This window comes from Urocitellus parryii, chromosome 11 (genome assembly GCF_045843805.1).
Source record: "Urocitellus parryii isolate mUroPar1 chromosome 11, mUroPar1.hap1, whole genome shotgun sequence".
In the NCBI taxonomy this organism is placed as follows: domain Eukaryota; kingdom Metazoa; phylum Chordata; class Mammalia; order Rodentia; family Sciuridae; genus Urocitellus; species Urocitellus parryii.
Window position 1 is genome coordinate 30,642,023 of NC_135541.1, and position 68,165 is coordinate 30,710,187.

The 68,165-nt window shown below is 45.3% G+C and overlaps 2 protein-coding genes across 4 annotated transcripts; both read right to left on the reverse strand.

Moving 5' to 3' along the window:
• Positions 1 to 570: 570 nt before the first annotated feature.
• Mknk1 (MAPK interacting serine/threonine kinase 1) lies at positions 571 to 43,076 on the reverse strand. 3 transcript variants are annotated; one of them, XM_026397797.2, is made up of 14 exons: positions 42,988 to 43,076; positions 33,918 to 34,064; positions 26,955 to 27,061; positions 24,768 to 24,869; positions 22,548 to 22,645; positions 19,649 to 19,728; positions 18,022 to 18,095; positions 13,923 to 14,027; positions 10,474 to 10,529; positions 7,045 to 7,140; positions 5,216 to 5,410; positions 4,445 to 4,609; positions 3,128 to 3,171; positions 571 to 1,970 (listed from the first exon to the last, which is right to left on the reverse strand). In XM_026397797.2, exons 3-14 carry the CDS (start codon positions 26,968 to 26,970, stop codon positions 1,724 to 1,726), a joined length of 1,278 nt encoding a protein of 425 aa, XP_026253582.2. In that variant the 5' UTR covers positions 26,971 to 27,061; positions 33,918 to 34,064; positions 42,988 to 43,076; the 3' UTR covers positions 571 to 1,723. The 3 variants fall into 3 exon arrangements, with proteins under 3 accessions (XP_026253582.2, XP_026253583.2, XP_026253584.1); XM_026397798.2 differs by lacking the exon at positions 26,955 to 27,061; XM_026397799.2 differs by lacking the exon at positions 3,128 to 3,171 and having other exon boundaries at positions 1,836 to 1,970.
• Positions 43,077 to 46,275: 3,199 nt separating this feature from the next.
• Mob3c (MOB kinase activator 3C) lies at positions 46,276 to 55,060 on the reverse strand. Its single transcript, XM_026397792.2, has 4 exons — positions 54,888 to 55,060; positions 51,212 to 51,679; positions 48,414 to 48,616; positions 46,276 to 48,122 (listed from the first exon to the last, which is right to left on the reverse strand). Exons 2-4 carry the CDS (start codon positions 51,627 to 51,629, stop codon positions 48,093 to 48,095), a joined length of 651 nt encoding a protein of 216 aa, XP_026253577.1. The 5' UTR covers positions 51,630 to 51,679; positions 54,888 to 55,060; the 3' UTR covers positions 46,276 to 48,092.
• Between the last annotated feature and the right edge of the window lie 13,105 nt (positions 55,061 to 68,165).

A 68,165-nucleotide genomic window follows, 5' to 3' on the forward strand; every position in this document is an offset into this window, starting at 1 on the left:
CTACTGCCCTGACACTCAGACCTCCCTCTTGTCACCTCCTTGGGGACCTACAAAGTCTTTCCTAGTGTGGCCCTGGAATTACATGAAAAGCCCTCTGCATGGTGTACATGAACATTGTGGGCAGGAGGCACTGTTTTTCTGTGTTGCCAGCCCTGGCAGGACAGGCCATCGGGGACAAACAGGTCCTCAACAAAGGCTCAGTAATGCTAAGGCAATTTGTGCCCGTGGGTGGGGTGGGTTCAGGGACATCGACTAAAGTTCTTTTGAGATCTGCTAGTGTGATGGCTGTGGACACTGTTTCACCCTCACTGTGGGGAGGCTCTAAGGAGTACTGACAGCCTCTGACTCATCTCTGGGTCCCAGTAGAAGTGACTGATAGGCGTTTGATGAATCTCATTTCCTCATCTAAAGAAATGGAAAGCAATGTCTCTTTCCCCTTATTTTTCAGATCAAACATAGTGTTATATTTGGGGGTCCTGACAAGGGTGCCTTCTGCCCATCTGGCTGGGCTCAGCCTCAGGTCTGCATCACTGATGCAGGGGTAGAAAGAACCACCAAGCGGGCCACAGCTCAAATTTAAAATAGTTTTATTAAAACAAGCACAATGTGTGATAGCATCATAGTCGTGGTGTTGTGTAAACATCTGACATATGCAACCTATTTATGTAACTCAAAAGCTTATCTGACACTGGCTGCATCTTCATGCTCCCGGGCATCAGGCACCACATGACGCAGACCAGGGCAGTGGGGTGGCCTGCCATTCTCACTTAGGCACAGAGCTCCGTCTAACTGCCCCAAATCTGTGCCATGCTTCATACATGACTCGGGGGATACAGCAGCAGAAGACACTGATACTATCTCTAAGGTGCTCATCCTAGTAACAGCTTAAAACCAGTTAGAACCATAGGACACAACTGATTAAAACCCAAGTCCACGGACATCCCACTCTAGAAATCCCTGGGCTTGCAGTGAGAGTTTAAAGTTCCATGTGGACTGGAACAGCATGGTTAAAAATCCCATTTTAAAAAATGAAATAATACTGACTTTAGCAGCAATCACAAACAAGGAAGAGGATGATAAATGAGGAACACATTTCGGTCACGGCAAAGAAAGATTATGTGCTTCTCTGCGCTGCACACTGGAAGACTGATCTGGCCTCCTGAAAGAGGAAGGCTCTCTCTGCCCTTCCTGAATTGAGGGGGTGGCTTTGCTCAGCCAAGGGAGAAGACAGGCAAAGAGGACATCCGGAGGACAGAGGAAGGTGAAGGACTGCCAGAGGAGGGTGGCAGTGCAGAGGGGGAGAGTCAAGTGTGTTGGCAGCCTCTGTCAACTGACGCTTTGGCTTCCTGCTCCAAGCTGGTTCCCTGCAGGCTGCAGCCCCAGCAGCACAGCCCAGTCACAGAGCAGACTGGATCTGGGGTCTGCAGGCCGGTGAGCAGGTGGAGTCCAGCAGAGATGTCCCAGCTGCAGGCGATTATGCAAAGTGACAAGTGATTGCTTTCCTTTTCAAAGACAACCCCTTTGGAAAAAGCTTTTTCCTCAAGGACTCTGGGGAAATGGGGAGGGGGGCATTGGGGGGGCCCTGCAGGGCCTTTGTAAGTGGAAAAAGCCTGATTGGAGCCCCCAAACAGGCCTCTCTGCCTGCTCTGCAGACACTGGCCTCACGGATTTCCAGGGGCAATACCTGGGCAGGTCAAGGCCTACGAGGTGTGGCTGGAACCTTTCAGAGTCCTGTGGTTGTTGGGCAGGTTGTTGGGCACAGTCCTGTGTCTCCACTGCGGCCAGCATGGGCCAGGGCCCTCCGGCGGGCCAGGCGAGACTTGGAGGGAGGAGAGAGTTTCATGGAGCAAAGGCCCTCCACCAGCACCTCTGGCTCTTCGACCAGTTCATTCTCCTCATGCTGAGACAGCTGGCGGTTAAGGGCAATGGCCTCAGCTGCAAAGAGGGTCAGGTCCATAGTGCTGCTGTTCCTGCGGGGGGCATTGGGGGAGAGAGAGAGAAGAGGGGGACAGGACTTGGGGTTAACCAGGTCAGCTCTGCGACATGCCTACTCAACACTGGGTTGATACTCCTGCCAGATTTTTCTGAACTGCAGGGGCGACTCTCTGAGTAGTTCTCTCCTGGGTTTGACTGAGGCTAGAATGGACTTTGAGCCTCAAATAGTCCTGGGACTGGACGGTCAGAGCAAACGCCTCAACGTTCCCTGCTCTGAGCCTCTCTGCACACAGCTCTTCTGGAGGCCGGGCCACACACAGTGCACTAAAGCCACCCATCCCCCTCCCTGGAAGGTCAGGGGTTCCTGGAGCAGGGACTGCCTCATGATGTGTTTTCCCACAACCCAGCTCAGGGCAAGCCTGTGATGGGCACTTTGGGTTGTTGAATAAATCATTTAAAGGGGACCCTCATGAGGTTTAGCACCTGAAGGCATCTGGAGACAACTCCACAGAAACAGGGAGGGACCTAGCTGGGCAACAGCATCTTGGGGCAAGTGAATCGAGCCCATGCAGGGGAATACTTCCCTGAGTAACTCCTAAAAATTGGCCATGAGAGTGGCTACCTGAAGGGTTTCCCACATAGCTTAGTCCCTGCCTGCTGGGGTAGAGCTCACTGGGAATATACCTAGTTGTTCAAAGGTTGTACAGTCAAACAGCCCATGGTTACTGTGCATGGTAGACCTGGGCTGTTTGACATGGAAGCCATTATCACTACTGTCTAGTAGTATATGTGACAGCCGGTCCCTCTGCCTTGCAATGCCCCTCACTTCTGCTACTTTCATCAAGAGCAAAAGGACACCTGGTAGAAATAACCCACAGATCAGATCTGTCTGTGGACTGTGAACAGTGACTTCCGGTTAGGTTCAAGTGGGTATGCAGAACAGGATTTTTCCTGCAAACAAAGCAAGGAGGGACTTAAAGGTGCTAGGGGACAAATGAAGCAATCTAGGTGAAAGAAGTGCGGAGACAGACAGCTCTATAATGGAGGGAGAGGGAGAGAGGAGGGGACTGAGAAGAGCACCTGAGCCTGGGGATGGGTTTCCTATCCCCCACTTCCATCCCAGCATGGCTGAGGGCTTGAAGTAAAGTCCAGGTGGAGGAGAGATGGGCACTGGGTGTGTGGGAGCATTTACCTCTGGAGGACTTGCGGCGTGGGGAGTCCCTTTTCTGGAGCTTGCTAGAATGGGAAGGACAGATTGTGGGTAAGCACTGCTCCCTCTTTCCAAGAGCTGTCCCACCCAAGCCAGCACAGAGTGGGCAGGTAACTACAGGCTCTCAGCCCAGCACAGGGACTTGTCACTGCTTAAGTGCAGGGCCAGACCTTCAGAGGAGAGAACATAAGGGTGCACTCTGAAGTCACAGCCGCCTCTGCAAGGACAGCCTTCTTCCCCTGGCAAAGTCTTCACTGCCCCCTGAGACCTGGCTCAAGGGTCATTTCCCCCCTGAAGCAGTCCCTGTTGCCCAACACCTCCCCGTCTTAGTCCCAGCAGAGGTGGGGTCTTGTCCCTTTGTGCCTCTAGCACTTTTCCCAAGTATTCCTCACACTGTCCCTTTCTCCACTAGACCATGGGGACAGGTTGGGCTCCTCTCTAGCACACGGTAGGTGTTCACTCTTTTTTTGTATGTGTGGGCTGGGGATCGAACCCAGGGCCTTCTGCATGCAAGGCTGACACTCTACCAACTGAGCTATAGCCTCAGCCCTATAGGGGTTCACTCTTGGGTGGCTGGAAATTAGGCCCTGAGCCACTCTTGGATTGATCCTCCTCTGTGACATGAGCAGGCAACACTTGCCTCTTTCCACTGGCAGGGTGACTGAGGCCAGCTAGGGCCTGGTAGATCAACGAGACACAGTAACTAGCAAGAGGGTTCGACAGACTCCTCAGAGTGGAAGTCAGGTATTGTGACTAACCAACGGGGATTTTAAAAAAATGCTTTCTAGTGAAGACGTGGATCCTGAGCATAGGGAAAACACCATTTGCCTTCCCAGCCCCAGCCCCCAGAGCCCCAGGCCATGAGGAGAAGCATACAGTCTTCAGGGCAGCCACACAAGCTTCAGGACAGCAAGGTCTTGCTTCTCAACCAGTGGTGTTTTTGTACAAGAGGATGGTACTGCAGGCCCTGAATGACAATATCAAGTTGCTTCTGGTCTGGGTGCTTCTGCCAATAGTGGGAGGCATGGCCTAGTCCCCCAGAGAGCTGTATTGGGATTTAGTCTATGGCTAAGGTTAGAGCCAAGTCTATACTGTGTCAAGGGCTGGGCTGGTGGGTAAGGAGGAGTGGGTTCACTGTGCATTGAAGCCACTGAAGCTGCTATACCACCTCATTTCAGCTGGGGGCAATCATTTGGGCTGGGGGTCTTCACTAGCTGGCATGAGAGCTTCTTCATGGCCAAGCTGCTGTGTGCCATGGCCTGGAGAGGTGAAATACCACCCTGCCCTGAAGTCACTCACCCCTTGCACCCATGGGTGTTGCAGAACTTGGGCGGCACTGAGTCTCTGCTTTGCATCTCGAACCAGAAGCTTAGAGATGAGGTCTTTGGCCTCACTGGAGATGTGAGCCCAGTCCTTGTCGGGAAACTCATATTTGCCTTCCTGGATGCTCTCAAATAGCTTGTTCTAGGTAAAGAAGATTCCTCCTGAGGCCACAGGACCAGGGCATGGGCAGGATGGGTAGCTCACAATCATCTTGGCTCTAACTGATCTCAGCGTCAGCTGCTGCTCATGGCTGGGGGATGCCACAGACAGGGCCCCTTCCTAGACCCCCACTCTCCCCTAAATCACCAAACAATATGGAATGCCCTCAGCCACCGAGATGGCTAGAGGTATGACGAGTGGGGAATATCACCTGTATAACAAAGTCCCAATTCTCAGCCCTTCAGAGAGAGTGCTCTGTGAAATGGGCCCGGGTGACCTCCCAGGTCTCCTCTCCCACCTTCATTAACCTCATACTCCTCCCCGCGGTTGCTTCAGGGCTTTGCCTGTGCTGGTCTTCCTTCTCATATTTCTTGACCTTCTTCCCATGGGCAAGACTCATCCTTTCAGAGTCTGCTCAGGTATGATGTCTCCAGCAAACCCCCCAAACTCCTAGCTGGGCTGAGTGCCTGACTATTTCACCCCCTGGCTGCCCTGACAGAAGGGCACTATGAACCCCTTCCAGATCAGGAACAATCTCAGCCTACTGAGCCCCAGGTGGGCATGTGCTGTGGCCCTGGTTACACTCACCTGGCAAACCCTGCACACTTCTCCCCGGTCCCAGCCACAGTCAGTCCCGCAGTGACCTACAAACGGCGGGTAGCCACTCAGCATGATATAGAGGACCACGCCAAGGCTCCATAGGTCACAGCGCTTGTCATAGAAAGTGGCCTCGTCTCTGAAGACCTCCACCACCTCAGGGGCCATGTACTCTGCAGAGCCGCACTGTGAGGACCAGGGTTGGGGAGAGGGAGATGGTAGAGAAGAGAGGGAATGAGTTTTAGGGAGAGAGGATGGCAAAATATCGAACGTAACTTGAGTAAGAGGATGGAAGGGCTGGGGTTGGGCTCCGTGGTGGAGTGCTTGCCTAGCATGTGTGAGGCACTGGGTTAGAATCTCAGCATCACATATAAATAAATTTTAAAAATACAGGTTCATTGACAACTAAAAATAATTAAAAAAAAAAAAAGAGGATGGAAGGATGGAGTGACAGCAGGAGCTTGTCAGGAAAATCAGAGGGCTCAGCTGGTATCATCAAGGCACTCAGAGAAGCTTAAACTGAGCCACACTGCCCTGTGGTCCACATGACCAGATCCAAGCCTACTTCTTATCTTTTTTGGTTCCTCTCCAGTGGGCAAAGGCCTTGGTCAAAAACTCCCAGGAGCCTCTCCCTGCCTCAATTCTCCAATTAAATGCAGGAAGGGAGATCTATGGCTCCATCCAGCAAGGATTTCTTAAAGTGATTCTTGTCCAGTTTCCCAGCTAACTCAGAGCAAGGAAGCATAAGGATTTAGAATTAAGAGATCATCAAAGCTAGTCTGATGACAAGTTCAATTTCCTTGCCCCTCCCATTTATAGATGGGAAAGGCAAGGCCCAGGATAGGTCAAGGAGCTCAGCAGTGGCGGACCCAGGACCAGGATCCAGGACTCCTCCCTCCCACCCTTGCGTAGAAACTGCTGAGAAAAATAAAATATTCTTTTTGCTCCCCACTTCATTATTTCAGGCTCACTGAGAAGCAGCCCCCACTCCCATCCCACAAAACTAATTTGATTAGAAGATGGTAAGTGCACTTGAGAAAGGATATTTTCTTTGTTATTGGCAATTAGCGTTAATGACTTTGAGAACAAGGTAGCCCCGTGTGTTAAAAGCTAATACAGAAACATTACTAATAATGTTGCTTAGCATAAGAATGATATAGGCATATTTAAAGGCATGTCTTATAAAAAAAGGCTATTAGGAAAATTCACTTATGAAGCATGCAAGTCTCAAAAGAGTCATCCTAATTATAGTGCATCAAACATGTACAAGATATGTCTTAGGAAGAAGCAGCTTCCATCTGGGCATGAAATGTGAAGTGGGAGAAGCAACCGGATAATTCGGCCAAGCAATCCTACATGCATATGGCCTGGAACCTCACAGTTCCCGCCACAGAGGCTATTGGCTTTCCTCCGTGGGGGGTGAGGGGGGAGGGGAAGACAGCTCCCATCCTCCACCACAAGGAGGATTTGCGGACTTCAGCAGAGAGAATGGAACTTGGAACCATTCACTTTACATGTGCAACATGTGAATAGTGTTTGTTTTCACCTGGGACAAGAGTCACAGCCTGTATTTATAGAGACAATCTGTTTCTACCTTAATAGAGAGGGCCCACCCCAAACTAAAACTCCAATCAATGTCGGTTTCATTAACAACTGTGTTGGGGGCAGGCTTGGAAGCTAACAAATCAGGCCTGGAAAGGCTACAGACATTTGATTTTCCTTCTTTAGCTCTCTGTTCTGGATGCCACAAATTTGAATCAGGCACTCTCCACAAGCACAGTGCCCAGCAGGAAGGGAACAGGGCACCCGGCCATACGTACAGGGGTGGTCAGCTCTGGTGTGGTTATGGGTGTGCAGGAATTGTTCAGTTTCACCCCACTGCCCAAGTCAAAGTCACAGATTTTCACCGGAGATACCTGCAAAGGAAAAAAGAAACCAGAGATCACAGATCTAAGAAGCCAGAGGGCATGAGGAGACCAGCATGACCACATGGACACATGGCTTGTACAGCTGTCGCACTACAGCTTGGCTCTGTCTATCACGTCATATTTACTCTGCTTGGGTTAACCAGGAGTCAGTCACCTTAGGGTTTTGTCCAAGATGTGCTCTTCCCCATGCTCCCTTCTTATTTCCCCCCAAAAATGAGTGAACTCTATGATGTCAGATGGCACTCAGAATAATAAAAAGGAACTCTTGCTGGCAAACAATGGCATAGGTAGCAGGAGAGAAGCCAGAGAAGTTCATGTATCTCTAAAGACAGTCCCCTTGAAGCCCATTCAGTGGAGGTCAGAAGAGCTTGGAGTAAAACCCTTGTCCATCTTAGGTGGCTTAGGGTGGCTGACCTATCCTGGCTTGCTTTCGTGGTCTTTCTCAGTTAAGCACATAAAGTCCTAGGAAAAGTATGATGCATGGTCACCATGGTGGCATCAACTCAGCAGCCAGCTGCACCAGAAGCAGATACTGTACCTGGGACAAGAGGGTGACCTGTGTCTACAGCACACGATAGATGGCCTGGCAGTGCAGGAGGAGGACCGCACAGGGGGTGAGGTGAAATCACTGGTGAATGCAGCTCCTCCGTTCACCTGCCGAGAGGCTCTCAACTTTTTCTCTCCTTCCTCACATCCCTTTTTGCCTGCCTCTTTCTTTCATTCTCTCTTTTCTTTTTCACTTAGTCTTTTTTAAAAAACTTGTGGTGAAATAAAAACATGTTATTTTAGCCATTCTTAAACGCATGACTCAGTGGCATTAATTACATCTATGTTGTGTCACCATCACCATCTGTTTCTAAAACCTTCCTAGAAACTCTACTCTAGCATTAACTTCCCATTTCTGCTCACCCCCAATCCCAAGTGATTCTTTTCTTTTTTCCCCCCAATACTAGGGATTGAACCCAGAGGTGCTCTGCCACCAAGTTACAACCCCAGCCCTTTTTTGAGACAAGTTGTCCAGTTTGGTCTCGAACTTGTGATCTTCCTGCCTCAACCCCCTAAGTGCTGGGATTAAAAGTGTGCACCTGACTTCTAACCTGCTTTGTGCCTTTATTAACTTCCCTATTTCAGAGATTTCATGTAAGTGGAAGCATACAGTATCTGTCCTTGTGTGCTTGGCTTCTTCCAATCAGCATAATGTTTTCAAGGTTTGTCCATGTAGTAGGATGTATCAGAACTTCACTCTGATTTGGGGCTAAATATTGTTCCACTGTATGTATACACTACTTTTTGTTTATCCATTCATCTGTTGATGGATACATGGGTTGTTTTCACCTTGTGGCTACTTGAATAACACTGTAATGCACATCAGTATATAAGTATCTGTTTAAGTCTCTGCCTTGAATTCTTGAGTCATATGGTATATTTTTTTCTTTTCTTTTCTTTTTTTTTGGCATTGGAGATTGACCTCAGGGATGCTGTACCACTGAGCTACTTTCTTAGCCCTTATTTAAAATTTTGAGACAGGGTCTTAATTGCTTAGATTGGCCTAGAACTTGCAATCCTCCCACCTCAGCCCCCCAGTAGCTGGGATTACTGGTGTGCACCACCATACCTGACTCATATGGCTTTCAATATTCAGCTAATTGAGGAAATACACATTTAACATTTTCACCAATAATGTACAAGAGTTCTATGATTTCTCCAGATCCTCACCAACTCTTGTTATTTTTCTTTAAATGGATCTTATTTTATTTATTTATATGCGGTGCTGAGGATCGAACCCAGGGCCTCACGCATGCCAGGCAAGTGCTCTACCACTGAGCCACAACTCCTGCCCCCCCTTGTTATTTTTCCATTACAAAAATTATAGTCATCTTAGATTGGCAACAGTGGTGTCTCCTTGTGGTTTGATTTGCAATTCCCTAACGATTAAGGATGTTAAACATCTTTTCATTGCTTGTTAGCCATTTGTATCTCTTTTGGAAAATCTCTGTTCAAATCCTTTGGTCATTTTAAAATTGGGTTGTCTGTCTTTTTGTTGTTGAGTTTTAGGAATTCTACATGTATTTTGGATATTAAATCCCTAGCAGATGTATAATTTGCAAATATTTCCTCCCATTCTGTAGGCTGTCTTTTCACTTTCTTATGTCCTTTGATAATTAGCTTCTCTTAATTTTAGTTTTTCTAATTACAAAAAAGGGCAGCAAATCTGTGCCATGAAGAGCAGATGAAATAAAAGATGTTCCTTGTAAGTCAGAGGCAATAATGGGTAGTTCGGAACACCGGTGAGTGCTGGGATCAGTACCTTATTTTAATCTAGCTCTTCTACATATCACCTGAATAATTTTAAGTTTCTTAACTCTCTGAGCTTTAGTTTCCTCATCCATAAAATAAATATGATAAAAGTATCTCTTCAAGATACTTTATAATACTAAATAAGCCAAAGTGCCTGGCATAGTGTAAGCACTTGAGAAATGTTAATTGATAATTATTATTAACAACCATAAAAATGATAAATTAAAAAGTTCTAGGACAGAATAACTGACAGGAAGTCATAAGATCTTACTAGAGCTGATACAAAAATTGTACATCGAAGGCACGTTCACTCACAGCCATTCCTATGGATGAGCCACAGCTTCACCCACACCAAGGCATGTTGCTCTTGCATCTGCTCATGCATGCACACACACAAAGCTATGAATGTGGGCTGCCAACACTACCAGGGCCTAAACCTCTCCTAAAAGGTGTAGAATTTGTCAAATGTATGGTTCTTATAAAAATACAAACACTTTCGTTTATTAGTAGATGGAATTTAGGCCATGTTTAAATTAGTTGCATTTATTTAAAAGCAAGAATAAATATTTTCTTTTTAATGGGAACCTTGGAAATAAAAATGGAAATAGAAATCCTTTTAAAGAACTTGCTTCCTAATTATTGCTTCTAGTGGTGGATACAGTCTAGCCTACATACAAATATCACTTATGGGCAGAGGTGTACCCATGTAAGATTGAGTCATTTCTGACTCACAACTGCTCTAACAGTAGATGTGTTGGACTAGAAAGCATTAATTTTATGCAGGTCTCATATATTTTACAAGTTTGTAGGCTTAAGCCAATCATAGATGACAAAGAGAAAAAAGAGACAAGGGCTATACTTGGAATGTTGAAACATTACATACTGGGTCCAACACTCTCACATGTCCATGGCAATCAGCTGAAGTTGGTACCTGAGGCCAAGAATACTACCAACAATCTATATGGAGAGCAGGGTGCTTGCTTGACCAGGATAAGTTGTACATCCAAATCAGGCCTTAAGTACCTTTTCTGGAGATTCACACAATATATTTTCTGGCTTCAGATCGCGGTGAGCAATGCCTGAAATGACAAGCAGCAAGGAAATAGTTAACATATGCACATAATTATCAAACATTCCACACACAATTAATTTTTTCCAAATGCTGTTGTTCGCAGATTAATTCCCAATTATGGTACATTAAAAAACCAACGAGCTGCAGGAGGCAGAAGTAACCAGAGACACAAACCAAAAGCACAGTTGATTCTGCAAGTTCTTTTGAAGCAGTGGCTTTAGAAGTCTGGCAGGGATAAGAAGAGCTAAATGAATCCCAGCCAGCCTACCTTTCAGCACTGCAGTGACAACCAGAAATTCTTATTGTGCAGCCTAACACAAAGCAGAGCAGAGAGCTCTGCAGACGGCAGTGCTTGGAACAGCAATGCAGAAATAATTAGTGCCTTGTTTAAGAACATCTCAGGAGGCTTAGACTGCTCTACCTCATTTCTTCTTGTGAAGCTGATTTAAAAAAAAAAAAAAAGATTCCTTCAACATGATTCCCTGAATGTTTGGAGGACCAAGTGTTAGACAACCTCAATTCCGTCTAACTTTCTTCTCGTCTACTCTTCAAGGACAGTTTTGGCCACAGGGTGCTGTACTTCAGAGATGACACCCTGCATTTTGGCCAGATCTGCAGAGGGCTTCAAGTAGGAGCTTACCCCTAGAGGGAAGCTGCTGCCTTGCCAGGTATGGTGGCACATGCTTATAATCCCAGCAACTTGGGAGGCTGAGGCAGAAGGCCAGCCTCAACGACTTAGCAAAGCCCTAAGCAGCTTAAAAGATCCTGTTTCAAAATAAAAAATAAAGGGCTAAGGATGTAGCTCAATGGTTAAGGGCCCCTAGGTTTAATCCCCAGCAAAAACCACCCCCAAAACAAACAAACAAACAAACAAGCTGCTGACCTGGCCAAGAAGGCACCTGAGAGAAGGGAGGAAGGAAGGGGGGAAGTGAAAGAGGGAAGAAGGAAGAGAGGGAGGAAGGGAGAAGGGGAGAAATGGAGGGAAGGAAGGAAGGAAGGAAGGAAGGAAGGAAGGACGGATAGACGGATGGACAAAGCATTGACAAATTGGTCTGGGGTGTCCTGGCGGAGGACAGAGAAACCTGTCCCTCCTCCTTTGTTCTGCAGCACCCACAGCACAGGGACAGGTCTGAAAAGTTGAGCAAAAGTCTACTTCTAAGTCCTGGAGAGCAGCGGAGGATCTTGAGGTGGTGGAGAAAGCAGAAAAGCAGACCTTGCCTTAGTCACCAGCAATGATCAGCTGCGTGGGCAGCCTTCCCACTTCCTACTATAGGCAAAGGCCCAGCCCACCTGAGGCACTTCACTAAGAAGAAAAAGCAGAGTAACTAGCAAGCTAAGTAACTTCATCAGTCACTTAATTGAATGAGAACCCAGAGCAACTCAGCCCAGCCTGCACAAATTGAGTCGGGCTACTGCTCACTGCACTAAAAGTGAAGGATATTTTCCATTACAGCAAGTGCTCCCACAGAAGGATCATGAGCCGCACACAGAGCCTTAGTTTCCAAATAGGTACCCATGGCCCACTCGTCCCCCGGCCTGAGAATGCAGAGAGCCAGGCTGTCATAATGGGCCTGCCTGTGTGAGCGCACCAGCCATAGAGCAGCTCCAGTTCATTTCCCAGAGGTTAAGCTGCAGTGTGTCCAGTATTTAAAAGTATAAAACTTGTTTCAGGGCTACCCATTCTTGCCCAATTCATCTTCCCAGCGTGAAGTTATTTAGAAAACAGCCAAGTTCAGCTGGAAATCGTTTTTCATCCCCTCCAACTTCTGGTCACATGGGCAGCTGGCCAGCTAGATGTTAACAAGCACTTCAGAACTCCTGAGACATCACCAGCCTCCGTCCCCCATAGTGCATTCTTGTAAATAAATAAATAAATAAATAATAAAACCGCCTAGACCCCTCCTCCAAGGTTTGGCTCTTGTAAAAAGCATGACCCAGTTTTGCAATCTACAGAGGCAGCTTGGGGAGCAATTGTAAATCTTTGTCAGGCAGGTGTTACCTACATGCATCCCAGCTTTCAAAAACAGAACTGCTGCGATTCATCATGCTGTGGAAAATAGAGACACCCCCTTCTAGGAATTTTCATCCCAGGTGTGAGTTAGGGCTCCAATGTGAACACTGTCAGTTTGCAGATCTCTTTCAGCCACTGGAGGAAACCAGATGGATTCAATGAACCTGAACCTCTCATACACCTGCCACATCAGCCTGGGATGTGTGCACAGCATGCCTATAGTTGGTCCTCAACACTCACTATCAGTGTGGCTGGCCAGGAGTCACAGTCACGAAGGGAGTGGAGCTAAGTCACGTGTTATTTGCTCCACCTCCACAACCCACCTGGAAGAATGCTTTAAGGGAATCAATATTAGGAATAACAGTGCTTTTTGCCTGTTGGGAGATGAAAGTGGAAGGAACAACATCTAAGGAAGAACTAATGTGTGCCAGGAACTATGCTCTCTTTATTCTATAAACACACAATACATACAGAAAAGGCACACAATGGCATAAAGGAATTCATACACACACACACACACACACACACACACACACACACACACACGGCTTAGAATAGTCCCTAGCACATAACAAGTGTTAACTACTGTAGATGATGTTCTCATTTCTCCAAATTCTCCCATGACTCTATGTGGCAGGCATTGACACAGAGAGCACACAGCTGAAGAGAGGTGAAGCCAGAACTCGGTTTTTCCATGGTACTGCTTTTGGGTAAAATTTTTAAAAAGTATGTAATAGTCCAACAGATTTATGGAAAAGTCAAAATGCTTAATTTGCAAAAAGATTTCATTCACTACAAAAGTACTTAAATTATTAGTCTTAGGAAAGGGATTGCAAGTGAAATGTAATTCAAACAATAGCAACCCATTAGTCACCACTGCAATGTTCGACAGATATCACAAACTTTCATATAAATACAAAATGTATTTTTAAATTTACTATGAACAAGAGACATACAACCACATATGTCCTATTTGAAGTCAGAAATGAACTTTAAAACACTGAAAGGAATGACACTAAAATTTCGTATGAGAATGGTGGTATCACATGTGAGTTTTATGTTCTCCATCAAAAAGGGAGCACCAGGCACCCGGGTACATGTACACACGTGCACGCACACCTTGTTCACTGTCAGATTCATTCTTTCCCTCCCTCCTGTAGGCCTATCCTGCTTAACAGCTTCACCATCTCCCCATTACCCACGGTGGAAGCCTCGGAGCAGGTTGTAGTGTCCCCACCTCCCCTTCCAGAGGGTGAGCGTGACCAAATCTCCAGCTGCCTGACAGCTGTGCCATCTCCTGGACAAGCCCCCAGCCAGGCCTGTCCCCTCTTCCTTGGTATCCAGAGCTGGCCAGCCCACCCTACCCACCCAGGCGAAGACATGGATCACCTTTGGTATGCAGGAAGTCGAGGGCAGCAGCAACATCCCGCACCACTCGGCTGGCTTCTCGCTCATTGAAGTGCTTCCGCTTCTGGATGTGGGCTAGGATGGAGCCTGGGTTGCAGAGGGTAAGAGAAGAACGGCTTTGTGAACATAGACTTATTCATTGACCTTCATTGCCAAAGGTCCAGCTCCAAGTATGGTGCCTGGCATAGGGGAGGGACAAGAATATATCTGCTGAACAAAACTTGACTGCTACCTTCTGTGCCTGTTTGTGAGGAAGTCCTATGTGCAGAGAACAATCATTCATATGGCAAAAAATATTAATGCCATGGAGGCTAATTTGGCTTCTGGAATCAAAAGAAACAAATGAATGCACGTGGGGCTGAGAGGGCCTTAGAGACATTTGCTTCTTTGCATCTGAGCTCAGATCCAAACAAGTGCACAATTCTTCTGATGGAAGTGCCACACCTCACTACATATGTAAAGGTCTTGAAAAGTTTGTGGGAGGAACTGCTTTACCTTCTGAACTTTCCCTTTTGTTGTTATTCATTTTATTGGCAATAGTTAACATTTATTGAGTAGTTACTATGTGCCAAGCACCATATAATGCTCTTTAAAGAAATTATCTCGTCTTCATTACAATTGTATTAAATAGGTAGTATAATTATCCCCACTTTATAGATGGGGAACCCGATGCCAAAAATGGTTAAGCCACTTTCCAAAGATCACATGCTTGTCAGTGGTGGAGACAGGATTTAGGCACAGGAATTGAGCCTCAGAGCTAGATTCAGAGCAGACTTCCCCTAACGGGACCTGAGGTCCAACTCCTAGGGGGATGGACTGCCCTGAGCCAACCAAACCCTCTTTACTCTCTAGGTCTGGCCTCAGGAGAATGTTCTTCTAAGTGATATGGCTACAGAGGAGCCCAGCTGCCTCCAACATTCCATATACATAATTCAAGTCCTGGTGTGTGATGGGGACAGACACAGGCATGAACATACAGCTTGGTTTCATGTGGTCTATACAAACTACTGGAAGCCAGTACTTCTGAGCTGAAGGTGTCATTTCTGTGTCCTAAAAATGCTCTGTGCTTCTCATAAATAAAAGGCATTTCTGTATATCAGTGACAAATCCTCTGAGAGGGAAATGAGGAAAACTACCCCTTTTACAATAGCCTCAAAAAAACAAAAAAACCAAAACCTTGGGAATCAACTTAACAAGAGGTGAAAGATCTATACAATGAAAACTACAGAACCCTAAAGAAAGAAATCAAAGAAGACCTCAGAAGATAGAAAGATCTACCTTGCTCTTGGATAGGCAGAATTAATATTATCAAAATGACCATACTACCAGAAGCATCATACAGATTTAATGCAATTCCAATCAAAATCCCAATGACATTCCTCATAGAAATAGAAAAAGCAATCATGAAATTCATCTCGAAAAATAAAAGACCCAGAATAGCTAAAGCAATCCTTAGCAGGAAGAGTGAAGCAGGTGGCATCACTATACCAGATCTTAAACCATACTACAGAGCAATAGTAACAAAAACAGCATGGTATTGGCACCAAAACAGACTGGTAGACCAATGGTACAGAATAGAGGACACCGAAACTAACCCACAAAATTACAATTATCTTATATTAGACAAAGGCGCCAAAAACATGCATTGGAGAAAAGATAGCCTCTTCAACAAATGGTGCTGGGAAAACTGGAAATCCATATGCAACAAAATGAAATTAAACCCCTATCTTTCACCATGCACAAAACTCAACTCAAAGTAGGAATTAAACCAGAGACTCTGTGTCTAATAGAAGAAAAAGTAAACCCTAATCTCCATCATGTGGGACTAGGCCCCAACTTCCTTAAAAAGACTCCTATAGTGCAAGAATTAAAATCCAAATCAATAAATGGGATAGACTCAAACTAAAAAGTTTCTTCTCAGCAAAAGAAACAGTCTGTGAGGTGAATAGAGAGCCTACATCTTGGGAGCAAATTTTTACCCCTCAGCATCAGATAGAGCACTAATCTCTAGGGTATATAAAGAACTAAAAAAGCTAAGCACCAAAAAAACAAAAACAAAAAACAAACAAACAAACAAAAAACCCAAATAACCCAATAAATGGGCCAAGGACCTGAACAGACACTTCTCAAAAGAGGTTATACAATCAATTGATAAATATATGAAAAAATGTTCAACATCTCTAGCAATTAGAGAAATGCATATCGAAACTACTCTAAGATATCATCTAACTCCAGTCAAAATGGCAGCTATTGAGAATATAAACAACAATGAGTGTTGGCAAGGATGTTGGCAATTTCATACATTGCTAGTATGAAAATTGGTGCAGCCAGTATGGAAAGCAGTATGGAGATTCCTTGGAAAACTGGGAATGGAACCACCATTTGGCCTAGCTATCCCTCTCCTCGGTCTATACCCAAAGGACTTAAAAACAGCATACTACAGGGACACAGCCACATCAATGTTTATAGCAGCGCAATTCACAATAGCTAAACTGTGGAACCAACCCAGAAGCCCTTCAGTAGAAGAATGGATATGGATAAAAAAATGTGGCATATATACACAATGGAATATTACTCAGCAATAAAAGAGAATAAAATCATGGCATTTGCAGGTAAATGGATGGAGTTGGAGAAGATAATGCTAAGTGATGTTAGCCAATCTCAAAAAGACAAATGCCAAATGTTTTCTCTGATATAAGGTGACTAACTCATAGTGGTATAGGGAAGGGGAGCATAGGAGGAACAGATGAACTCTAGATAGAGCAGAGGGGTGGGAGGGGAAGACAGGGGGCAGGGGATTAGCAATGATGGTGAAATGTGATAGACATCATTATCCAAAGTACATGTATGAAGACATGACATGAATTTCTGTCAACATACTTTATTTACAGACATATAAAAATTGTTCTCTATATGTGTAATAAGAATTATAATGCATTCTGCTGGCATGTATTTAAAAAATAAAATCAATTAAAAAAATGGTCTGTGCTTACTTTTTTTTTTTTTTGGTTTGGGGAAGGGATGAAAAAAATGGGGAGGAACTGCCAAAGATCTTTCACCTGCCAGATTTAACAGTCAAAGGAGCCCAACATGCTAGAAAATATTTTCAGAAAACTAGTGCTGTAGTGAGTCTCGTTTCTAAATTTGTTAAAATGGAAGGCAGAAAGTAATACTCTCCATATTTCTAAGACATCCCCAGTGCGCTCAGTTGTTTTAATATCGAGAATTAACATTCACTGTGCCCTTAGTACCTGCCCAGCACAGTGCTAAATGTTTCTCATGAACTATCTCATTTAATCTTCACGGTAACCTACTGAGATATGTGCTACCAATATCCCTGTTTTACAGATGAGAAATGGTTAAGGGACTTGCCCAAGGACACAGGGCTGGTAAGTAACAGAGCTAGACTTAAGTTTAGCTTTGTTCATTTCTAAAGTGTGCTCCCTTGACCACCAAGGCTCTCCATGTGTCCCTCCACTCAGCTCTATATTCACCTTGCAAGTGTGTCCTAGGGTCGGGGTGAGGGATAGGGAGGGAAAGGGCTTCTCTATTCCCTTCATTATGTCAGAAAAGCACTTAAACACACAGCCCAGTGATATGTGTGTGGGCGACAGCAGTGTGGTGGGGGCAAGATGGCATCCTCCTGTCTGAAGAATGGAACTTTCTTGGCCTCCCTTCTGTCACAGGTCTGTGTCCTAAACAATGGGCCCTCTTCTCCTCTGCTTAGCCTTTTCAGACTTCACAATGTAAGCTAGTGCTTCCACCCCATAATTAATTTAGTTAAATAGTGAATATGTCAAAACAGGGATTGATAAATTGATCACTAAATGTATCTATATATGACTCCTATTATAATGAAAAAGCATTTATAGAATGCCCACACAGGTGACATTCTAAGCTCTGCAAAATGCTAATTATCATCCTTCCCTCCGGCTTCCCTTCTCCCAAATCAAGGGCAGTTTTTAAGTCCTTCATCCTTTTTATTAGCTTGACTCGTTTTAGAAGTCTCTGGGATTCATGATGGATGATCACCACCCTGGGTCTTAATCCGAAGTCCAAACACATACTCAACAGGAAGTACCTCCTTGCAGTTTCTCAAAGACCAAATAAAATCTCGAGTCATCTTCAAAGAACTCAATCAGCTCCAAAATGTTCCTTAAATAGGAAAAAATTGGGGGAGGTTGTATTATATATTAAAGTCCACTTACAAATATACAAATAAAAAAATATACAACACCCTGTAGTGGGGCAGAAATCAACTTGAAATCAGAATGCTTATTAAAGACCCATGTTTGAGGAGCAGCCAATGGTGTTAGCAAGATTCAGGTCACCTTATCTTTCCATAATGTTTAGTCTCTGGTGTTTTCGCCAAGTCTGTGCTGTCAAACCCCAACCCTAAAACCCACTAGGTAGAGTTATAAAAAAGTCCCGGTCACATTAAACTGAATAAAATCTGCAGCCGACTGGAAGCAATTGCGGCTAATAACACTGAATAGTAGGTGTGTGTCCTGGAGGCAAGCAGCAAATAATTACTTGCCCTCCCTCTTGCCCATAAATCACGGGGCAGTATTTACATTGCCTGGAGAAAATGGAAACATCTGTCAAATAGACTTGGGGCCTAACGTGGGCACCGCTAGACCCTAACTGCTAAGCGCTGCTTAATGAAACGGCCGCGTTCCTGGCCACTGTAGCACTTGTGGCCTTCCCCGGTGAGCACTCTCTGTCTGCCTGAGTATGCGGTGCTCTGCCAACAAGGTCGTCTTGTAACTCAGTAGGGAAGCCACCAGCCTGGATATTGGAGGTGTTGGGTTTTTTTTTTCTTTGAAAGAATGAAATAAACCAAGTGGAGTCTCTAATGCTGAACTAAGAAGCTGCAGGGCTGAAAATAAAAATCTGTCCCTCATAAAAAATGCCGACCACTTTGGGAGACACGAGGCTTTTACTAGTGTGCAGGCGTCCAAATAAGATGGCCAAAATGGCCTAATTTGAAAGAAGATTGTAGAGGCAGTGCCTGGAGTTAAATCAACAGCAGCCCCTGTCCTCCAAGCTTAATGACAAAGCCATCAATACCAGGCCACTGGCTCCCTGCTGACCCTGCCATGGAGGGAGAGAGGGGGAAGCCAGTCTTGGAGGTGACCCTGATTTAAAGCCACAGTGGGAGGGCCACTCATTTGCGGCAGCCTGAGATGGGGCTGGAGGTTACCATGGCCCAGTTATCAGGCCAGGAGGTTCGGAGCTGGCTCTGGCACCTGCTGTTGGTGGTTTACTAGGAACCGAGAACAGCAGCAAATATTCTTAACATCTTCATTGTTCTCATCTTGGTATTTAGGCAGCCCTAAAGATTTCTACCAGGCAACACTCAGCAGCCTAGCTTCCACAGAAACTTGGAAGAAATGAAACATCATCTCCCTCCAAACATCACCCCCAACTAGACACTGGTTCAGAATTCTAACTTACCTTAACAGGCGAGATTTACAGCATTTCACCTAAAGAGAAGATGGCTTCTTGGAGGGTGGTTACTGCCGCTTCTCCTCCCTCCTTCCTTCCCTCTCTCCCCAAGAAAGATGGAAGGAGTTTTACTTGCAGTGTGGGGAAGGAGTGGGAGCGAAGTGCTAGGGTCAGGAGATGGTGTGAAGTAACCTCCTTTTTGGTGGCCAAATGTCTCCCAGAAAAGCAGTGAGTGTCCCCCACCCCCGCACAATACTCACTTGTTTCCTTGACACTGGTAGAGTGTCTCCACCTCTCGGAATACCCGGCTCCGACTGTGCCCTGCTTGTTTTTCGATGATCTGTGGGAAGAATAAAATCTATCACATACACCCACCTGACTTCAAAACAGCCCCTCAGCAGGAGCTCCCTGGGGAATGCAAGGCCAAACACAGTCCAAATTCAGTTTCCAGTGGAAGTCTAGAGTAGGCTGAGGCGACATGGGCACTGTGGCAGACTGGCCTGAGGGCTTCCAGCCCAGCTGAGCCTATTTGACTCTGGCCACACACGATAGTAAGGAAAGCTGCTGCCCCCAGCTGCCCAGCAAAAACTGAGGCAGCCAGAAAGACAGAGCTACCTCTACTTGGCTCCCTGTCCTGAAGGGTAGCTTTCTGCCTTTTGAGGAGTGACATTGTCTACAGAGGAAACTTCTAGAGCTGGAAGAGGGGAGGGTGAGGAGGAACTAAAGCCTCTAGTGCCTGCTCAATGCCAGGCAGAGGTCAGCACTTTCTCTTCTGAGAACCTGCTCTTTATCGGACCCTATGTTAAGTGATATATAGACTTAATCTTGGGTAACCCTTACAGTAATATCAAAAGGTAGGAAGATGATCCCAAAGAGCTGATCCCAAAACCCTCACTATCCCACACCTGCTCCTAGCCTAGGTAGCTTCTTCCAGCTCCTAGAGCTCCTTCTCACCTATGAAATTGTGGGTTGCTTCCTCTCTTCTCTACCTGAAGATACTTGCCAAATGCTAACAGCAGCAATTCGTGAGCCCACAGAGTAGCACGTGGTTTATGTGGAGACTAGCTCTGAGAAGTCTATCCACAACCCTGTGGACCCAAAAGGAACCTGCAGGCAAATTTTCTGCAGAGCCTTGCCCTGCCTCACAGCTAAGACGATGATGTCCTACTCCTTCCTTTAACACTGCTGGGCACAACACTTCAAATGTCTCCAATATGTTGTAGCACAAACATCTATGACCGATTGTAATTTTCTAAATAAGCCCACATCAGTCAGTAAACCAGCTGTGGGTCCATTTTCTGAGCAGTCAGTGAGGTACAGTACTGGGAACAGGAGCTATTTGACTTCAAGCTATTCAGTCTCATTCACCAAGCAGTTTAGGTCCAAGTCAGGAAGAACTTTCCAGCAGGCAAGCTTTCAGCAACAGCATAATTTTCTTGGAGGAGGGAATGGGCTCTGGCCATTGTGGAGATGGGGAGCCAAACATGGACAACTATTTGGGGAGTCTTAGAGGAAATTTGAAGCAGACTATTTGGACATTCTATTCCGACTCTGAGGTTCATCAGAAGAATGCCTGTAAGGAAAGTTGTCATAAATAAAGTCTTGCAGAGCTCTGTTGGGAGAAGTTGCCCATCTCTAAGGAGCTTTTAGAGAGTAGAAAGACATATGACATGAACAGAGCTGCTGAAAAAGACCTACCAAGCTGTCCAAAGTTGTCAGGGGTACATGGAGCTAGGGCCAAGTTTTTATCCTGTGACCCAACTTGGAAGAAATAGATCTGTCATCCATGGATGTACAGATCGATTTACATTTGTAGTTTTTATCACCTGCGTAATTTTTTAAATTACTTGTAATTTATACCAATTTATTTCCAAAAAGGAAAGGAGGTAGCTCACTTGCTGCCAGGTTGAAACAACATCCCAGCAAGAAGGACTGTGGCTCAGCAGAAGTGTTCTTCCCAATTCACAGCTTGGGACCGCAGAGAGTTGGTGAAAACAGAACGCCTTTCTTTCAGGAGTAGGTTTGCCAGGGCTGTGGACAGGGGGCAGCACTGAGACACAGTGGCTCAGATCGCTGCCTGGAAATCAGCTTGAATTGCTCCCTTGGCTTTCATAAGACCTTTTCTCTTGCTTAGTGATCCTCCAACAGTGGGTCTTACAACCACCTGGGGAAACTGGTGAAAAGAGACTCAGGCCATCTCCTGTACAGAGAAACCCGGCTCTCTGTGTTAGCCCTCTAGTGCTCTGACATACAATGCAATTTCAACATGCCCTCCACCAGGGTTCTCAGACTGCAGTGAGGATCCAAGTCACCTGGATGGCTTATTGATATTCACATTGCTAGGGCCACCCCTAGTTCTGATTGAGCAGATGTGGGGTAGGTACAGATTACATGCATTTCTAACAAGCCCTCAGTGCTCACTATGCTGTTGGCCCAGGGACCTGACTTTGAGAACCACTGTTCTACCACCATCTCTTCTTCCACACTGAATGGCCAGAGCACAGAGCAGTGAATGAGCCACTCCAAGGTCATGAAGCTAATTAAAGCTGAGTGCTCTGGTCATTTTAGTTTTAATCTTCATTATCATGATAATGTATATTACTTGTATAGCAGTTTGTAAAGTGTTTCTACCTCTATCAGTTCATTTCAACTTTTATCTTCATAATCACCCCATGTGAAAGAAAGGGCAGGAATCGTCACCTTCATTTTAGAGATGTAGAAAATGAGGCTTAAGAAGATTCTATGACTTGCCCAATGTCAAATAGTAATAGTTTGTCAAAACAGAGTCAGGCAGGGCAATTTTAAAACTGTTGGTCCACTCCTTGAAGCTGACTTTGAGCTTCAAGTGCTTAGAACAATAAGTGGCTACTTATTGTTCTAAGCACTTTATGCTTATTAACTTATTTAATCCTCACAACAATTCTCTCTATATATTCTATTATTACACCCATTATACAGATAGGGAAACTGGAGGACAGGAACGTTAGAAAATTTAACCAAGTAAGTAGAAAAATCAAGATTTGAATCCAGTAAGTTTAGCTTTGGAACCCAAGTTCTTACTGAGCCACCATATTACAGAATATAAAATTTATTTGGTTTAGGACAAACTGGGAATGAATATTTGCAAAATAAAGCCTGGCATCCAGATGAGACACTCACTTTGACAGCATACTCTTTGCCAGTCTGCAGGCTCACGGCACCTTGAACTTTGGCATAGGCTCCCTCTCCAAGCAATTCAGAGGTCAGCTTGTACATATCTAGGGGTGAAATGAATAAGAGGAATAACACAATGAGTCACCCTCTGCAAACAAAGATGAGAAGAAGATCTTCCATCACTAGGTCTCTGGATCTGACCACCCAGGCACACCATGTCTCTTTAGAACTCACTGACAGGAAAGACACGTGGCTTTCTGAGCTCAGTTTCTCAACAAGACCACATACAAGGCATCCTGTTTCTCATTTTAGGGATGAGATCAGAGAAAGGGTTTCAATTCAGCACTACTTCCTGAGCACCTACTGTGTGTCAGACAGCACAGCAGGGCAGAGTGAGGAATAAAATAGAGTCCCTCCCCTCTAAGGGTCACAGTCCAGTAGGGGAGAGAGACACATACACAAGCAGCCTCAAAACCAGGTGCTGTGAGTACTGACATAGAGGGACTAGTTAGAAAAAAAGGGGGGTGGGTGGGACAGGACAAGGAGATCTTCTTGGGGAACCTGGGGATCCTCATAGAAGGGGTGTGATTTGAATTAACATCATTCTTGAATTTACTCATTTGCTGAGCATCTATTATGTACCAAGCTCTGTGCTAAGCACTGGTGATACAAAGAAGACTAAAACACAGTTCCGATTTATACCACATACAATGGAGGTCACTGAAGGTTTTTGAGAAATTTTTAGAAGTCATCCACAGGAAATCAGAGACAGTAGGAGGTTGCAAATTATGCCTTGAGTTTTTAGTTATCGAGTCAGTGGTTGTAACAGAGTAATAGGCCTGAGTTGAAAGAATGTTAGTGACCTGCCCAAGCTCACAAAATAGCACAAGTTCTCTGTGTCTCCAGCATAGCCCTTGCCTGGCTGATCTCATCCTCCCTTGGTTCTACTCCCCAGCTCTTTTCTCTTGAGGCAACCAAGACTGAGCAGAAGACTTTAAACCATGACAGGAGATCTTATGGCTCTTAGTCATGAGAAGTATGTCACTGCAGAGGCTATCCTTAAATAATAGGAAAAACTCTCTGTGCTTATTGAAAGAGCAAAAGGCCTATTCTAAAACCCTAGAAGCAAAGGGCAGGCAAACCCTTGCACTAAGTACTTCTTTGTAGGAACAGACAGCACACTGCTGTGTGTAAGTATTTTAGGTGACATGCTTCTCTCATGGTGCACACTTCAGCATTAGCCCTTTACATTTGATAGCATGTCAGGTGGTTGGAATTCAATGTTCCTGACTCATAAAGTGCTTGTTATCAGAATCACTGTACAAAACAATCAACTTGCTGGTGTGTTTGAAAGGCTGGGAAGAGGGCCCATGAGGGGAAGCTACTTCAGGTCTCACAATGAAAGAAATATAGTTGAAGAGCAGCTACTGATCCTTTCTTTCAGTCCTTAGCAGTGATCTGCTTCCCCCATGCCCAGGGATAATAGCATCAGCTATGATCCTAGTGTTTTGCACATAGAGTGCCCCAAATTTCTGATGACCCAACATCATGTCCCCTAAACACAACATGTATTCTTTAAAAGGGAGTCACACACATGCAGCAAAGGTAGCTATACTCTTTTTTTTTTTTTCTTGGAATACTGCAGACTGAACCCAGGGAGGCTCTACCACTAAATTATACCCCCAGCCCTTTTTATCTCACTAAATTGCTGAGGCTGGCCTCAAACTTGTGATCCCCCCGCCTCAGCCTCCAGAGCAACTGGAATTAAAAGCATGAGCCACTGAACCTAGCCGGGTAGCTACACTTTGTAGGAGTCAAATTCTCCATTTAGAGAAGCCTGCAGTGTCATCTACAGCCATGGTCCTTGGTGATTCTTGCTTCTTCTTACATGGTTATTCTACCTCTCAGTAGCCCTATCAGGAACTGCTGGGGGCAGGGACACTGCTGGGACACACAATGCAATCTCACTCCATGTACAGCTCTGATAGACTGGTCTTTTTGCCCACTGATGGGTGCTTGGACTGTTCAGGGGAGTACTGTGCATCATCTGAGAGCTTTTCCACCCTGTTCATTCTGTCACCCCTTCATGTAAACCACCCACCCCTGTCTTCTCCCATCACACAGATGACCAGGGCTGGCACCAAGATCTGTACCTAGAAGCACTGGGATGCTCATCCCCTGCTTGGGAAAATACAGACCCACATCTAGGAGGGCTGTGGGACCAACCTTCAAACTTTCCTGGCAGGGAATCAGTGGCCCGGGCCTTCCGCTTCTTCTTCTTCCTCTTGTCACTGTCTGCGATGGGAAGGGGTTCACTGCTGCCCATCTCTGGGAGACAAGAGGAGGAGTGAGATAAACAGCACTGTACTGATCAAGCTATAAGTTTACCTGAAAGGATAAACAAGGTAGTGGGTGGGGTGACCCGTGAGCTTTACGCTGATGGGTTTTTAAATATCTGTGAGGACTATTGATTTGTTTTAACCCGGGAGGCAAAACTAAAGGCAAAACCATTATAAGAGATCATTAACTGTGGAAAGGAACTCAGGTAGGCAGGCTGGATTAGAAGAGGATAGCAGGGGCCTACTTTAACCAAGTTCATTAGCACATGGATTTAGATCTGCTACCAGTCAAACCATAGTCCACAATAGAACAAAGAATCCATAAGCAGAGCCCCACCTGTGACACTCTCAGGCCTCAGCACCAGGACTAGGCAAGAATGGGGGTGGGAGCAGGAGCCGGTGCAGATGAAATCAGAGGATTTGCACAGGGTTGTGGTGAAAGCCATTCTAGGGGACTCTGGGAAGGTAACAAGAGGGCTGGCAGGAGACTGAGAATACACCCCAAATTCTTTCAAGTCCAAGAGTACAGACTTGAGTGCTTGTGGAGCTCAGAGCATCCAGAGCTCTTTCCTCAGAAAGGGTGCAGAAAGGGCCTACTTAGAACCTGCAGTTGATAGGTCTACACCATGCTGCTAGATGAGGTTACTTATTGCAAAACCATTACTCTCTTCCTGGAAGGCACCTGGCTCCCATGTTAAAGGGAGGATGCACTGAGGCATACAGAAACTGGACAGATTGGGCAGGAAAGGGTCAGGACAGAAAGGAGCAGCAGGAGAATGAGGCAGGGAAAGAGAAAAGAAGGAACCATGAGCCAGTGTCCAATCACAGTTCTGTCTCTGGGACACTCTAGTAAGGGGCCTTCCCCTGTTAAAGATAAATTACTTATAGAACATGTCATGCCCCTGATCCAGAGTGGAGCCTTAATACTCTTCGCCTGCAGTTAGAAATAATAAGATTTCTCTGAAGTCTCTGGGTCTAAATCCCCACCAGGGTGATTAAGCCTCTACATCCTTCTGAAATAGACGCACTCCAGTGCTGATGGGGCACACGGTGTGAGGGACTTTAGACCAGCCTTCAATAAACACAGGCCCTGGGTTGTTGGATTTTTTTTTTTCTCAGAGATTTTAAAATGGAAGCTGGCTTTTTGCCTGCTGAAGGGAAAGGCCTTCTCCCTTCTCCAAGGATCTGCTGAACACGAATCAAAGAAATGGCAAGTCTGCCTGGAAGATTGATTAGTGCTGATGCCCGTCTATGTGCTGTTCTCAGAGGCAAGTACATTAGGAGAGGCACACGGAATGCACTTTCAACAGTGTTATCCAGAAAGCACGGTTAAGCAGCCAAGTGTCTGACAGCTCGGGTTAGGTGCTTGCTTCCTTCTATCTTTGGAATCTGATGACGGCGTATTTTAAATTCTACCTTTAGAATACAGAACAGATAAACACACAGATAAAGGGATCTCAAATACAGAGGATCTCAAAATACTGTTCCATCAATAGCTTCAAGCACAAGCTTTATCTGGGGACAGCAATGCTGTATGAATTCAAAGAATTAAACACTGGTACTAGGACACCTATCCTCACCAAGGGAAATTTGAAGGAAAAAATATATGAGAAATGGCATAGTAATAAAATGCAGGGTCACTCATCTTCAGGAGCTCAAGGAGTGGGCTCTGACCATGGGGCAACAGACCAAGGAGTGGCCCTGACCTTGCAAGCACTCCAGGGTCAACTCTGGTCCCATCTATTGTCTCATCAGCTCTGTAAGCCAGGTATAGAGTGGACGAATTTTGGGTTCACCTCCCCCCACCCCTCCCTACTTCTATGGGGAATCTGCTGACAAGCAAAACAGCCAACAGGCAGGCAGCATGCAGGAGCAGCGAGAGAGCTGGCAGCATTGTGACTCACAGGGGATGCTCAGACATACTTACGGCTCTAGCTAGAAAACCCTGTTAGTGGCAATTTATACTTGCTCTTTACCACAGCAGGCTGCAAGCCTCTTGGGAAGCAGCATACCTCTGGGCATCGCTGCACACTCAATATTAGATTTTATGGCTTCACACACAAAGATGGAGTACCTGGTTTATTCTGCATGGATCTCAACGGAAGAGGGTATGCCAGAAGGAACAAATGGTTAAGACTTTCCTGGCAAACACAACTTGTTGAAGGAGAGTTGTTTTTGAAACTAGGGAGAAAAAATGTAAGAAGATGGTGAAGAAAAAGAAACATGCTTAACTTCCCTGTTTTCACGATGGGAGGTGGGGGTTGGGGAGAGGTGTTGTGCTCTCATCAAGGGGTTGCTAGTTCCCCATCTGGAAGTGGACCACTCTTTAATTTGTCTGTCTGTGGGACCTTAATTCAGTACACTTGCAATCACTAAATGCTTCCACAGGTGGAAGGTCCCACAGTCAAGCTGTACCTTGGCCTTCCTGTTGCCCTTGGCCTAGGAATTCTTAACCATCAAACTAGCTTAAAAGTGTTTGCCCCTTCAGCTCCCTGATAACTCCAGATGAGTTAAGGGTTGTGCAAACACAGATAGGCACTAGGCAAACACTGGGCAGTATCACTGCACAGAACTAGTAGTGAGTGCGCCAGCCCCACCGCAAGAGGCTGTGGTTGGGTGCTGATTTCACTAGGCCTTTAGTACTCCAGTGCTTCTAAAGCCACAATTGTCCCCTGTGTACCCCTGTCTCTAAGGCATGGCACAGTGTTGGACACATATCAGCCCCTGGAAACTGCACACTGAAATGGAAATGACATGAAAAGATGCACATACTGTCAGTGCAGGGTGTGTCACACAGAGTGCACACTCTGACAGAAAGGTGGCAGAGGAAGGCTATTCTGGCCTATGAATGCAGGTCAGTACTCTAATCAGTTCCTGACACAGTCCCCCATGACACAAAATGTTCTTAGCTTTCTAGCAAAAGACCAATTTGTTATGTTAGAGGAGGAAATGAGCCCTCTTCAGTTTTTAGACAGAACCCAGCTGGTCTGGAGGCTCCCCAGTCCTTGCCTTCCTCTTGGGCAGGCTCAGAGGCCCACATATGTGTAATTGGGGGAGGTAGAGGTGGAACAGGAGAAGCAGCACACTGCTGGGATCAAGTCCTGGTAGAAGTCCTGGTTCACATATTACCAGACAGCACCTAGACCAAGTGGTTTTGCCTCTTAGAGTCTCAATTTCCTCATCTGCAGAATAGATTTAAAAATACTCCTGCCCTATCCACCTCACACGGTTGCTATAAAGACCCAATGATATAATTAAATATATAAATGTGCTTCAAAAAACATATGTGCATGCATAAGTATGTATACATACATATGAACACACAACAGAATTCAAAATCTTGATAGAAATACACAAAACAGTAAACTTCTACTACATTTAAAGGGTATGATTATGCACCAGGCACTGTGCTGGGAATTTTATATCTGTCTCATTCTTATAATAATCCCCCAAAATAAATATTTTACTGTATTTCTGGTAAGGAAATAGGCTCAGAGTAGACAGCTGGTAGGCTAAGTAACCTACTGATGCCGAACATCCAGTTAATGGTTTCTCTGAGATTCAAACTCAATGCTGCCCCTTCAAGTCCAGGCCATTTCTAATCTGTGATAGTTACTCTGTGTGATGGGGTGATTTTTATTTTCTTCTTATTCATATTTTTCAGTATTCTATAAATTTTATGCAATTAATTTTTTAATTTTTATGCTATTATTTTTTAATATTTATTCTTAAGTTTTAGATAGACACAATATCTTTATTTTCCATTTATGTGGTGCTGAGGATTGAACCCAGTGCATAGCACATGCTAGGCAAGCGCTCTACCACTGAGCCACAACCCCAGCACCTACGCTATTATTTTTTAAATCAAGTTTTATTTCTTAGTGAAATACATAATGATTTTTCTCTAATACATATTGGAATTTAGAATCTATGGTTTTTAAAATTGCAGCTAGATTTCTCTGTATTGAAATTCATCATTCAATGATGAAAAACTATTGGTTTGATAAATATATTAATTTTATAATTATGAAAAGCAACAAATGAAGGGGCTGGCAGTAAAGTTCAGTAACAGAGTATTCACTTAGTGTGCTTGAGGTTCTGGGTTAGATCCCTGATATCACAAGAAAACATAAAAACTGCTTTTATTTTTTTAAATACTACTTTTTAAAGGAGTTACTTTATAAAAAACAGACAAAGAAATGCCCTGAACATTGGAACCTGAGAGCTGTCTGTTGCTCCCACTCCTGCCTGAACTCTGGCCAGTAGTTCAGCTTCTCTGAGAGTCAGAGAACAAAATGGGTAAGAATTAAGGGTGGGCTGCCCATGCCCTAAGGCTATTGTGAGGATCAAATAAGAAACCAGACAAAGCACAGTAATTATTCACTCAACCAATGCTGTATTTCCTGGGCACCTACTGATCCTTCAGTACTAGACATTGAAAACATGAGGAACATACCTACTCTGGTAGCAGTAACACATATAACAATTTCAATATGGTAGGACAAGTGCCGTGACAGGGAAGTTCCAGGTGTGCAGAGCAGAAGAGAGGAATCTGACTAGCTGGGCAACTGAAAGATGAGACAGATAAGCTGGCACCTGAAGGGTAAGTGGGAACTACCCAGGGTAGGGCTGGGACAGAGCGTCTCAGACTGAGGAAAAGCACCCTAAGGTCTGCAGGAGAGGCGCCATGGACGGTTAGGGCCACTGTGCGTCGTTCAGGCCAGCTGAAGCATGGCACATACAGGTGGAGTGATGAAAGATCAGATCATAAGCAGTCTCAGCATCATCAATAAGAATCAATGTTTCCATTCCTATCTTGCTTTCTCTGTTAAAACGAGGATGCATGTTTTTATATGCATAAATACATTATGTATTTCATTTGTGAAATGTGTTAGCCAACAAATACTGATTATACTGGAAGTACAGCAGGTATTAAGGATACAGATCTAAGACTTAAACTGGCATCTGCCCAGGTAATGGTCTAGGGAACTCCTAGAGTGACAGGGAGTCCCATGGGGGTGGGAAGGAGGCACATAGCAACAAGTTCTCTCCCTAGCAGGTCACCTTAAGGCCCACCTTCTGAAACAACTGGGTCATTTCTCTATAAAGCCTGATGAGCCAGCTGTACTTTCCCCCAAGCCACCAGCTCTGCACTCCATACTCTCACAAAGCCTATACAGAATTCACCAGCTGTCACATCTAAGTGGGTGATAACAAACTGGTCAGGTCCGACTAACATCCGTCTGCAAACAACTCCTGCTCCCCACCCACCCACTCAAGCTCTTTCAAGGTCCCAATCTGTCTGAGCATTTCCTTTATCTATAGGGCCTTCTAGAGAAGGTAGAGTGGAGAGAGCAAGCTGAAGAGTATAACCTCGAGCTTGGCTGCCTCCTCAGGCATCAGTCAGCTGAGGGCCCAAACAAATGGCAAGCTGAAACAGTGGAAGGAAATGGAGGGCTGGAGCTGTGGCTTAGTGGTAGAGCACTTGCCTAGCTTGTATGAGGCTCTGGGTTCAATCCCCAGCACCAAAACCCAAAACAGAAAACAAACAAACAATAAAGGAAACTAAGGAATTAAAGGAAATGGAACAGACACTCTCAGAGAGGAGGCCACGGCTAAGCCATGTGAGACAGAGGAAGAGGCAACACGCAGGCTGGGGAGACTGACCCAGATCATTTACTACTTTGAAATGGCAGCAGTAGTTACAGTGCACTCTATCATCAGTAAGACTTATAGTGTACACAGTCACCACAGGCCAGGCAATGTTTAAGCACTTTACAGACTCTATACACTCACTCATTTAATCTTCATAACTTTATAGGGCAAGCTAATTATTGCCCACATTTTGCAGATGAAGAAACTGAGATACAAAGAGATAGGATGGATTGCCCTTGGTCACATTTGCCCACGTTACAGAGCTGGGACTTAAGATTAGACAGTCTGGCTCAGAAGTCAAGCTTTCAACCATTATACTGTACTTTAACATTAACACTGAAAGGCAGGAGGGGTAGCCAGTGAAAGTCAGCCATCAATGAGGATGCTGTTGTTTATAAACCTTGGCCCAGAGCTTCCCTACTGATGTGCTATGAATAAGACACTTATCCCTCATCAGGCCTATAGTCCCTGGGCTCACAGTTCATGCAGCCAAACACTACCATTTTCTCCCAGGTGCTCTGATGTCAAAAAGCTGGAGGTGCTGGGGATATAGCTCAGATGGTAGAGTGCTTGCCTTGCATGCATAAGGCCCTGGGTGAAATCTCCAGCACCACACACACACAAAAAAGTTGGGCAGCACTGCTTTAGTTTACATAAATACAAGGCTTTATTACCACATCCTCTTTATTATATTAGTCTAAATGCTAATCTAGTTGGATGTGGTGGCACATATCTGTAATCTCAGCAACCAGTGAGGCTGAGGCAACAGAATCGCAAGTAGGAAACCAGCCTCAGCAACTTAGTGAGATCCTAAGCAATTTAGTGAAACCCTGTTCCAAGTATAAAAAGGAGTGGGGATATGGCTCAGTGGTAAAGTGCCCTTGGGTTAAATCCCTGGTATAAAAAAAAAAAAAAAAGAAAGAAAGAAAGAAAGAAAGAAAGAAAGAAAGAAAAAAGAAAGTCGTGCTCTGAGATAACTTTATATTTGTATTCTGTCATATATGGAATATAAGCTACAAACCAAAGTCCGACCACATTATTTCATGGCAGTCTGGATATTAGGTGCAAGCCCACACTATTCTCCTACCTGACCTGGTGGTTGGCTGATGTGGTTTCTAATGGCATCATTACTTTGTAGGAGCCAAGGAAAGGGCACTTTAAGCAGAAGCCAATCAATTTAACATGATTAGTGCAAGGAGCCACAGGTAAAATCAGCTCAGTCAAAAGACCATCTGTTAAGTGAGATTCCGTGGAGCTAAAGTGTTACTCCTTTTGCCCAGGAAGGCTAGACAGCCTCATGAACACTTCAGGATCTCACTCAGTTGTGGTAAATACAGCATGAGGTCTGCCCAGGGTCTGGGTGGCAAGCCACAAAAAGCCTAATCAGGGCTGCGGTATTGAGATTTCCAGAGGTCAAAGGTATAGATTAAAGCCCATCTTCTCCTTCTGTTCTGATTTTGGGATCACAGCAGTCTTCAGAGCCACACTGCATTTTGTGCTAGAAGGAGTGTCAAGAAGTACATGGAAGTGGGGAAATGAAGCAGAACTGGACTTGTGTGAGAAGTAGAGAAAAACATAGGCTGCTATAGATCACCAAGCTCATAAATATGGCCTAAAGGCCCTTCAATACCTGGTCCCTGTCTTTTTTCTACCCTCAACAATCAACAATCATCCTTTCACATGAAAACGAAAAATAGCAGCTCCTTCAGCATGCAGTTGAAACAATCCTATGGGTACTGGGAATTTAACACAGTGCACTTTACCACTGAGCTACATCCCCAGCCCCTACTCCCCACTTTTTGAGACAGTCTCATTAAGTTGCCCAGGTTGACCTCAAACTTATGATCCTCCTGCCTCAGCCTCCTCAGTTAGGATTACAGGCATGAATCATAACATCCAGCCATCAAGGACAGTCTTACACGAAAATGGCACTTTAAAAAACTGTGAGTGCATAGCAGTGAAGAATACATTGGCCACTAGCACAGTTCAGTGTCATTGCCTAGTGCTAAGGCACTCACAGCTTCCTGTCACTCTGCAACATTAAATAGCATCTTATTTAGCACTATCATGAAAATCCTCTTGACTTTGCAGATTCCCTAGAAGCATTTCTGCATAGCACATTTGTGAACTACTGTTCTAGGCAATGGGGAGGGACTAGGGACCATGGAGGATGTGCCTAGGGCTATCACACTGTCAGTGATGTGTAGAACAAATTGCAGGCTGGGGACAGACAGGAGACTGAGTGAGGCTACTGCAACCACACACAAGAAGGCCAAAAAGTCCTATAGCTGGGGCAGGGATAGCAGGGATAGAAGCTAAGAGAAAGGCAAAGCATGTTTCAGTTGGCAGAAGGAAACCACAGAGGCAGAACTAGTCCCTGTCCTGCCAAACGACTGAACACAGTAGAGGAGCAAAGGCTACTAGTCTCCTTGAAGGAGGGGACAGTGTATAATTCCCCTCTATCCTTACTGCCTAGTATGCAGTCAGGCACAGAGGGAGTCCTCACATGTTTATGAATATATGCTTTTTAACCAAAATGAGGTAACCAAAAGAAGAATATTGCTATCAGAGAAGGGGAGAACACAGCCTGGGGATGGGGAGCAGGGGGTGACAGTGGTACCACTGAGAAGCTTCAGATATAGATGTGTGACACAAAGTTGCAAGGACTATGGAAACTCAGAGACCAGGCTAAAACCATTTCACTCAACTCTCATCTGGCACATCTATAAATAAGACATGCTTTATAACCTTTCAGGCATCACAAAACCTCAGGTCAGAGTAGAACACAGAACATTTCAAAACGTCATCTTATGTGTCATACATTAGTTTAAAAACAAACAGAAGAGATACAACAGAATTATTAGCAATGGTTCCCTGGGAATGAGATTGGCTGAGTACAAGAATTTCACATTTTATATTTCTGCTGTATTTGATTCTGATTTGCTATGATGTACTTGTTCTTCTTTTGTACTTAAAAGGAATAAATATGTTTTATTTACTGCATGGTTTTCTTTATGAACCTCTGTTATTCTGAGGAAATGTGCTCCTCCTTACTAAGCACCTGTCTTAGACATGCCAGGCTGCTTGGCTAAGTCCAGCTGCTCAACTAAATACTGAAAACCATCAACTGCTTAGCTGATCTCAGGCCCACCCCTTCCTCTAGAAATATCAGATAATTTCAATGCTGATATTTGACATTTCAAAGGATAAGTGAAATGTCCACCCAATCTCCTTTTAAATAAATTTTTTAGCTGGAGTTGGACACAAACCTTTATTTTTTATTTATTTTTATGTGATGCTGAGGATCGAACCTAGTGCCTCACACATGCTAGGTGAGCACTCTACCACCCAGCCACAACCCCAACCCTCCACACAATCTTACCTATGGGTTTTCCCAACTTTTGAGCAGCGGTCTTCAGTGAACGTGAAATTCCAAGGGAAACAATGCTGCTGTTGGATGGGTTCACTGGCTTCTGCACAGAGCTGACCTTCAGTTCTCTGCCTGCTTCATCTTATCTGGCACAAAAATCTTTAAGCAGAAGTAGAAAGGATTGTCAAAATGCTGACTTCTCTAAGAGGCCCAGAGAAGACAGAGATCTACCCATGTGTCCTCCAGTCCTGCTAGTTACCCCAGGAAGTAGACAGGCACATGGCAGTCACAGACATCTCCAAGCTCTAAAAGTCAACAGGTGAATATCTGAAAATGCTGACACTAAGCACTGGAAGATTTAATGGGACTCCAGGTAAAATTTTTCATTTTTTTGTTTCTACTATAGAATTCTAGGTCCCCAAAGATGTAACTGGGCCAGAATGACAGAAATGGACCCCTCTGCCCACTTTGAGAAGTCTTATGCAGAAGGTAAAAGCTGACACTTCTGTGCTGCCTATCTTTTAGAGACAAGTGAACTCTGTCTTCATCTCCTAGTGTCCTGGCTCAAGTCTCATAGATAAGAAGTAACAGCACCAGAAGATAAAGCAGATGCAGGCGACTCAAATGGAAACAAGGTTTTGTGCCAAGTGTGTAATTTTTTGCTAGTTTCCAATGTAATGACTTAAATTTTCTGTATGTCCACTGCTATTTTTAATCCCATGGCTCTAGCTATCACGTTAAGAGTTGTTTTGTCAACTTCTCTCTATTAAATAAATATTTACTTCCCCCTTTCCTGGGAAAAAGCTCTGAAAATGCAGTTTAAATCTGAATTCTAGGCCTTAGTGCCAAAAACTTTTTAAAGGCTTTCTAATTTGAAGCTGGAAGTGTTTCATCATTTTACCTTGAACTACATGTCCCCAGTTGGATGTGTCCTTAACCCCTACCCACGGCTTCCTTCCTCCTGATTTCTTTCTGCTCTGTCAAATTACATCATTCTGCCAGTTACCCAGCCACAGAACTTTTATGTCATTTCCAGTATCTCTTTCTTCTCCTTCTGCATAAACTCCAAATGCTAACACTGTCAGGCTTTCCCTGACTCTTATATTCAGCATCTTGAAAAATAACTCCTACTCATCTTTTAAGGCCCAGGACAGTTCCAGAAAGCATTCCTGTAAGTTGCAGAAGCACCCTTTACCTTGTTTCTAATTCACCCAGCATTTCATGGACAACACAGAATTCCATTACAACACAGCTGTCTATACACAAGCATGTGTGGCCTTCCCACAGGGCTATAAGTTCCTCAAAGGCAGGGGTTATCTTTTTTACCTCTGTATTTCCAGCATTTAACACAGTATCTGGCACCAAAGGGCTCAATGAATCTGAATAAACTATGTCATCCTCAAAATATCTCCGTATTGTCCCTTAGAGCCATTAACACATTGGGTAGTCCTGCCTATTGTGCTTTTTATTCCCAAACCTCTTAGACCAAATGAAATGGGTTATTCTCTCTCTTGTTGCCACCCCCGCACTTCCAGTGAAGGCCTTGTACACCTTTGAACTTCTAACTCTTTGCTTTTAGTCTTGCCATTTGGTCCCTTCTCATTGCCTTTTTTAGGGGTTGGCAATTTTTTTCTGCAAAGGGATACAGTAAATATTTTATGCTTTGTATCATGCGGTCTTTTTAGCAATTGCTCAATCTTATCTTTGCAGAGGAAAAGCATTATATATTGAATGTAAATAAATGACTGTAGCCATATGCTAATAAAACTTTATCGATACTGAACTTTGAATTTCATATACTTTCCTTGTGTCACAAATATTGACTTATTATCCCCAGCCATTAAAAAATGTAAAAAAACATCCTTAGCTGAAAGTTCATACAAAAACAGGGGGCAAGCCAGCTGTGGACTATGGGTCATAATGTGCTAACAACAGGCCTACAGTAGAAAAGAAACAAAAATGAAACTCAGAACTCCTTTATGAACTTCGTATTATTCTGCCATTTGGAGCCACCCTGGGGCTGGGGAAGTAGAACACACATGGGCTTTCGAGTATGAGGTCTGGGATGCTAATTCTGGCCCTATAATCTACTACCAAAGTAGTCTTGGACATAATTTTTTTTTCTGGGACATAATTAACTGCTTTTGACTTCAATCATCATCTATAAAATAGAAGCAATAATATACCTGTTGTGAGAATTAAGCCAGTTTGTGTATATTAAGCTCATGGCACCAATGCCTGGCATTGGTTGATTCTAGCTTGTAATAAGGCTTCTCCAGATCAACTGTGGCTCTGGGAAGCAACCCTGCCACTCTGTAAACCACACTGGGCAGTAGGAGAGAACAAAGCGATAGCCAAGCACAAAGCCAGAGAGACAGACATTGGTTGTTTTCAGACACATGGTGAAGATTCTAAGGGCCCAGTTAGCCCTTAGAATTCCTCTGCTACCATTCCTAATTCTGTTGGGCCACTTTTCCTCCTTAGCAAGAACTTTTGACTTGCACGGTGCTTAACCCCTCTTAGCATGCTCACCAAATATCTAGGTGAGCCCTGGAACCTTTCTTCATTCCTGTATCTCTTCCTTTTGGTCTGGGGAAATTCAGACCAAACACACACAGACTGGCCTGTAGCTGGGTCTTAAATAGGCTGTGCCTAGCTGGGCACCCAGTGCTCTCTCCATCCTTCATGAACTTCCTGTTGTACTGAAAATGGACTTTCTCCAGAGCTCAAGAACTAGACTTGCTATGGGAGTTTTAGAGCCCAAACCCCCAAAGTATACAAACAAGGGACATCACATTACTTTTAAGACAGAAAACATCAGTGTGGCACAGAAAAGGCTAAGGCTTAAGGTATTTTCATCCTTGTTTCAAAACCTCTAAGGGTGCCACTGTGTCTGGAATACAGGAGCTCCACTGCGGTTTCCCCAGTGTTGCCCAGACCAGCCCTCCTGTATTCTGCTTTCCTCTCCCTTCCAGAAGTCTCCACCTGCAGTCCAGCCAAAGGGGCTGTTTCTTATTACCCTAAACAATTTCCAGCCTCCCGCCGTTGTTAATTCAATTACAGTACTTAAAAAGCTTTATTACACATCTTCCCCTAGACTGAGCTAAGGACAGGGAGGAGATTATGTCCGAGTCAGCTCAGGGTTCCCTATACCTAGTGGAAGCCTGGCATGGGGCAAACACTTAATAAATGTTAATGAATGAATCAAACTTCTGAAGTTTTCTCCCGTTAAACTGTTTTAGACTCTTATTAGCAGACTAGCACAGTCTGGGTCACTGCCAAGAAGTAGAAAAACCAAAGAGAAAGAAAAGAAGCATAACCAATGTGATCCAAGTGATGGAAAATAGGTTTTACGGGTGCAGTGAAAGCAGCCCAGGCTGTTTAGCCTGGAGAAGAGATGATGAGGCCTAACTGGATTCTAGGTTTAAGTACAGAAAAGGTTCTCATGAGAAAAATCTTGATCTCTTCTTCCCTTTATAATAAGAAGAAACTTTTCCATATTCATGGAAAAGGAAATAATAAGAACTAGCTTAAGATAAGACCAGGGGGGTTTAAACTGGATAAAAGAACCAGATTAGGCACGATTTTTCAGAGATACTGCATTGTTTTTGGCAAGTGTACTGGAGGAGTCTTGCTTAGCACTTTTGCTAAAAGCTGTGCAAAAGGAAACAAATATGCCGTCTGGTCCTGTTTACTGTGGAGAGACATGGGAGAAAACCCAAGTCAGGTGAGATTTTCTAATAAGCCACTGACTTTTTTTTTCAGTATTGGGGATTGAACCGGGGGTGCTTTACAACTGAGCTATATTCCAGTCTTTTTAATTTTTTTTTTTTTTTTGAGACAGGCTCTCACTAAGTGGTCAAGGATGGAAACTGGCAAAACTTTTGCCTCAGCCTCCAGATTGCACACAGCAAGCCACACTTTTTATTGACTCTTTTCCTACAGGCACTTATTCTGGTGTCATGATTTGTAACCCTGTGACAGAATAATCCAACATTTCCAAGTTTCACTAATAGGGCAATGGAAAGAGTGAAGGCAGTGACATCAGAGTGAAATGGTAGGAGAAATGAATATATTGTCTATAAAAACAGTGCTAAAACTGACATTAATATAATTTGAATGATTATAATTAAAGCTAACATTCATTCAGTACCTACCACATGCCAGGTAGCATTCATATCCCTCCCCCATTTTACAGATGAAGAAACAGAGGTTAAATAACTTGCTGAAGTCATACAGCTGCACAGTGACAGAGGCAGGACACAAATCCAGACAGTCCAACTCTAGAGTCTACACCTTACTTATTGTCTTCCTATAGGAAGAGAGGCTGGATCTTGAACCTTAAGATCTCTGAATTCAGGTTCCTTCCCTTAATCTGCCCCAAGTCAGGAAGGGCAAAGCAATACATGACAGTTAGCAGGAGTCAAGGCCTCAGAAGTGAAACCCAATCTCCCCTGTTACAGAGAAGGAAATTGAGACTAAGGACTCAGATGAGGATAAGCAGATCAGGGCTTGAATGCCAGTTTCTTATCTCCTATTGCTCTTTCCTCCATTACAGATTCTTGTTGAAATGTGAGGAAATGATGCAATACAATGTGTCATATGCGTTGCTTCCCCAGAAGATTTCTGGAACAAACTGCCAATTGCACATCAGAACCCTTGCCTGAATTACAAGGGTACTCATAGCCTCTCTAAACTCATTTTAAGATTCTACTAGTTAAGGACGATAGTGCACCGACTTATGGTATTACAGGAGCTGCCAAAATGCACATATTAACCCAATCAAGCAAACCTAGACCAGGCACCTTCCAAACTGTGGCTCACAATTTAAGGCCCCTCACTGATGTCCCTATTCTGGGTTCTTTGCTCCAGACAGCCCCAGTCTGGCACCTAGAACCCTGCAGCAAGAGGGAAAAATTGTCGGCCTTTGAATCTAACCCTCGTAGGTCTGAACCAAGCTATGCCACTTACTAGCTACCTGACCTTGGGAAAATCACTTTAATCTTTCTGAGGTCTGGTTTCTTCACCTTTAAATTGGGGGATATTGCAGGGATTGTGAGGATTAAATAAATTATAGTGTGTAAAGCATGTGGTACATTGCAAACCACAAAGCAGACACCTGATAAATATTAGTGTTCTTTCCACCCCTCTCTACATTTGTCCACAATCCACCATTATTTCCCCTCCTCACCAGCTCTCCTTCTTTCCCCTGGCACACTTACACACACGCTGGGCATCTCTGCCTCTAGACCATCCTTCAAGCTGCTCCTTCTCCCACCCAGCATAAATTCCCCACCTTCAGGAATCCTCTGGTCAAGATGGGATTGATTTTTCCTTCTCTCAAACTCCCACTTTGTTTACATTCCTTACTACATTTACCACAGTCAGTCTGCTTTCAGTTATTTATGTACTTATCTATCTTCCCAATGACACTGCAGGGAGAAGGCTTGGAGAAGACAATTACTTACAAGAGGGCAGGAAATGTGTTGTTGTCCTCTATGTATATTTCTCAACAGCAGGGGCTTGTACATGGCAAGAGCACAATATGTTCTTGCTGAATTGGATCTCTCCGCCCAAGACTGGGATTCTTTATACAAAAATCCAGGACTGAATTTTTTCCTAAAATAATTACTGCCTAACTAAGTAAACAGGCAATTTAAAAAACTTATTCATTTATTGAGTATTTACCATGTGCCTCAATACTATACATTGACATTTATTCCTATGCCTAAACTAAGATCCACTAATACTCATGTGGATTTACTTTATTCCTTTCTCCATTTCCCCACCCCCATGGTACTGGGAATTGAACTCAGGACCTTACACATGCTAGAGAAGTGCTCTACCATTGAGCTACATCCGCATCCCCTTTTTTGTTAGTTGTCCAGGCTAGCCCTGAACTTAGATCCTCCTACTTCAGCCTCCTAAAGATGGGATGACAGGCAGGTGCTACCAAGTCTGGCCCTTTTTTCATTCTTCCAACATACTCAGGACTCCTCTTGTTATATTTTTCAGCATGCATGGAGCCACTGTTGGGAGGATGTCTTTTACTCCCACAGGAAGGCAGATTTGGGAGCAAGTTCTTTGGAGAACTGTTCCACTCCACTGGGTAGGAGATGATTGCCATTAAAACCACACTAAACATCAGATCCGTGGGATCAGAAAACAGATCTGAGTGATTTCTATCTGCCTCAGTTTCCTAGTCTACAAAATAGTTTAAAGTACTAAAAACATTGTCAGCACACAGCACTCAATAAATATAGATATTATAATAATAATGTAGTGCTGTGTGTGGTAGTACATGCCTGTAATACCAGCTACTCAAGAGGCTGAGGCAGAAAGATCACTTGAATTCAGGAATTCAAGGCCAGCCTGGGTAACATATAGAAACTTTATTTCAAAAAACTAAAATAAATAAAAACATTAAAATTATTTTTAAAAATCTCAATGTAGTAAATTGGAAAAAAAAGAGGACATTTCACTTCTACAATTATCTCTACCCCATGACTGATTTCTTATGTAATGTAATTTCTTAAGTCTTTCCCCATCTCTGGGTCTTTTCCCATCTGTAAAATGAAAGTGGTAGAACCAGATGGTTCCCAAGCTCCTTCTACCTGATGTATATTTTTCTGTGATCAACAAAGAATCTTTGGTTCCATATGCTGAGGCTGTTGGCAAGGAAAAATGGAATTTGTAGTTGCTGGTCCCCAGATGGGATAGAATGCTGTTTACCAAGGCCAAGGGCAGAGCAACTGATTAGTCAGCCACCTGTGAGCTTTCCCCTGCATGAACTATAGCAACAACCCTGTGGGTCTCTGAACAGAGTATGACCTCCCTCCCAACAAAACTCACAGCAAAAGCAAGACAAGAGCCAGAAAAAACAACAGCAGTGGCTCATGCAGAATCCCTGCACTTTCAGGCCTTTGATGCCTGTAACTAGGACATCATTAATCTAAACTAGGGCCCTCCTTAGCCACAAAGAGAAGGAAAACACAAAGTCCTCTTCTGAACCTGAAAGCTCATAAAACAAAGACCAAAGCGAGTAAATAGGAAATGTCACTGACTCACTTAACCACAACATTGCAGATGCCTACTGTGTGCCAGCCCTGAACCAGGCAGAGGAGGAATGAAAGAGACAGTCCCTTGTCTGTATGGGGTGACATACCAAAGGCAGACTGTGATGAGAACTTAATCAGAAATTCAGCCTCTGCTACAGAAGTCAGGAAGGGGAGCAACTAATCCCGCAGGAGGATAAGATGCTTCACTAAGGAGATCACATGAGATATTGGTCTTGAAAGATGAGAAGAAGCAGGGAATGCAAGCAAAGGCTGGAGCAGGAATATGCAGAGAGTGTTTGAAGAACAGAGATAGTTTATTTTGACTGGGGCAAAGGGTGAAACAAAGAGAAACAGGGCATAAAAGAGGTTGGGAACAGATTATGGGGTCTTGTGTATGAGGCTGAAGAGTCTAAACTATACAGTATTTCTTATGTAATCCCTATTAAGTCTTTTCCCATCTCTGGGCCTTTGTGGCAGTGAAGTCCACAAAGGTTTCTGAGCAGAGATACAATACAATCAGAACAGTGTCTCAGGGAGATCATATGGGCACACATAAAGAAGATGCAAAAGGAACTATATTACTGAATTATTATGGGACCACATAATAGGAGGCCACACACTTTCTAAGCATGTGCTGCAATCCAACAGCTCCTGTTAGAGAAGCTTCTCTCTCCCATAGTTTGTCTTCATGCAATATGAGTTGATGAGCCCCCCAACCATCAAAATCTGCTAAAGCACTAGAGTAACAAGACTCCCAAAGTCAAGATCCCAGCTAGTTCTCTGCAATACAGAAGAGCAAAGCTGAGGTGGGAAGATTGAAGGGTGAAAGGTAGAGAGAGGGTACCAAATCCTCCAGCTAGCTCAGTTCCATATAAAAACTCTGGGTCTCTTCTTCACATTACTCCCAGCCTATCTCTCTTTAGAGGGGCTGAAGCTAAGGATAGCCAGCTGAAGGCACCTGGCTGATGGCTGAGGATCCAGTGAGACACTATATACCAACTGCCCACATGGGCAGCAGTCAATAAGTATTAGTTCCCTCTCCATGCCACAAGGTCAGTTACACCTGTAAATCCCACTGAGGCTTCAAGGCTCAGGCCTTATCAACTCTTCTTTCGGAGCCCCTCAAGAGTACTCCAGACCAAAACGGCCCAGTTTACAGGAATCACATATTCAGTACCCATTGCATGACAGGTGCTATACTAGATGACTTACATATAATCCTATTCAATCTTCACAGTGGCCTTATTATGCCCATTTTAGAGAAGAGAAACAAGCTCTGAGAAGGGAAATGACTTGCCCAAGGACACACATCTAGGAAGTGGCAAAGGTGAAATTTGAACCCAGGGCTGCCTGATCCCAAAGCCAAGCACTTTCAACAACACTTCATTTCTGTCATCTGCAAAAGGCCTCTGATCTTCCACTGAGTGTCCTACAGGTAGCCTGGAAGTTCTCTAAGGAAAGAGACTGGGCCTGACGCTATGACCACTCCCCATTGGACAATCACCTGCAGGTGGCAAGGCTTTAAATATTGTATTATGAAATAAATGAAAACAGTTAAATTTCAAACAATGTAGTAAGCAAGGTTCATAAATTCCTCATATGAAAAACTATTCATGATGTTGGACTGCCTGAACCCTGAGCCCTGCAATAAGCTTGCCCTGTTCTGTTCCCTGGTTAGGACTGAGGCTAATACCGGTCACAGGTAGAGCTCTAAACCTCAGACACCGACAGTGATCCGACCTGTCACAACCCAAACCCCGACAGACCCTAGGCACAGGCTGAGCCCTGACTGGGACATAAACTGAGCCTTGGTCTCAGCATAGACGCAGCCCCGACAGGTCTTAAATGAGCCCTGAAAACCGTCCTAAAAGAGCGTCCCCTTCGCCTGTCCTTTAGCAGAAGAATCGGGTCGTGACCTCTAGCCGCTCTGAGGCCCTGACTGCCTCCTCCCTCCCAGGAACACCGACTCACTCCAGACCCCCGCCCCGTGTTGCTCGGAGGGACATCTGCTGTCTCGCTTTTACCTTAGCTGACCACAGCGGGAGCGGTGGCGCGCACCCCCACCTGCAGGTCTCTCTGCAGAGAACGCGGAAGAGGCGGTGCTAGACCCGGGGGGAGGGCCCCAAGCAGAGAGGGGCGTGAGGGGGCGGTGCTGCGCTTGCGCCCTAATGGCCACAGAGAGGGGCGCGACCTGAGTATCTGCGCATGCGTGACATGCGAAGGGCAGGGAGAGTTAGGGCTAAGGGGTGGGGCTTAGCTCAGTTCCGCGCTTTCTTTTCCTAGTTTTAGCGTCCGGAAGCCACTGAAGGGCCTGGAGGGGTGAGACCTGGCAGACGCAGGTTTAATCAGTTTTTACTGGACTCTTCTGCATGCCTGAAAGGAACTTTAAATGATTTTTATATATGAATAAATGCTGCTAGTCTTCTCTCAAACGGGCTAATTCTGTAAAATTTCTTTAAAACTATGGATGCCTAGAATTTCACTTCTGTTTGAGTAAAACATTACCTCCATTAGTAAAAAAACAAAAAAACAAGGGAGCTGGGGTTGTGGCTTAGTGGTAGAACACTTGTCTAGTACATGTGAGGCACTGGGTTTGATCCTCAGCACCACATTAAAAAATAATAAAGGTATTGTGTTCATCTACAACTAAAGCATATTTTTTAAAAACAAAATTTTAAAAAGTTTGTTTCTTATAGAAAAACAACTGTAAAAGGACTAATGCCGCAACCAACCTTGTCACGACACTTCCCTAGGCTGCAGGTGCTATGAGAGGACAGTGTTTACTTGGATTTAATTCAGGTTCTGACGCTCAGTGTTTCCTTCTTTGTAAGATGGAAGTAAACATCCCTTCCCTGCCTGACTCAGCTTGTAGTGAAGGTCTGGTGAGCAATGCTTACTGAAAGAGCTTCCTGGGGATATAGTTTGGTTGGTAGAGTGCTTGCCTTGCATTCACAAGGCCCTGGGTTTAATCCCCAACACCACCAAAAAAAAAAGTTCTTGGACTGTCCATCATTCACGTCCCCCACCCCAACATTTGTTCCCTTTCCCCTTCTTGGGCAGGTTTTCTCACCTGAATGATGGAAGGAGGTGGGGAACATTAAGATTTTGCTAAATTTTCCAATCTGGTGAAAACTGGGGACATAGAATTTTCTCCCAAGCTTCTGTGTTGGGTCCTGCTAGAATCCCTCAGTCTAACCTGAAAGCTCCTGGGTATCCCAGCCTCTCCCACGCATCACCTTTCAGGCCCACCATCAAAACTTTAAGTCCTCAAGAGTCTTGCTGGCCTGTTCTCCTAACTGTCTTAATTGCCAGTTGGTCCAGAGTCACTCAGGCCTATGTTGTGATCCATATTCTCAAAGTTGCTATGCCCCAACATGGCAAACAAGTTTAGTTAATATTGGATGAGGGTGCTGGGAGGCTCCGAGGAAGGGGCCTCCTCCAAGGCAGCTGGAACTCCAGCCATGTTTGTGGGTTCATTTCACCACATATTCAACAGCTCCCTGCATAGAGTGGTAGAAGTGCACTTAAAAGAGGCTGTAGTGTTCATGGGAGCCAAGGTTGGTGGGGCATCCTCAACAGTGGGATGTTGGGTCCCAGGGTGAAGAAGATGGCTTACTCCCTTGTTCCCTGTTCCCAAGATGATTATGGATCTTGAGCCAACAGGGAAACAAAGTCCAGCCTGGGCTTCCCAACCAATCTGCTATTTACCTCTTTTTTTTTTTTTTTTTTTTAATTTTTAGTTGTAGTTGGACACAACACCTTTATTTTACTTATTTATTTTTATGTGGTGCTGAGGATAAGACCCAGGGTCTCATGCGTGCTAGGGAAGCACTCTACTGCTGAGCCACAACCCCAGCCCCTGTTACTCTACCTCTAATGCTTTGCTTCTCTTAAGTCTCTGTTCTGCTAGGTTTTGCCCTATTGCTGAGGAGAGGCTCTTTTCTCAAGTCACTAAGCCCCAGTTCTTTCTTTATCTCTCCTCTAAGCATCCCTCTCTGAATCTCTCAAAGCAATTTTGTGTTGGCTTCCTGCTGTCTTCATGGCCAGTTGGTCCAGTGTCACTCAGGCCATGTATGGTGCAAACCTTGGACCACACAGTTCTGAGATAAATCTTCACTCTATTTCAAAATGACCATGAACCCAGCGCATGGACTTTCTAACAGTCTGATATGTCCAATGATTGCGGAGGTAGTGAGCAATCTGACATAGGATTTGTGCAAACAGCACCCTCTTAGAATGCTGGACTAAGGACCTCCTCTGGAGCACCAGAAGAAGGAACAGAAAAATGTAGGCCTTTCAGATTCTAGAGCAGTGAAAAGATGAAGGGATATTGGAGTCCGCAAGGGAAGCCAGCTAGCTAAAGACAAACTTGATTCAAAAAACTATTATATGTCAAGCACTCACAACTGTACCTGAAACATAGCGAGCATTAGATATTATTATTAATATTATTATGAAGGATTCATAGACTGTCTAATGAAGGTGCTTAGAGATCAATCAATCTTTCACTCCTACTTCTGATGGTGAAATAGCTGAGGAATACAGGTCTAAAGGAGGGTTAGTACTTATAAGGAACTTTGGTGGGGGATGGGACTGGAACCCAGGTCTCTACTTCCAAGCTTCTGTACAAAGCCAGGCTGACACTGTTGCACGTAGAAGGGGAGCTCTAGGTGGGCCTTTGCTGACTTGATAAAATCAAGCCAAATAGATAAGATGGTTAACAACAAAAAGTACCAAGCTGTTTTTCAACTCCTATCTGGAAAGATTGTGGGTTAAGGTCAGTGGGATAACAAGACCTGAGCCAAGAGATTCAGATGTCTTCTGGAGAATAAGCTCAGGAGTTAGCCCCATGTCCTACCTCCACCACTTTGAGATCCAGCCAACAACAAACACCTTCCTTCTGCAATGGCTTCCTTTCCTATAATTAAGGTTGGGACTCTATTTCCACTGTCCCTTCATCTGTTAGTTCTCCTAACCCCCATATGAAGGGGTGAGATCTTAACTATAGCCAATGCCAGGTAACTTGAACTAAAACTAAGAAAATTTCACCATCAGATTTGAGTATTCCAAAGGCAAGGGCCAGTCCTCTGCTTCCCAAGGATCTAGAATTCTCAGAGACCTGGGAGAACCTTAGGATTGGAGAGCTGGAACAGACATGATCATACCAGCCAGCCCACTACATGGTCCATGCTCTGAGGGCAAAAAGCCCTTCCAGCCCCATTCTGGCCTGGCACATTCCATGGTCTGCCAAGAGCCATGTGGCACCCAGACCACAGCTTCCCACAAGTGGATGCTTTAGTTGGCCTCTTTTACTTTACCAAAAATAACAACAATAAAGTCTCCCTTCTATTTCACAAAAATAGATTTCCCTCCCCCTGACCCCCATGTCATCAGCCCTTGCCACAGTCTAGAATCCACCGTGCAAGCTGCAGTCCACTCTAGGGGAAGCTCCTACTACCCTCACTCCAGAGCCGCAGACAAAGCTGCCAGGCCAGCATGTTTCCCTTGGGAACTTCTCTGGAGGCAGCACAGGCAGAAATCCCAGGCCCAGATGGCTGGCCCCAAGAGCCCCATCTGTTTCCCCATTGGGCAGGCAGTTCTAGGCTGTCAAGAAGGGCATAATTTTGGAGGCTTGGCTCAGCAGGCAACCCAGCCAACCCAAGGGGTGGTGGGGCTCTCTGGCTAGAAATTCTTGCTCAGAGCAGGAACAGCTGTGTCCTGAAGAGGGTTTGTAAAACCCTTTTTCCATGTGCATTTCTGTTTAACAATCAGGTCCTCATTTTGGAGGCAAGCCCCTGGTCTTTAATCCAAGTCCGTGAAAGACAGTTTTCCCCTCTTCTCCCAGCTTTAGTATTCTCCTTTGTACAATGAGAGACAGACTGGATTATTCTCAGGTCCCTCTGGTATTCCATCCTGGCCTCCCAGTATAGAGGCTTTGGGAGGGCAGGATCCTGTTCCTGCCTTAGTTTCCCCACCTGTGTTGTGTGGGCACAGGGCTGGGCAAGAAGCTATTGAGCAGTGAATGAACATCCCAGTCTCTCTGTGGATGGCTGTGCTTGGAGATCCAATCATTTGGAATGTCTCAGGAATAGGTGGGAAGGAGGCAGGTACTTTCAGGATGGCATCTCTCCATCAGCTATAAGATCCTCAGTGTCCTGGGATGGGAGAGAGGACTTCAGATTTCCCAGTTCAAATCCACTGGATCCTTGGACTGGAGGATTATTTTGTGCTGGGTTTCAGATCCTAAGAGTCAGTTTTGTATATTCTGGGAGCTAGAATGGAGTCCAGGATTCCTGGTTTAAAAGCCAGGGGACCTTTGTGGATCATTCCCAAACCCCAGGAGGCACTCTATTATCAGGGCTTTCTGGAGACATGGTCATCCCTGATCGAGCAAATCAGAACCACATCTGTGGTGGGCCAGGGGATTAAGGAACTCAGGCTAAGCTTCCCCCTTCCAATCTCCACCCAGGTCCCCAGGATTCATGCTAATGGAAGATGGTAGCCTGGAAGCTTCCACCATAAAAGTACATCTACACTTGTACACATGGTCAGATACCCTGAGAGGGGATAACAACTTGTCAAGACTCCTACAGTGGTCATGGTCTAATGGTCCCAATCTCTTCATCCATCCATCCATCTCTCCATTCACCCAACATCTATGGAGAGCCTACTATGTGCCAGGGAGGGCCTATCTCTCACAGATAGGCATCCCATAGTCAAGATCACACACTCACTCACACTGGCATCTGTGTTCCAACTTACACAGAGGCCACTTACTCTCTTGCTGTCACCTCAGCCACAGTCACATCCACATTCCCCAAATAGGAACCACTATGAAAAGGTCAGAGAAGTAACTGGATAGCCCACCCTTCTCCCAGACTTCATGCCAGGGGGTTTGACTTCTCCTTTCTTTACATTTGCCCACTTGAAGCCCTCCCTTCTCTATTCACAAGCAGCGAGGAGGACATGAGGGCAGACTTCTGAGAACCAGAAGTCCACAGGTATTGGGTATGTGGAGGGGTCCTAGGGCCTTCAGATTCCTCTAACATCAGACTCCCAAGGATGCCCTCCCCCAGCCACGCTGTATGCAGATGGTCCATCTGATGAGCAACAATGTCCAGGACTAGGCTCAGTGACAAATCCGCTCTGTCATTTCCCTCTGTAGAGACACAAGGTGAGGAGGGGTCAGTCTGAGCTCATCTTGCCAGATAGCCACTTCCCAAACCATAGGACCCAACCATTCTTCTGTTTGAGCCTGGCCCCTCCCACCCTGGACCCCAACTGTAGGCTGCAGACTGGATTCACTGTAGCATGGAATCCATTGTCGAACGAATTGCTTTCCCTAACGTATTCACTTGGTTATTTGAATTCTGTATAGTAGGCAGCCTTTGGATTTGAAAACTCCCAAAAGCTAGCCTTGGCAGGGGAGGCAATGGAGCTTTGGCCTCACCAGTGGCTCCAGCTCCCGCTGGTCTACCAGGCTGAACTCTCGAATGAAGTAGTAGAAGTGCTTGTAGCAGGTGTTGACGTGTGCTTCCGCCCCCATGCTGAGGATGCTGTCGAAGTGGTGGATATAGACATGGACAAAGACTCGGAAGAGGCGGGTCAGGATCTTGGTACAGACCTGCTGGAAGTTCTTGGGGAAGGGAACTCCTAGAGGCCAGAGAGGGACAGAAAGAGGGATCAACATCCTACTGACAAAATTTTGCCAACCCTCCCCTCCCCACACAGACAGCTTTTGCTGTTTGTTTGTTTTTTTCTCCCCAGTACATATCTCAGCACATTTGTCCCGGGGAGAGAGAAAAAGAGAGAGGAGGACGGGGAGCGTGAGCCTGAGACAGCCAGACAGACAGACATGTTTTGTTATCTCTCATGTCCCCCCCCCTCCCCCCCCCGAGTGCTGGGGACTGAATCCAGGACCTTCTGCATGCTAGGCCATTCCAGACAAGTGCTGTGCCACTCAGCTCTATCCCTAGCCTCTCCCATAGTTTATTTTTTAATGAAGCACAAATCTGACTGTGCCTCCCTGCTGCTGAAATGTAAATCAGCTTCTAAGTTTTCCCATCCTCTAAAGCAGGGCTTTGCAACTTTGTTGCTGGTGACTGATAAACCCTTCTCAGATCATGATGAAAGTTATGGCTCAAACTCTCCTCAGCAAGGTGTGTATCTGCAGGGATGCTCACATCACACCCTTGTATATAATTCCAAGGAGGGGTGATTTGGGTCTGCAGGGCTGGGATTGTGGCTCAAGAGGTAGAGTGCTTGCCTAGCACCTGTGAAGCAATGGGTTCGATCCTCAATACCACACCAAAATAAAGATATTGTATCCACCTAAAACTAAAAAAAATATTTTAAAGAAAAGTTTGGGGTCTGTTTTTAAAATCTTGTGCCTTCAGGACTAAGTCCTAACTTCCCAGCATGGTATTGCACAAGGTCTTTCATGATCTGATCCTGACCTCTCTCTACTGCCTCATCTTGAATCCCTCCTCTTTTCAACATTCACACAGCAAGTCCCAGACTCCCAATGATTAAAATTACTAACTACTAGAACCAGTTCATATATTCCTCATTTTTTCAAATATGCAATAGCACAAAGAACCTTCTCTCTGTGAGCCTGCCCCTAAGCTGGGTCTTTTGAACCTCTGGCCTCTAAATCCTTACAGTTTGGCTGATGGGTCTGATAACCATTCTAGATATGATAAAATGGAGGTGGTGCTTAAAGATTAAGTCACTTGCCCATTGCCACATAATTATTAATTAGTACAGACTGGAGGCAGGATTCAAGCCCTCTTTATACTACATGGCAGCAAACCTCAGAAGTAAATAATAAAGACCTTGCCCTTGGACCTGTGGAAAAGGTAGTTTGTGCACAGCCCCCTATGCTCCCTTATGCTCAGGGCAGAGGTCTTGTGGTTTATGTCCTCTTCTCCATTGTGGCAGAGTCATCCAGGGTTAAAGGTATGGATATCTGGGGGTATGGATATCTCACAAGCCCAAGGGTATAAAGCTAGAAGGGAACAGAGCCCAGATTCAGGTCCATACCTGGCTCATCCAGCCCCACAATCCCCTTTCTCCCTCATTGCTCTTGGTGGGATTAAGCCTTCCAGGTCCAGCCCAGGCCCCTCACACTTATCCTTCCCATCAAGACATTGGGTCCTGGTCTCATAACACAAGACATGAACTCTGGTTCTGACTCTTTCCTAATTCAGTGCACTTTCCCTCTTGGCCTCAGTTTCCTCCTATGTAAAATGAAGGTACTATTGTTGGGCATGATAGTACAGGAAATGCAGCCACTGGCTGGGGAGGAGCTGTGGGCATTGAATTGTGACTCAGTGCCAGGCTTTCCTCAGCATCCAGACTTCTCCCCTCTGGGCCTGACCACCCTGCCACACCTATCTCTGAGTCTTATAGCCTTAATAGAAATGAGCATGAGGCTGGGTGGGAGCGGGAGCCCAGGATACAGGTGGGGCTGCTGTGATGCACACACTGTCATGCCTGCTCAGCCCCTGGGTGAGGAAGCAGGGCCAAGGTGACATCACTCATCTCCCCTCCCCACCCTCACCGCCCAGGCTGCACAGTTGAGATAAGAAAATACCTCACAAGGGAAAATTCTGCCCTCAGAGCCTTGGTCCACATTAAAGATATCATCTAGGTTCATCCAAGTTCCAATCTCTTCTCTTTCCTGGGGCCAGGAATCAAAGGGAACTCCCAGAGGATGGAGTAAGATCAGCCCAAGAAGGCAAACCTGTTACAAATAACTTGGGGCACCTGTTCTAGAAGGTTCTGAGAATCATGCTCTTGCTGGAATGGTCTCTGGTGGGGCACTCATGCTTGGGTCAAGAGTCTCCAAAGGAGGGGCTGGGGATGTGGCTCAAGCGGTAGCGCGCTCGCCTGGCATGTGTGCGGCCCGGGTTCGATCCTCAGCACCACATACCAACAAAGATGTTGTGTCCGCCGAGAACTAAAAAATAAATATTAAAAAAAAAATTCTCTCTCTCTCTCTCTCTTTCAAAAAAAAAAATTAAAAAAAAAAAAGAGTCTCCAAAGGGAATCAGACAGTCCTAGTTAAATAGCTGACTTGAGCAAGATACTTGCCCTTGTCTCAATCTCTTCTTGTATGATAGTAGAATGAAAGTAACCTACCCTTCAGAGTTGCTATATCAAACTAAATGCCTCAGCTATGGATTGGGCTCCTGGGGGCTTCCTCCCTTCCAGGCCCTGCTGACCCTCCAACCAGGTGATGCTCACCAACACGCGTGGGAAAGACATCCTCATCATTGATGAGGCCCTCGATCCAGTCCATGAGTAATGCCATATAGCGTGGTGCGGAGAGCTTGGCCGGCCGCCGGTACTGGCGCTCGTCCTGCCAGCGGTATTCGTATCGGGGCCCGCCGGCCATGACGGGGCAGCTGGACTCACTGCAGCGCTCAGCCATGGTGCCATAGATGAGGTTGATGCGGTTGAAGAAGTCCACCACGTGCACCGCGATCCAGTCATCGATGTTCTCGCCAGGTGGCAGCCTCACCACACTGCGCAGGTCCAGGCCCGACTTGAGTGATGCCTGTGCCTTCTTATAAAGCTCGAAGCGCTGTGTGCCTGGCTCAAAGCGCTTTCGCGGCCGGAACGTCTTGTCCTTGGCAAACACCTGCTTCAGGCAGAGAGCCATGGCTAGGCTTGGTAGGGCCAGGTGTCCAGGGGCAGGGATCTGAGGATGCTCTGCCAAGCACAAGGGCAGGGGGGTGGTGGTCAGGGCCTTATCAAATGGGCTCTGACTTCTCAGCACAACATTTGGGTCTCACCTCTCAGCCTGAGATCTGCTCCCTCCACCTGGAATGGAAATCCTCATCCTCCAGGCCTAGGGCCCCACCCCTTTCCAGGCTACCTTAGTTCTCCTTCTAGTACCCACATGCACCTCTTATCTTGTTTTGTTTCCTCTGCATCTCATAGTCGGCTGGGTCTGGGCTCCAAAGATAGAGACTACTGCAGGCTCAACAGAAGACAGGGGCCTGGAAGAGATGACTGACCTCTGGGAGCCCCACCTGTTTAATGTGGGAGAGCCTAGCTGCATTGTGCTGTGGGGAGAGGGAGGGCCCTGGCCTCCACTTCCTCTGGGATAGTTTATCCGGCCACCGGGGATTCCCAGGGAGCAGGAGGGACTTTTCTACCAAAAATGTCCTTTCCTTTTTCTTTACTCTGAAAGAGGAAAGGGCCCTTACGTGGCCAGCTGGGTGGCCGCTGAGTGTGGCCACAGGCACTGGAGGAGGGGGAGGGTGGCCAGCCTATAAAAGCACTGCTTCCTCTGACAATGGCTGCAGGTTCTTCCTTTCAAGCCAGCCTCCTCCTGATCAAGCGTCTCGGGCCTTCCCCCTGCATCTGAAACACTATAAACATTTCTACCACATCTACTGTGCACCTGACACTGGAGGGTAGGATAGTGCAGTCAGATTTACCCGGCTGGGCCCATCTAGAACTCAGACATGCAATGCTTTTTTCCATTGCCCCCTACAATGGAAGTATCCCAGACACAGAACAGACTTGGGAGAGAGGCAGCAATCAGCCCCAGACAAAAAGGCAGGAGTGCTGGGTTCACCACTGGATTGCTCGGTGACACCTGTAGCACCATAGATTTAAACCATTCAATTCCTGTGTCACTATGATACAGCCAGATTTTTGAGCATCTGAGGGCATCATCTCATCTCCCCTGTGAGTGTGTGAGCTATTGGGAAATGCAGACCGAGATACCTGCTGAGACTGGAACTTAGCCACAAACTGAGCACTGACCCTGGCCCCAGACTTAGCACTAAGGCCGAGTATAAGCTAAGCAGTGAGCTTGGGCTCCAGGCTGAACTCTGACTTGGCCTTGACCCTGGTCAGTCTGAGCCCTAACTCTAGGCCCACAATGAAGCTTGAATACAGTCAAAGACAAAGCCTGGTCTTGACTTCAGAGTGACTGAATGACAATGGAGCATTTTCCTTTCTCACATATCTGGTAATTGTTGGGATAAGACTGAGGAAGGGAGGGTGGGAACAAGGTGATAACTGTTTGTAGCTAAAGGCATGATGCCACATATGGGCAACAAATCAGACTAATGGAGGAGATGTTGGAACAAAGGTCCTTCCTTATACCCATAATAGGCAGGCCAGGATGGTTACTATAGGCAGTTTGGAGAGGCCTCCTAGCAGGATCTTGCCCTCTGGAAAAAAACCTTGAACATGTGGAAGTTCCTCTCATCCATCATGACCCATTAATTTCTTCCTGAAGAAGTGCCAGGACCTGAGCTTCTTTTCTCATCTCATTTTGAGGTTCTAGGAAATGAATACAGATCCTTGCACATGCTGGGCAGCATTCTACCACTGAACTACATCCCTGATCCAGCACCTGAGCTTCCTGAAGCAAAGAAGAGGAGGTATCTAGGCTTTAGTTTTCATCTCCGTTTCAAACTCTGTTTGGGGTAGGTGCTTCCAGAATCACTCACACACACTGCCATTAGGTGGAGGTTCCTGGGTGCTCTGCTTTTACATGGCCCCTTTTACTGAGAGTTATAGACATCCTGGCATTCAACTCCATACCCTACCTCCCTAGCCCCACCTTCCGCTTCCCTACACAAACTACTTTGCTTCTTCCTGATGTCTGAACACACCTCCCATTCTCCGGTCTGTGTGTTTTCTCCAGCTGCACCCTGCCTGACCATACTCCACCAAGTTGAATGCCACCTCCTCCTGCAGCCTCCTCTACAGAGCTTGATCTCCTCTTTGTATGGAGATGTCTCTTTGGCCATTCTCTCTCCACTCCATGCCTAGTCTAATTCAGGGGCTGGCACAAAACTGGTGCTCAGTTTTTAAGGGAGTTTTAGTATTAAAATAGCCCTGAGAAGTCAACTGGCCCAACCCACTTGTAAAGATAGGGAAACTGAGGTCCAGAAAGGAGACTTGAGGACACTGCACTCACATAACAAGTTATAGGCAGAACTGGGAATTGGGATAAAGAGGGATTCAGCCCATGACAAGGAGCAAAAGACCATTTTCCTGCACTGGCTGGTCACTGGCCTGGTGGTGATAAGGACAGAGAGTGGGGTGAAGGGAGAGGGGCAACATCTTCCCTACTAATCAGACCAACCTACTTCTTTCCCGCCCAACACACTGACAATACCCTTGGCAACTTGGTTGTCCTGACCAGGAAGCTAAAGTCCCATCTACCTGCTGTAGAATTTCAAGGCCTTGGACTTTTACTAGGAAAATGTAAGCTGAGGGTCAGTGCAGGACAGGTACCCTTTTATCCAGGACCCTTATGGGTCTTTACTCTCCACCCTGCTCTCCCTGAACCACTACCCATTCCCCCTCTTAGTCGCTATTTCCTAATGTTGGGCAAATGGCCAGTGGCTTGCTCACTCCTGGCTGTGCATCTGGACTCCCAAATAAAGACCACAGGGTGACCCTACCTGTTTTCTGACATTTAGCCCCCTGCCGGGGCCACACCCACCCCTCCTTGGACCTGGCCAGGGAACTCAGTCAAAGGATAGTTCCAGAGTGAATTAAGAATCCAGCACGGGGGCCCCCTGCAGGACAGATATCCAAGAGAAAGTAGAGTCGAATTCTCCACACTCTCCTGGCAGCGCTCGGCCAGCCTGCCCACCCCAGTCTCCTCTGGACCTTCTAAGAACCTCTCCCCTCTCACCAGCTGTCAGGGCAAGCAGGTTGTGGGACCCAGAGGAGCCAGCCTGACATTTCCGCTCCCGAGGACACGCCCCCTCAACCACCGCCACCCCCAACCTGGACTTTCGCTACTCTGAGTCTTCGGCCTCGAGTTGACTGTGGTCACCCTGCTTTTAGGCCAGAGTCTTCTCCGGACCGTGCCATGCCGGGACCGAGGAAGAAAAGAAAGTGGAAGTAAGGCGGGGACCCTGGGGCGCGGGCGCTCACTCACGGGGTCCGCCACGACGGGAGAGCTCGAATCTTCCTTGGGCTGCGGTCACATGCCAGCGCGCTGGGTCGCCCTCCTGTGGGTCCTCCTGCTCGGCAGCTCCCCTAGCCTGCCTGCCTGCCTGGCTCCGCTGCGGCCGACCTCCTGCCCGCAGGGTGACGCCAGCTCCGCCCCGGGCCCAGCCACGCCGCGGCCACGGGGCGGGGAGGGGCGGGGACAGGGACTCCCCCACCCCAATACACAACACTTCACTTGCGCTTTTCCGGAAAGTCCATATCAGGCTCCCAGCTTCCCGCTGAGCGAGGCACTAACTGAGGGGTCGGTCCTCTGGGGGTCTTCTTGGCCCTTTAGACTGTAATGTGGACATGTCCAGCTTCTTTTTGGAGCAAACAAAAGGGCTGCTAGATAAATGGTGGTTTCCTTGCCTTCCTGGAATCTTTGGTGCCTCACTTGTCCCTGAACTCAATAAGAGATCCTGTTTGCCCTATCCACAGGGAGCAGGCCCTGAAAATCCACTTCAGTGAGTGAATGAATGAATGAATGAGTGAATGTCATCTGTCTTGGGAACCATGAAGTGAACATCTCACTCCTGAGAGGACTGACCCCCAACTAGTGCTCAAATCAACAGACTTCACCTTTCCCTTCAGGGCATGGGGTACAGGGTGGCTTCCTCTGGCTGGACTGATTCTCACTCCTCACCTAAAGTCACCCATTTCCCATCTCCAGATCTTTGTTATACCTGTTCCCTCTTTGGAATACCTTCTTTTGCTCCTTCCTTCCTTCCAAACAAATCCAAATCCTTCCAGAACTGATCTGCTCTGCCTACTCCTCTACCTGGATTCTCTCTTGGAGACATAAGTATCTCACATCAGTGTTCAATTATGCTGTGATCCAGGTCCAGGAACAAGTCATCTGGCTCTGTTTGGGATGGGAAGGAAGATTGGAGGTCTTCCATGCCAGGAGGGCCAAGGCAGATAGTTGGGCTGTAGAAGTCACTCTGGAGGAAAGTGGGAGATGAACAGGTACAAGTAGAAGAGAGCTGGAGGCCATAGATGGGCACATACCATGGCACAGATGTCCCAGTGGGCTCCTCTTAGGTCTGGACCTGCTTAATCAATGGCATGGAAACCCCAGATCCTTAGGGATTTGAGGGCTAGGGGTGTAGGTCAATGGTAGAGAGCTTGCCAAGTATATGTTGAGGCCTTGTATTCAACCCCCAGTACTGGGGGGTGGGAGTTCCAGCTTAGAACTGAGGATCCATTCTGTTATTGAGCACCCATTTTTCTCTGTCTGAAGTTCTCTATATTTTTGTGTCTGGGCCTTATTGTGCCCCAAGTCCCCAATAAGCAAACACTTACCTATGGAGGGAATTCAAATCTACTCCTTTATTTAGTATCCTAACCAATACCTTTTATTGAGCATGATTGTGCACAGAGATCAGGGGATTGGATGATGACGTTTATCCAGTTACTGACTTCAGGTGCCGACAGGTCAGCAAGGGGAAAACACATCCACAGATAACACAGGTCATCCAGAAGTGAGAATATGGTTGAGCTCTGATGGCTGAATTCTTGGTAAGAATGGGGATGTCTAAAGAAAAGATGCAGAACACCCTAACTGGGCATTTTTTTGGAGGGGTACTGGAGATTGAACTTAGGGGCACTTGACCACTGAGCCATACCCTCAGCCCTATTTTATATTTTATTTAGAGACAGGGTCTCACTGAAATTGCTTAGTGCCTTGCTTTTGCTGAGGCTGGCTTTGAACTCTCAATCCTCCTGCCTCAGCCTATTGAGCCACTGAGATTACAGGCATGCGCTGCCGTGTGCACAGGGCATACTGGGCATTTTGAGCTCTCAATATGAGTTTAATAAAGGAACTATTGATAGATAGAGTTGTGGAGTGGGAGAACCATGAGGATATGTAATACCAAAGGATTAGCAAAGGTGGTGGGTAGCTGTCATCCCTAAGCTGAAGATGCACAGGACGGGTAGGATTAAGATATATGGGTGGGGGGCCATTGACGGCATTGGGGCCTACAGGGGAAGAGCATGATCAGTCCACAGCAATCAAATGGAGAAGGACTGGGGAAAAATAAGGGACCTCACTTCCCTCCCCCACTCCCTCCCATCTCTGGCCAGGTTCCTCATTAGTGGAATCTCACCAGAAGCCAAGGACAAGGGAACTTGTTGCTACAGCCAATAGGGGTCAGTTTCCTGGGCACAGGACTGGATGGAGGGTGGAGATCTGGAGAGTCAACATGGGGTCAGGGCTGACTTCACAGAGGAAATGACTTAGAAACTCCTTGTGCTTTCCTTATCATTCAGTTCTAAATATTTCACAAATTTCATTGTAATTTCCTCTCTCTAACTCTTGGATGATTTAGAAGTGTGTTTTTAGTTTCTCACCCTATGAGAGGTTTATGTTTTTCTTGTTGACTTCTACTTATATTGCATTGTGGTCAGAGATCATGGTCTGTGAGATCCTTTGGAATTTGATGTGACTTCCTTTGTGGCTTCATACATGGTAATTTTCTGTGCCTCTGAGTTGGGTTTTATAGGATGGGCAGGAATTTGGTGAAGAGTGAAAAGCACAGAATCTCACACTGTGGGAAATAGGTGACCCATTTAGAAGGAACTTCAGAAGTTTCAAATTCATCTGCATAGTTCTGGGTGTGTGTGGGAAGGGAGGCAGGTAGGAGTGGGGTCAGAGATAGCCCAGATCCTTCAAACACCTGCCCCCTTTCTGTTGCTCTCAGTTTGGGCTCAAGAGACTGTGTGCTCTCCCAGGAGGCCTGTTGGAGCTGAGAAGGCCCAGATCTTGGAGATCCTGGCTTTACCATGTATTCACTGTGTGATCTTGGGTTAGTCTTGCCTTCTTTGAGGCATGTACTGCACACCCACAAGAGAGGCACTCTTCCCTGCTACTGTGTCCTGAGTGTAAATGGCTTCAGAAGGCTCAAATAAGGCCCATTTTAGCAGCTTGATAGGAGCCAATGAGGACCTAGGAAAGTATATACTCTCTTCCACTGCAGAATCTTGGCACATACCTCCCTGCCAGTGGCTCCAAGTGACAGCATGGTGGTATCCAAGGGTCATGAGATCTGGACTGCTGTCCTGGGTCTCCCACTGCTCTAGTGTTTTTCTGAGAAGGCCTCTGTCCCTCATTGGCCCTCAATTTCCACATCAGCACCACAAAAACATCTTCCAGCCTAATATCAAAACCTAAAATACTTCTGGCCCCTTGCCCATCTGTACCTGCACCCAGTGACTCCTTGGATACAGAATGGTCTCTTTTGGGGACTCCATGGCCCCTCCCATGCCAAGAAATGTTCTCCATCCCCATCCCCTTCCCAGAATGAGCTACTATACCTCCAGTGCACCGTCACCAGGTACATCACATCTACTATAACTTTTAGGTCTGCCCTCTCCTCACTTGCATTTAAGAGTTTCTATTTCAGCTTCTGCCCTTTCCTGCCCATAGGAAGGATCTTCCATCTTGGATCTCCTATCCTGGCCCTTTGAGGAGACAGCATGGCAGTAAGAGAAATTGAAGTGAGACTCTCTTTGGTGTGAAGAAGACAAGGTTCAAGGGAATATAGCAGGGGAAGACAGGGTTGACAAAGATGTACATTAAAATTTAGTGTAACCTTAGACAAGGCACTTGTTCTCTGAGCCTATTTCCTCTTCTCTAAAACAGAAATAACATCTGCTCCATAGAAGGGATGGGGTGTGATAGCCCTTGTAAACAGCAGAAGGCAGTGGCTGGTCTGTTTCAGGGATGCTGCCTTCAAGCACCCAGCAGGTGTTTTTGTAGAGTAGGAACTGAGTTTATTCTAGGCTCCTAGAGGCAGAGACCCAGACAACATGAAGAGACAATTCTGGCTCGTCAGAATTGTCCAACCATGCAGGCTGGATGCTTGTGCTCTTTCTCTGGAGGGAAGTGTGCAAGCAACCCTGTGATAAGGTGTTCAGGGACTCAGTCCTTCTGATGTGTAGGAGGGCCCCCTTGCCTCCAAGAACTGCTTCAAGATTCTCTGGACTCTCTCAGCATCTTTTCCATCATTTGAATTGAAGGCATTTCCCCCAGCTGTCCAGGTTTAAGGTCCTCCATCTTCTGAAGGAGATTTTTGGAGGTTGTGTCAGAAGCCCGGTTTGTGTAAAGGCAATTTCATGCTCCCCCAGACCCGACCTTCAATATGGTCCTGGTAGATGATTAGTCCCTCCAATTACTTGGTTTGTTCCCAGTAGAGGGGGACCCTAGGAGTGGAGGTGATAGTTGGGGAGTGGATTTCACCAGTGTCCCAGACTTAGCCTTCCACAGAACCTACCACAAAAGCTGTACAGAAAGTTCTGTCCCACCCTACCTTCTTCTCTGCTGTTGTGGTTTCTCACATTCAGCCTTTGGGGCTACCTGCCTAGAGTATCCAGATCAAAGCCCTTCTACAGGATGCTTCCTCAGATTTCCCCAGACTCTGTGGCACTTTCTTCCTCCAAGTATGTTCAGTAACACTTGTCTCCGAGTCACCAGTGGAGATGGGGGTGATTTTATAGTTCCCAGAGGGCTGGGGTGATGTCTTTTGGTAATAAGAGTAGGAAATTAGTATAGTTTTAACGTCTTAGAGAACATTGTCACTCATTTGACAGGTGTTTTCTGAGGGCCTGTTAGGTGTTAGGCACTGTATCTGGGCCAGGTTATGTGGGTGATGACAGAGGCCTCAGTCTTTGAAGGTGCTTCCCCTGGTCCAGGTGTCTCACTTCCAAGCTCAGAAGACTGAGGCTGCAGAGGATCATTAGTGAGTGACAGAGCAGGGAGGAGGTGAGTTTTAAAGGGGAAGGGTTCTTAGATATCACTTAAACTCTTTGAAGTAAATGGGGAAACTGAGGCACAGGGAGAAACAGGGATTGGCCCAGTGTTAAATCATAAAATAAATCCATTCACAGAAACTTCTATATACATATGATGATATATATTATCATTTCTTTCTCTCAGTAACCCTGGGAAGAACAGAAGGAGGTTGTTTTTTGAGAGCTTTAAACTAGTACCTTCAGGGATGGAGGGGCAGGAAAGAGAGACAGTTCCACCAAGTGGGGAGCCGGGATTGAACATATTAGTATGAGATCCCAAACCCTGCCTTGCAGTGCTCTCTGGGTCCTCTCCAGGCTTCAGTTTTGGGAGATGAGAAGTAGTGTCTGCTGCCTACAGACAGCCTGCAGGCAAGGGTGGGGCTGACTTCCTGATGGAGAAGCACGCTGTGCCCCAAGGAGTCTGGATTCCACACAACTACAACCCGTGACTCCCTGCAGCTGTCATCCAGCTCGTCATAGGGCTGTATTTGGGGCCTTTTCAAGAAGTGATTGGAGGAGCTCTGCTTTGCCCAATGCTGAGTGGACTAATGGTGTGCTCTTCTCTTCTGGGAGTGACTCCAACTGCCTGGAACCAGCCCTCCTCAGGGGGGAGCCAGTGACACAGAAAGTTCTCAGTGCTTTGCAGATGCATTCCTTGGTTAAGCCCATGGAGATTTTGTTTCCCCCTTTCTATCGCAAACCCTTAAAAATGGGGTTGTATTTATTTTATCTCCTTCCATGGAACTCCATAGTAACAATTGACAGTTGTAAGAACTTTCTGGCTTAGAGTGCTTTCCCTAACTCTGGTCCTTTTTTGAGTCCTTCCACAACTTGGGGAGGTGAATATTGACTCCAAAAGGTGAAATGATTTGGCTAAGAGGCACAATCCACAATGACAGAGCTGGGACTCAAACCCAGTCCTCTTACCTCCCACCACCTGAATGCTTAGTTAGCAAATAAACCATTTAAAGAACTATCTCCAGTGAGTTAGAGAAAGCAGAACAAATCAGTTTGGGGAAGGGAGATAGACATACTTTTCTAAAGATGTTCTGAGAGTGTAGATAATGCAGGTGTTTGTGTCTGGATCCATGTTAAAGCAATTAATAGCATTAAGAACATGCACCATCCTCTGTAAACTTGACACCATCAAGATTTCCAGCCTCTTTTGATACCCTTGCAAATGCTTGGGCAGGTCATATTCTATACATTCTATAGATGGCAACCAAGGGAGAAAGTCATTTAGTGTGAGTCATGGGTAGAAAAAGAGAGAGATAGGAAGGGTGCCAAGTATAGAGAGGAGAAAAGGGTTCAAGAAACTGAAGGCTATCTGAGAGTTGCTTGCCTCCCAGGAAGAAGGCCTGAGGTAGACCACCACTGAGCTTCCCTGACCTTGAGAGCATCCCCTCTCCACAGGGGCGCCCAGAGGACACACTGCAGGCTGCTGGCTTTGAGACAACTGAGAAAGGCAAAAAAAATTCCAGCCAATCAATCCCAGCTTCAATGGGGTGTAAGTCTCCCAAAGAGACTGTAGCTGAGTTCCCATCAATCCCTTCACTCCCTCCACTGCTGCCTGCCTAACTCCATATATCATCTCTCTCTGCTCACTCACAACAGGAGAGAACAACTGCACAAAGGATGAATGGAAAGCTGCAGCCTGCACAGGCAACACACAGTTCTCTGGACAGCCATGGGGCCAGGCCCAGATAAGCCAGGGCTACAGCAAATCCAGCATTTGGCTCCAGGGGTTGTGAAATTCTCATGTCTTGAAATCAAACAAGGAAAATATCTGGATAATGAGAGTCTGGAAAGGCCTCTGTTTTCCTCTTTTCCCCCTTTGAGTTCTTCACCTAAGACTTGCTGGGAACACATAATTCATCCCAGAAATCTTCCCTAGAGGCTGACAGTTATTCCTTGGTGTTTTTTTTTTTTTTTTTAATTATTACTGTTTTTTTTTTTTTTTTTTTTCCCTAAACATTTCCCGGTTGGGTTTCTTGGGACCAAAGTCCAAAGAAAATTTTGAAACCAAGAGAAGGAATGCTGTATTAATACCCTGTGTGACCTTGGGGACATCTCTTCACCTGGTTTGGGGGCTTTTTCCTTAGCTGTAAAAGAAATATAGAATCACTAACTTATTGGAGGGATTCCCCAAAAAGGCTTAGCTTCAAAATTACCTGGAGTGTTAGAAAGGAAAGAAAGAAAGGAAAGAAAATTAGTTTCCCAGGACCCATTCCTATTCAATGGAATCCATATCTTGGTGGCAAGGCCTAAGAATCAACAGCTTCAACAAGTTCCTCAGGTGTTTCTGATGTCCAACCAGGCAGGAAGATGTCAATTAGATGATTTGGTCTCTTTAACCTGTAAACAGTTATGTCTAATGAGCTGATGGGGAAATAAACAAATAGAGACTTGTAACCAAAAGTAACTTCATCTCAGATAAGCCATCCACAAACAATAACACAGGCTTGCGCCTTGGCTCAGAACTCTGGGTGTTACTTGGCTCCTGACCCAGATGTCAACCTCTAAGCTCTGGGCTGCCACCTGCCTACTTTTTATTTCCTCACTCCCACATTGCTCTTGCGTGTGTGTGTGGGTGCTGGGCCTAGCCAGCTGGTGATTAGACTGATAAATAGTGCTTAATCTAACCTGTATGATCTGGCCTGGGCTTACCCAGCCTTCTCTTCCTTTTTCCTACCCATCAACTTCTGAATCCAGCCTTGAGACTCCCAAATTCCCAATGCCTGCCCTCTAGACTGGTATGATGATTGCTGCTTAAGCTTTTTGAAATTACTAGAAAAGAATTTCTAAAAATGGCATTATGATGCAAGACAAACAGGAGAACAGAAATGTGTTCCAAAAGTAGAGAACTATATTAGAAGCAGATTTATGTCCCAGAAGCAGAGATGTATACCTTGAAAAGGTCAAGTACTTAATCTAACAGCTGCCATTTTGCACTTTTATTATGTATGAAGCATGGTGCTAGGCACTCTACATGTATATTGTTTTATCCTTTCTTAACTTTTATTTAAGATGAGAACACAAAGGCTCAGAGTGATTAACTTGTCCAAGGTTGGACAGCCAAGAGGCTGTCTGCCAAGAGGCAGAGCAAGGATTCTAATTGAGATATGACTCAACATCTATGAAGCTGTCTCCTAATCTGTAAAATGGTAGTAATAGTATCCTTATGGTATTGTTGCAAAGATAAGAAACTTAGTGGAAGCAAACATATCAGTCTGCTGAGAGTCAGAAAGCAAGTAAGACGCAGCAAAACATTTCTTTGCTGTTTCTCTCTCTGCTGCAAAATCAGTGTCAAAATGTAAGATGTCTTTGTACTTCCCTCTTGACCAGAGACAAGGTCAAAATGGGGGAATGAGTGTGGGTTGAACAAATGAGAATTCAAGGTAGAGAATCATGACATTACAAATGTATGATTAATAATAGAAATGATCTGGGATCACATTGGACAAGTATGACCCAGTAATAATGGCAAGGATTTTTTGGGGGGAGGAGAATAAGTGAAGAGCTTGAGGGAACAACACTTACCTACGATTACTGTCATGACAGATGCAGAAGACCAAGGAAAAGTGAGAATCATATACGTTGGCAGGGACATAGGTTTGGAGGAACAGAGTCAAGATTCTAGGCAAGATGTGATTCAAATACTGGACTAAAACCAACTAGATTGAAATAGACCTAAGTGCTGAGACCCAAAAGTCAAAAGTTCCAGGCAGGAAAAACCATATTTGATATAAGACAACTGAGGGTGGGAATAGGGATCAGTGTAGGGAAAGGGTGGGTGGTCAATGAGATAGCCTCAGTGAGTAGCAATGTGGGAAAGTGACTTTGTGGTACGCTATGCCAACTCTCATGGGAATGCCACCCTGAATCATCTCTGGTCATCCCACAAGGCCATCTCAGACTAACTAAGGCCCCAACTGTGAGGCAGACACTGGTGAGCTAGAGTATGTTCAGAGCTAGAGTGAAGGGCTGGGGTTTTGGGTTATATGAGGAAATAGAAGATTGTTAAATCTGCTGAGAAGACTTCAAGGCAATTTGAGAGCTGTCTTCACATATCACACATAAGCATTGCTAAGGGAAGAGGGGAGACTTTCTGAGAGGCTGCAGTTGTGGGGAGGAGAGGCTAGACTTCAGTTGGAGTGGGAAAGAACTTATTACCATTCAGAGCTGTTTCACCATGGCACAGGTCAGTTAGCAGAGTAGAGAGCTCTTGGTCCATGCAAGTTTTCAGACTGTTGCTCAGTGGCTTGGTAGAGAAGGTTGGGTGGTATGGGGAGGTTAGACTATATTGGGATTTTTTTCAGTCTTTCGTGGAAATTGTTTCTTCAAATGACAGTTCATAAGAAACTCAGAAAATAAAACACTAATTCTCTGGTTGAGCTGTTGGTTAAGGACCACACTCTCAGGGTCCCACCTCTCAGGAACTTTTGGAATTTCCTGAAGCAGTTTGAAAACCAGTAACTGGACAGTCTATAAGTTCCCTTTTAATGTTGAGTCTTGGTAAGCCAAGACAAGAACTTAAATATGCCAGACTGCTATTTTAAAATAACTATCTTGCTCAAAAAGTTCAATCTTTCAGTCTTTTTGCTTACAAACTCTGAACCTGACTGCTTCCTCTGATAGCCCTTTGTCTTTGTTTTCCATATGTAGCCTCTATAGTAAGAGCAAGAAAAATGGCCACTGACTGGGACTGAAACATAATCACAATGTATTTTGCAGGGTTGGATCTTATTGTGCAAGGGATGCTTGTATACTCAGGTGACTTGAGTTTTGGAACTCAAGAGGAATTCATTCAGGATCCACAGGATATCTTATCTCTGTATGCAAGATTTCATGCTGAAAACTGGGAATATAATGTCCAGTAAGAAACAACCCTTATCTCCTAGGGGTGACCAGTGTAGTGGGGAAGACAGCCTTGTAAAGGCTCAGCACAAAATCCTGTGGAAGTACAGAGAGCATGTTAGTCAAGTCAGGGTAGTGTAGGGGGAGTAGGGCTTGGGGACAGATTCTGACAGAGATGCTTTAGTGGAACATTGGAAGACAATTAAGAATTAACTTGAGGGCTAGGGCTGTGGTTCAGTGGTGGAGCACTTGCCTAGCATGTGTGAGGCACTGGGTTTGATTTTCAGCACCACATATAAATAAATGAATAAAATGAAGGCCCATCAACAACTAAAAAAAAGAAATTAAAAGAATTAACTTGGGGCTGGGGTTGTGGCTCAATGTACAGAGGTTGCCTAGCATGTGCGAGGACCTGGGTTTGATCCTTAGCACCACATACAAATAAATAAAATAAAGGTATTGGGTCCAACTATAACTAAAAAATAAATTTTTTTTAAAAAAGAATTAACTTGATGAGAGGGGAATGAGCATTTGAAGCAGGCAACAATATTTTAAAAAAATTAGAATGGAGGTAGAAAAAAATACAGTGTGATCAGGGAACTGCCAGTCATCTAGAGTGGCTGAAGCTAAAGAGTGGCTGGGGCCCCAGAAAGAGATGAGCTTGGAGAAGTCATCAGGAAGCAGATCCAGAAGCTCTTGTGAGCTGATCCAAAGGGCCTTTGTCCTGAATGCTCTGGAGAGCCTGGGAGGACTCAAGTGCTTTTTTAAAAAAATTTTTGGAACCAATTTTTCCTTATGGACATTTCAGTTCCTGAGACCTGAAGGGCTCAGAAGTAGTCCTGTTCAAATGGACATGAGATATGAGCCTGCTCAGTGGACATTACAAATGGTACCTTTAGGCTCAGAGCATGGGCAATCATTTCTATTCTGAGCTTGGTTCCTGATGCAGGCAGAAACCTTCAAGTCCTCTCTTCCCTTTCTGTGTCCACAGTCTCTTCTTCAGCAGAACAGGGATAAAAATGGTGCCACTAAGCTGCTACAGAAGAAGAAATGATAAGTCCAAAGTGCTCCATGAGCATAAAACGCAGAACACCAGAAAAGACCTCCCTAGTTAGAACATGATATCTTTCCAAGTAAAGTCTGGAGGAATCAGAAAAAATATATTGCATGGACTTTGCTCTTTCATTATCAGCAGAAAAATTGGCAGAGATTCTCAGGACTGGTTCCACTGCCACCTATGTCTTCTTAAATCTTGAGTTTGCTACTGGAGCAGGGGTTAGAGGTACCTGGGAGGTCTCCCTCTTCTGAGCTGGAGCTTGAGAAGGGCAAGAGGGTAGGAGGAGAGTGGCAGTATATATCACCATCCAGCAGGTTCCTACCAACCTCATAGGTTAGTAGTAGGATTGAGAAAATCCAGGTAAAGAGCTTAGCACATGATAAGTCCCCCCAAAATGTTATTGTTATTGTTAACCTGTATATATTTTGAGACCAGCTCTGAGCTCACAGAGCCTTCCATCTCTTGCATAAAACACCTATCATTTGAGACTTTATTCCCTGTTAAGCTATAAGAACTTCCTGGGCAGGCAAGCTCTGTATCCTCTACAGTACCCAGTAGGGCTCTGTAATCCTCCTTGACTGTCTTCTGTGATAGCAGTGGTCAGTTTGCCTTGTATCACAATTACTCACACCAGTGTCTTGCCTGAACTGTGGGCGGGACTCCTCAAGGCAGGGACAAACCTTTAAAACAAGCATGCTTTACCTAACCCTGCTCCAAAGCCTTAGTACCTGCCGTTCTTTTTACCTGGCACTCTCTCCTGATCATTAAGTTACTGCCTCCACCCACAGTCTTTCACATTATTTTATTTTCATTAGCACTGCCAGTATTTGAAATAATCTTATTGGTTTACTTGTCTTTTCCACAAGAAAATAAGCTACACGAGAACAGCAGCCTTATTTATCCTGTTCATTTCTATATTCTCCAGTTTTCTAAATGTGCTTAGCATAAAATAGGTGCTCAATAAATACGAATAACTGCCCAATCAATGTTATATAAAATGACTGGACCACATGCCCATCAGAGCACTAATCTCCAGGATATATAAAGAACTCAAAAAACTTAACAAAAAAACAAACCCAATCAATCAATGGGCTAAGGAACTGAACAGACACTTCTCAGAAGAAAATATATAATCAATCAACAAATATATGAAAAAAGTTCAATAGCTCTAATAATTAGTAAAATGCAAATCAAAACTACTCTAAGATTTTATCTCATGCCAGTCAGAATGGCAGTTATCAAGAATACAAACAACAATAAGTGTTGGCGAGGATGTGGGGGAAAAAGGTATTCTTATACATTGCTGGTGGGACTGCAAATTGATGCAACCACTATAGAAAGCAGTATGGAGATTCTTTGGAAAACTTGGAATGGAACCACCATTTGACCCAACTATCCCACTCCTCAGTCTATACCTAAAGGACTTAAAAATCAGCATACTATAGTAACACAGCCACATCAATGTTTAGATAAGCTCAATTCACAATAGCTAAACTATGGAAGCAACCGAGATGCCCTTCAAAAGATAAATGGATAAAGAAACTGTATATATACACAATGGAATATTACTCAGCCTTAAAAGAGAATATAATTATGGCATTTGCAGGTAAATGAATGGAGCTGGAGAATATCATGCCAAGCAAAGTAAGCCAATCCCAAAAAAACAAAGGCCAAATATTCTGATAGTGGATGCTGATCCATAATTGGGGGGGGCATGGGAAAAATGGAGGAACTTTGATTGGGCAAAGGGGAGGAGGGGAGGGGTGCAAGAAAGATGGTGGAATGTGAATGTGATGAACATTATTACCCTAGGTACATGTATGATGGCACATATTGTGTACAGAGAAATGAAAAGTGTGCTGCAATTATGTACAATGAAACAAAATGCATTCTGTTGTCATATATACCTAATTAAAATAAATAAATAAATTTATTTTAAAAATGACTGGAGGAGTGGGCATTAATACATCTTCTTCCAGACTGAACCAAAGGTCAACATTGTGGAGAATGCAAAAAAATCAACATATGGATCCAACTTCTAAACTGGAGAACAAGCAAGTACCAATTAGTCTGAGAAATAGGCAAACAATCCTACAAATAACCTAGTTTGAGATAGGCAAACTATGACCAGGTGCTAGATGTGTGGCATAGAATCAGAGGCAAGAGAGAAACAGATGGCTGAAAAAGAGCTTGAGAACAGGGATCACACCTTCCTCATCCTCCTGTGTTTAGCACTTAGCACAATAGCTGTGGAAGAGTTGCTCTGTGAATAACTGTTAAACTGTATTGAGTAGACAGCCCACCAAGGTGATGCTGGGGGACTAGGTAAGATACAAACTTGGTGGTGTATAACTTGGTATCTTGGTTTACAAATATTTCTACTCAACAAATTCTCAATCTTTGTGTGTTAAAGAGATTATCTTGGAATGAGGGATGTGGTTCAGTGGTAGAGAGCTTGCCTACTATGAACAAGGCCCTAGGTTTCTACCCTAGCACCACAAAAATAAAGAAATAAAAGAG

Excerpts from the sequence above, each read along its gene's own strand:
- Mknk1 (XM_026397797.2), bottom strand. Across the intron at positions 22,646-24,767 it reads CCTGCCAGGAAAGTTTGAAG|ATATGTACAAGCTGACCTCT; the intron begins GTTGGTCCCACA and ends TTTCACCCCTAG. Across the intron at positions 4,610-5,215 it reads AAGTGTGCAGGGTTTGCCAG|AACAAGCTATTTGAGAGCAT; the intron begins GTGAGTGTAACC and ends TTCTTTACCTAG.
- Mob3c (XM_026397792.2), bottom strand. The coding sequence starts at position 51,629 with ATGGCTCTCTGCCTGAAGCAGGTGTTTGCCAAGGACAAGACGTTCCGG. Across the intron at positions 48,617-51,211 it reads TGTCTTTCCCACGCGTGTTG|GAGTTCCCTTCCCCAAGAAC; the intron begins GTGAGCATCACC and ends TCTGGCCTCTAG. Across the intron at positions 48,123-48,413 it reads AGCGGGAGCTGGAGCCACTG|AGGGAAATGACAGAGCGGAT; the intron begins GTGAGGCCAAAG and ends GTGTCTCTACAG.